Source organism: Triticum urartu, chromosome 7A, assembly GCF_056163025.1.
Source record: "Triticum urartu cultivar PI428250 chromosome 7A, HENAU_Tu73, whole genome shotgun sequence".
Taxonomy (NCBI): domain Eukaryota; kingdom Viridiplantae; phylum Streptophyta; class Magnoliopsida; order Poales; family Poaceae; genus Triticum; species Triticum urartu.
Genome location: NC_141879.1, coordinates 7,872,164 through 7,944,252, shown reverse-complemented (window position 1 = coordinate 7,944,252; position 72,089 = coordinate 7,872,164). Strand labels below are relative to the sequence as shown.

The 72,089-nt window shown below is 45.0% G+C and overlaps 3 protein-coding genes and 1 pseudogene across 3 annotated transcripts; 1 reads left to right on the top strand and 3 right to left on the bottom strand.

Moving 5' to 3' along the window:
- Nucleotides 1-16,488: 16,488 nt before the first annotated feature.
- Nucleotides 16,489-18,513, bottom strand: LOC147956814 (uncharacterized; annotated as a pseudogene).
- A 4,583-nt stretch (nt 18,514-23,096) lies between these two features.
- On the bottom strand, nt 23,097-26,473 carry LOC125530688 (uncharacterized). The gene is made up of 2 exons (XM_048695083.2): nt 26,376-26,473; nt 23,097-25,484 (listed from the first exon to the last, which is right to left on the bottom strand). Exons 1-2 carry the CDS (start codon nt 26,429-26,431, stop codon nt 23,405-23,407), a joined length of 2,136 nt encoding a protein of 711 aa, XP_048551040.2. The 5' UTR covers nt 26,432-26,473; the 3' UTR covers nt 23,097-23,404.
- Nucleotides 26,474-37,317: 10,844 nt separating this feature from the next.
- Nucleotides 37,318-40,574, top strand: LOC125554712 (uncharacterized). The gene is made up of 3 exons (XM_087534611.1): nt 37,318-38,334; nt 38,645-38,920; nt 40,117-40,574. The coding sequence occupies exons 1-3, from the start codon at nt 37,333-37,335 to the stop codon at nt 40,342-40,344; spliced, it is 1,506 nt and encodes a 501-aa protein (XP_087390737.1). The 5' UTR covers nt 37,318-37,332; the 3' UTR covers nt 40,345-40,574.
- Nucleotides 40,575-49,493: 8,919 nt separating this feature from the next.
- On the bottom strand, nt 49,494-52,124 carry LOC147956813 (uncharacterized). Its single transcript, XM_087534538.1, has 3 exons — nt 50,895-52,124; nt 50,610-50,795; nt 49,494-50,491 (listed from the first exon to the last, which is right to left on the bottom strand). The coding sequence occupies exons 1-3, from the start codon at nt 52,056-52,058 to the stop codon at nt 49,571-49,573; spliced, it is 2,271 nt and encodes a 756-aa protein (XP_087390664.1). The 5' UTR covers nt 52,059-52,124; the 3' UTR covers nt 49,494-49,570.
- Between the last annotated feature and the right edge of the window lie 19,965 nt (nt 52,125-72,089).

Below are 72,089 nucleotides of genomic sequence, written 5' to 3'. Positions count from 1 at the left end.
GGTGGAGCGGGGGAGGGTGCGGGGGGTGCTCGGCGGCGGTGGAGCGGGCCGGGGAGGGTGCGGGGGGTCGGCGGCGGCGGTGGAGCGGGGGAGGGTGCGGTGGGTCGTCGGCGGCGGTGGAGCTAGCGGGGGAGGGTGCGGGGGGGGGGGGGGGGGGTAGTGATCGAGATGGAGGGGGGTAGCGATCGAGATGGAGGGGGATAGCGATCGAGATGGAGGGGGATCGAGATCGAGTGTCCTCATGAATATTCAATATTTTTTTCATATTGAATATGAAAAAATATCATCAAATTTGAAAAAATATTCATGAATTCAAAAAGTGCCCATGAAATTTAAAAATATTCATGAGTTCAAAAAGTGCCCATGAAATACAATCGAGAAATGAAGACTACGATTTAAATACAATCGATCTTAGCTAGCTATCTGTTCACAATCTTCTTGCCCTTTTCTTCGCAAATGGAGTTCTTCTGTGGAACGAACGTCCTTTAGGTAGGGTGGTCCTGCTTCTTCTTGTGGTGTATGCTGCTACTTCATCGTCGTCGTCATGTTCCATCTTCGGGTCGCCGTACTTGTCGAAGTCTTGCTCATTGGTGACTCCATCCATTCCGATGATCTTCCTTTTGCCTCTCCTCACGAAAACACGACTGGGCTTTGACAGGTCGGTAATGAAGAAGCATTGGTCCACTTGGGAAGCCAGTACCCATGGCTCATTTTTCGCGATGACGTTTGCGCCCGCGGTCTTGGATTTGGCTTCGGGTATAACCATGGTGGTGAAATACCGGTCTTCTTTTAGGACGCTCTTGGCCCATCTGACACGGAACATCGGGAGCTTCTCTCCAGCGTAGCTTAGCTCCCAGATCTCCTCGATCCTTTCGTAGTATTTGTCCTTGTCGTTACCGGTGTAGGATTCCATCGTTACCCCGGAGTTATGATAACCATCGCTCTTCATGTCCTTGTCCTCGGTGTAGAATGTGTAGCCGTTGATATCGTACGCCTCATAGGTCATCAGGTTGTGCTCGGCGCCCTGTGACAAGGCAAATATGAGTTGTTCTTCCGCGGAAGAATCCTCATGTAAAGGGTACGACAGAAGCTTCTACTTGAACCAACGCGTGAAACATGAGTTGTGCTCTTTGATTATATCTCCGTCCGTCCTCTGTTGGCCTCGGTCATTGTACGTCTTCTCAATAAAGGTTTTGTGCTCTACCACCCAAGGATCGACCACGTCTATGTGTTGTAGCGCGACTAGGTTTGCTCTTTCAAAGTCGGCGAGTCGACCCTCGAAGTCGACATGCATTTCGCGGCGACCCTCACGGTGACCCCATCCAGGGAGCCTGCCGAGGTGCCTGTTGACGGGCAGACCAACGGGGTTCTCGATGCCTAGATAATTCGTGCAGTAGGAGATGCACTCTTCGGTCAGAAAGCCCCTGGCTATGCTTCCCTCTGGACGTTACATGTTGCGAACGTATCCTTTGATGACACCATTCATCCTTTCGAACGGCATCATGCTGTGCAGGAACGTCGGCCCGAGTTGGATGATATCCTCCACGATATGGACCAGCAGATGCACCATAACGTCGAAGAATGCGGGCGGGAAGTACATCTCAAGCTCACATAGTATCACCACGATCTCTTCCTGTAGCCTTCTGAGTTGCCTCACACCAACCGACTTCCGAGAGATGACGTCGAAAAAGTTGCATAGGCCAAATAGCGTTTCATGGACGTGCGCGTCCATGATCCCACGGATTGCAACTGGAAGTATCTGCGTCATCAGCACATGACAGTCGTGAGACTTCATCCCGCTGAACTTCTGCTTCACTGGGTCTAGGTATCTGCTTATCTTCCCCGCGTAACCGTAAGGAAGTTTTACTCCTACGAGGCAGGTGAAAAATTGCTCGATCTCCTCCTGACTTAGAGTGAAGCACACGGGAGGGTAGTCATTTTCGGTCTTCTTGGCCTTTTTGCCTTTGCGACGACTTTCTGTGTCCTGCTTCGCCTCATCATCATCATCATTAGCGTGAAGCTCCTCCCTGATGCCCATTGATTTCAAGTCTGCCCTTGCTTTCGGCCCATCTTTTGTCCTCTCTGGCATGTTGAGCAGGGTACCAAGCAGACTCCCGCACACATTCTTCGTGATATGCATGACATCAAGACTGTGAGGCACACGGTGGATCTTCCAGTACAGCAAGTCCCACAAAACAGACCTCGTTTTCCATACCTTCAACAGCGGCTCTGGCGCCTTTTGCTTCTTTCCCGGCAGTGGGCAATCTTTCCAATTTTTCAACAGCTCGTCTATTTCCTCGCCGCTCCTCGTACGCGGGCGTCTTCGGGGTTCGGTTTCACCATCGAACAGATCCTTGCGTTTTCTCCACGGGTCATCATCGCGAAGCCACCTTCGATGTCCCATGAACACGGTTTTTGAGACCCGAGATCTCTATCTACCTGGCGATACTATTGGGGAACATAGTAATTTCAAAAAATTTCCTACGCACACGCAAGATCATGGTGATGCATAGCAACGAGAGGGGAGAGTGTTGTCTACGTACCCTCGTAGACCGACGCGGAAGCGTTGACGCAACGTAGAGGAAGTAGTCGTACGTCTTCCCAATCCGACCGATCCAAGCACCGTTACTCCGGCACCTCCGAGTTCTTAGCACACGTACAGCTCGATGACGCTCCCCGGGCTCCGATCCAGCAAAGCTTCGGGGATGAGTTCCGTCAGCACAACGGCGTGGTGACGATGATGATGTTCTACCGACGCAGGGCTTCGCCTAAGCACTACAACGATATGATCGAGGTGGAATATGGTGGCAGGGGGCACCGCACACGGCTAAGGAACGATCACGTGGATCAACTTGTGTGTCCTAGGGTGCCCCCTTGCCTCCGTATATAAAGGATCCAAGGGGGGTGCAGCCGGCCTAGAGGAGGCACGCAGGAGGAGTCCTACTCCTACCGGGAGTAGGACTCCCCTCCCGTTCCTTGTCCAACTATGAGAGGTGGAGGGAGAGAAGGAAAGGGGGGGCGCCGCCCCTCCCTCCTTGTCCAATTCGGACTAGGGGGAGAGGGGGCGCGCGGCCTGCCCTGGAAGCCCCTTCCTCTTCTCCACATTAGGCCCATAAGGCCCATTAACCCCCCGGGGGGTTCCGGTAACCCCCCGGTGCTCCGGTTTTATCCGAAACTACCCCGGAACCCTTCCGGTGTCCGAATATAGTCGTCCAATATATCAATCTTTATGTCTCGACCATTTCGAGACTCATCGTCATGTCCGTGATCACATCCGGGACTCCGAACTAACTTCGGTACATCAAAATGCATAAACTCATAATAACTGTCATCGTAACGTTAAGCGTGCGGACCCTACGGTTCAAGAACAATGTAGACATGACTGAGACAAATCTCCGGTCAATAACCAATAGCAGGACCTGGATGCCCATATTGGCTCCTACATATTCTACGAAGATCTTTATCGGTCAGACCGCATAACAACATACGTTGTTCCCTTTGTCATCGGTATGTTACTTGCCCGAGATTCGATCGTCGGTATCCAATACTTAGTTCAATCTCGTTACCGGCAAGTCTCTTTACTCGTTCTGTAATGCATCATCCCGCAACTAACTCATTAGTTGCAATGCTTGCAAGGCTTATGTGATGTGCATTACCGAGAGGGCCCAGAGATACCTCTCCGACAATCGGAGTGACAAATCCTAATCTCGAAATATGCCAACCCAACATCTACCTTTGGAGACACCTGTAGAGTACCTTTATAATCACCCATTTACGTTGTGACGTTTGGTAGCACACGAAGTGTTCCTCCGGCAAACGGGAGTTGCATAATCTCATAGTCATAGGAACATGTATAAGTCATGAAGAAAGCAATAGCAACATACTAAACGATCGGGTGCTAAGCTAATGAAATGGGTCATGTCAATCAAATCATTCACCTAATGATGTGATCTCGTTAATCAAATAACAACTCTTTGTTTATGGTTAGGAAACTTAACCATCTTTGATTAACGAGCTAGTCAAGTAGAGGCATACTAGTGACACTCTATTTGTCTATGTATTCACACATGTATTATGTTTCCGGTTAATACAATTCTAGCATGAATAATAAACATTTATCATGATATAAGGAAATAAATAATAACTTTATTATTGCCTCTAGGGCATATTTCCTTCAGTCTCCCACTTGCACTAGAGTCAATAATCTAGATTACACTGTAATGATTCTAACACCCATGGAGCCTTGGTGCTGATCATGTTTTGCTCGTGGAAGAGGCTTAGTCAATGGGTCTGCTATATTCAGATCCGTATGTATCCTGCAAATCTCTATGTCTCCCACCTGGACTAGATCCCGGATGGAATTGAAGCGTCTCTTGATGTGCTTGGTTCTCTTGTGAAATCTGGATTCCTTTGCCAAGGCAATTGCACCAGTATTGTCACAAAAGATTTTCATTGGACCCGATGCACTAGGTATGACACCTAGATCGGATATGAACTCCTTCATCCAGACTCCTTCGTTTGCTGCTTCCGAAGCAGCTATGTACTCCGCTTCACATGTAGATCCCGCCACTACGCTTTGTTTAGAGCTGCACCAACTGACAGCTCCACCGTTTAATGTAAACACGTATCCGGTTTGCGATTTAGAATCATCCGGATCAGTGTAAAAGCTTGCATCAACGTAACCATTTACAATGAGCTCTTTGTCACCTCCATATACAAGAAACATATCCTTAGTGCTTTTCAGGTATTTCAGGATGTTCTTGACCGCTGTCCAGTGATCCACTCCTGGATTACTTTGGTACCTCCCTGCTAGACTTATAGCAAGGCACACATCAGGTCTGGTACACAGCATTGCATACATGATAGAGCCTATGGCTGAAGCATAGGGACATCTTTCATTTTCTATCTATCTTCTGCAGTGGTCGGGCATTGAGTCTGACTCAACTTCACACCTTGTAACACAGGCAAGAACCCTTTCTTTGCTTGATCCATTTTGAACTTCTTCAAAATCTTGTCAAGGTATGTGCTTTGTGAAAGTCCAATTAAGCGTCTTGATCTATCTCTATAGATCTTTATGCCTAATATGTAAGCAGCTTCACTGAGATCTTTCATTGAAAAACTTTTATTCAAGTATCCCTTTATGCTATCCAGAAATTCTATATCATTTCCAATCAGTAATATGTCATCCACATATAATATCAGAAATGTTACAGAGCTCCCACTCACTTTCTTGTAAATACAGGCTTCTCCGAAAGTCTGTATAAAACCAAATGCTTTGATCACACTATCAAAGCGCTTATTCCAACTCCGAGAGGCTTGCACCAGTCCATAAATGGATCGCTGGAGCTTGCACACTTTGTTAGCTCCCTTTGGATCTACAAAACCTTCCGGTTGCATCATATACAACTCTTCTTCCAGAAATCCATTCAGGAATGCAGTTTTGACATCCATCTGCCAAATTTCATAATCATAAAATGCGGCAATTGCTAACATGATTCTGACAGACTTAAGCATCGCTACGGGTGAGAAGGTCTCATCGTAGTCAACCCCTTGAACTTGTCGAAAACCTTTTGCAACAAGTCGAGCTTTGTAGACAGTAATATTACCGTCAGCGTCAGTCTTCTTCTTGAAGATCCATTTATTCTCAATTGCTTGCCGATCATCGGGCAAGTCAACCAAAGTCCATACTTTGTTCTCATACATGGATCCCATCTCAGATTTCATGGCTTCAAGCCATTTTGCGGAATCTGGGCTCACCATCGCTTCTTCATAGTTCGTAGGTTCATCATGATCTAGCAGCATGATTTCCAGAACAGGATTACCGTACCACTCTGGCGCGGATCTCACTCTGGTTGATCTACGAGGTTCAGTAGTATCTTGTTCTGAAGTTTCATGATCATTATCATTAGCTTCCTCAATTATTGGTGTAGGTGTCGCAGAAACAGTTTTCTGTGATGTACTACTTTCCAATAAGGGAGCAGGTACAGTTACCTCCTCAAGTTCTACTTTCCTCCCACTCACTTCTTTCGAGAGAAACTCCTTCTCTAGAAAGGATCCATTCTTAGCAACGAATGTCTTGCCTTCGGATCTGTGATAGAAGGTGTACCCAACAGTCTCTTTTGGGTATCCTATGAAGACACATTTCTCCGATTTGGGTTCAAGCTTATCAGGTTGAAGCTTTTTCACATAAGCATCGCAGCCCCAAACTTTAAGAAACGACAACTTTGGTTTCTTGCCAAACCATAGTTCATAAGGTGTCGTCTCAACGGATTTTGATGGTGCCCTATTTAACGTGAATGCGGCCGTCTCTAAAGCATAACCCCAAAATGATAGCGGTAAATCAGTAAGAGACATCATAGATCGCACCATATCTAGTAAAGTACGATTACGACGTTCGGACACACCATTACGCTGTGGTGTTCCGGGTGGCGTGAGTTGCGAAACTATTCCGCATTGTTTCAAATGTACACCAAACTCGTAACTCAAATATTCTCCTCCACGATCAGATCGTAGAAACTTTATTTTCTTGTTACGATGATTTTCATCTTCACTCTGAAATTCTTTGAACTTTTCAAATGTTTCAGACTTATGTTTCATTAAGTAGATATACCCATATCTGCTTAAGTCATCTGTGAAGGTGAGAAAATAACGATATCCGCCACGAGCCTCAATATTCATCGGACCACATACATCGGTATGTATGATTTCCAACAAATCTGTTGCTCTCTCCATAGTACCGGAGAACGGTGTTTTAGTCATCTTGCCCATGAGGCACGGTTCACAAGTACCAAGTGATTCATAATCAAGTGGTTCCAAAAGTCCATCAGTATAGAGTTTCTTCATGCGTTTTATACCAATATGACCTAAACGGCAGTGCCACAAATAAGTTGCACTATCATTATCAACTCTACATCTTTTGGTTTCAACATTATGAATATGTGTGTTACTACTATCGAGATTCATCAAAAATAGACCACTCTTTAAAGGTGCATGACCATAAAAGATATTACTCATATAAATAGAACAACCATTATTCTCTGAATTAAATGAATAACCGTCTCGCATTAAACAAGATCCAGATATAATGTTCATGCTCAACGCTGGCACCAAATAACAATTATTTAGGTCTAATATTAATCTCGAAGGTAGATGTAGAGGTAGCGTGCCGACCGCGATCACATCGACTTTGGAACCGTTTCCCACGCGCATCGTCACCTCGTCCTTTGCCAGTGTTTGCTTAATCAGTAGTCCCTGTTTTGAGTTGCAAATATTAGCAACAGAACCAGTATCAAATACCCAGGTGCTACTGCGAGCTCTAGTAAGGTACACATCAATAACATGTATATCACATATACCTTTGTTCACCTTGCCATCCTTCTTATCCGCCAAATACTTGGGGCAGTTCCGCTTCCAATGACCAGTCTGCTTGCAGTAGAAGCACTCAGTTTCAGGCTTAGGTCCAGACTTGGGTTTCTTCTCCTGAGCAGCAACTTGCTTGCTGTTCTTCTTGAAGTTCCCCTTATTCTTCCCTTTGCCCTTTTTCTTGAAACTAGTGGTCTTGTTGACCATCAACACTTGATGCTCCTTCTTGATTTCTACCTCCGCGGCTTTCAGCATTGCGAAGAGCTCGGGAATAGTCTTATTCATCCCTTGCATATTATAGTTCATCACGAAGCTCTTGTAGCATGGTGGCAGTGATTGGAGAATTTTGTCAATGACGCAATCATCTGGAAGATTAACTCCCATCTGAATCAAGTGATTATTATACCCAGACATTTTGAGTATATGCTCACTGATAGAACTGTTCTCCTCCATCTTGCAGCTATAGAACTTATTGGAGACTTCATATCTCTCAATCCGGGCATTTGCTTGAAATATTAACTTCAACTCCTGGAACATCTCATATGCTCCATGACGTTCAAAACATCGTTGAAGTCCCGATTCTAAGCCATAAAGCATGGCACACTGAACTATCGAGTAGTCATCAGCTTTGCTCTGCCAGACGTTCATAACATCTGGTGTTGCTCCAGCAGCAGGCCTGGCACCTAGCGGTGCTTCCAGGATGTAATTCTTCTGTGCAGCAATGAGGATAATCCTCAAGTTACGGACCCAGTCCGTTTGATTGCTACCATCATCTTTCAACTTTGCTTTCTCAAGGAACGCATTAAAATTCAACGGAACAACAGCACGGGCCATCTATCTACAATCAAACATACATAAGCAAGATACTATCAGGTACTAAGTTCATGATAAATTTAAGTTCAATTAATCAAATTACTTAAAGAACTCCCACTTAGATAGACATCCCTCTAATCCTCTAAGTGATAACGTGATCCAAATCAACTAAACCATAACCGATCATCGCGTGAAATGGATTAGTTTTCAATGGTGAACATCATTATGTTGATCATATCTACTATATGATTCACGCTCGACCTTTCGGTCTCCGTGTTCCGAGGCCATATCAGCATATGCTAGGCTCGTCAAGTTTAACCTGAGTATTCTGCGTGTGCAAAACTGGCTTGCACCCGTTGTAGATGGACATAGAGCTTATCACACCCGATCATCACGTGGTGTCTGGGCACGACGAACTTTGGCAACGGTGCATACTCAGGGAGAACACTTCTTGATAATTTAGTGAGAGATCATCTTATAATGCTACCGTCAATCAAAGCAAAATAAGATGCATAAAAGATAAACATCACATGCAATCAATATAAGTGATATGATATGGCCATCATCATCTTGTGCTTGTGATCTCCATCTCCGAAGCATCGTCATGATCACCATCGTCACCGGTGCGACACCTTGATCTCCATCGTAGCATCGTTGTCGTCTCGCCTATCTTATGCTTCCTTGACTATCGCTACCGCTTAGTGATAAAGTAAAGCATTACAGCGTGATTGCATTGCATACAATAAAGCAACAACCATATGGCTCCTACCAGTTGCCGATAACTCAGTTACAAAACATGATCATCTCATACAATAAAATTCAGCATCATGTCTTGACCATATCACATCACAACATGCCCTGCAAAAACAAGTTAGACGTCCTCTACTTTGTTGTTGCAAGTTTTACGTGGCTGCTACGGGCTTAAGCAAGAACCAATCTCACCTACGCATCAAAACCACAACGATAGTTTGTCAAGTTGATGTCGTTTTAACCTTCGCAAGGACCGGGCATAGCCACACTTGGTTCAACTAAAGTTGGAGAAACAGTCACCCGCAAGCCACCTTTGTGCAAAGCACGTCAGGAGAACCGGTCTCGCGTAAGCGTACGCGTAATGTCGGTCCGGGCCGCTTCATCCAACAATACCGCCGAACCAAAGTATGACATGCTGGTAGGTAGTATGACTTATATCGCCCACAACTCACTTGTGTTCTACTCGTGCAAATAACATCAAACCATAAAACCTAGGCTCGGATGCCACTGTTGGGGAACATAGTAATTTCAAAAAATTTCCTACGCACACGCAAGATCATGGTGATGCATAGCAACGAGAGGGGAGAGTGTTGTCTACGTACCCTCGTAGACCGACGCGGAAGCGTTGACACAACGTAGAGGAAGTAGTCGTACGTCTTCCCGATCCGACCGATCCAAGCACCATTACTCCGGCACATCCGAGTTCTTAGCACACGTACAGCTCGATGACGCTCCCCGGGCTCTGATCTAGCGAAGCTTCGGGGATGAGTTCCGTCAGCACAACGGCGTGGTGACGATGATGATGTTCTACCGACGCAGGGCTTCGCCTAAGCACTACAACGATATGATCGAGGTGGAATATGGTGGCAGGGGGCACCGCACACGGCTAAGGAACGATCACGTGGATCAACTTGTGTGTCCTAGGGTGCCCCCTTGCCTCCGTATATAAAGGATCCAAGGGGGGGTGCGGCCGGCCTAGAGGAGGCGCGCAGGAGGAGTCCTACTCCTACCGGGAGTAGGACTCCCCTCCCGTTCCTTGTCCAACTAGGAGAGGTGGAGGGAGAGAAGGAAAGGGGGGCGCCGCCCCTCCCTCCTTGTCCAATTCGGACTAGGGGGAGAGGGGGCGCGTGGCCTGCCCTGGCAGCCCCTTCCTCTTCTCCACATTAGGCCCATAAGGCCCATTAACCCCCCGGGGGGTTCCGGTAACCCCCCGGTGCTCCGGTTTTATCCGAAACTACCCCGGAACCCTTCCGGTGTCCGAATATAGTCGTCCAATATATCAATCTTTATGTCTCGACCATTTCGAGACTCCTCGTCATGTCCGTGATCACATCCGGGACTCCGAACTAACTTCGGTACATCAAAATGCATAAACTCATAATAACTGTCATCGTAACGTTAAGCGTGCGGACCATACGGTTCGAGAACAATGTAGACATGACTGAGACAAATCTCCGGTCAATAACCAATAGCAGGACCTAGATGCCCATATTGGCTCCTACATATTCTACGAAGATCTTTATCGGTCAGACCGCATAACAACATACGTTGTTCCCTTTGTCATCGGTATGTTACTTGCCCGAGATTCGATCGTCGGTATCCAATACCTAGTTCAATCTCGTTAACGGCAAGTCTCTTTACTCGTTCTGTAATGCATCATCCCGCAACTAACTCATTAGTTGCAATGCTTGCAAGGCTTATGTGATGTGCATTACCGAGAGGGCCCAGAGATACCTCTCCGACAATCGGAGTGACAAATCCTAATCTCGAAATACGCCAACCCAACATCTACCTTTGGAGACACCTGTAGAGTACCTTTATAATCACCCATTTACGTTGTGACTTTTGGTAGCACACAAAGTGTTCCTCCGGCAAACGGGAGTTGCATAATCTCATAGTCATAGGAACATGTATAAGTCATGAAGAAAGCAATAGCAACATACTAAACGATCGGGTGCTAAGCTAATGAAATGGGTCATGTCAATCAAATCATTCACCTAATGATGTGATCTCGTTAATCAAATAACAACTCTTTGTTTATGGTTAGGAAACTTAACCATCTTTGATTAACGAGCTAGTCAAGTAGAGGCATACTAGTGACACTCTGTTTGTCTATGTATTCGCATATGTATTATGTTTTCGGTTAATACAATTCTAGCATGAATAATAAACATTTATCATGATATAAGGAAATAAATAATAACTTTATTATTGCCTTTAGGGCATATTTCCTTCAGATACGTTGTGTCATCCATGCACCTGACGCATCCAAAAAATCCATGGACCACCTGCCCCGCGAGATATCTGTAACCGAGATAGTCGTGCACCGTCGTGAGCAGTGCGGCTCTCATAGGGAAATATTCTTTCTCTGCGGCGTCCCATGTATTGGCTGGCGTTTTCCACAGCGTGTCTAGCTCCTCTTTCAGCAGCTCCAGATACAGATTGATGCCGTTCCCTGGTTGTTTCGGCCCTTCAATTGGCATACTCATGTGAATGTACTTCCTCTTCATGCACAGCCAGGGGGAAGGTTGTACATCCACACAAACACAGGTCAGGTGCTATGTATGCTTCTCTGGCTGCCAAACGGATTGACTCCATCGGTGCTCACGCCCAGCACGATGTTCCTTGGATCGTTCCCAAATTCTGGGTCTTCGAAGTTCAACGCTTGCCATTGGCTCGCATCCTTAGGGTGACTCAGCATCTTGTCTTTTTTATTTATCTCTGGATCATTTCTGTCATCTTCTCGCTTCTTCTCCTCCCTATCCACGTGCCAACGCAGGAGCTTTGCTACCTTAGGGTCCGCGAAATACCGCTGCAGACGAGGAGTGATCGTAAAGTACCACACCACTTTTCGAGGAGCTTTCTTCCTCTTCTTGTATTGAGTGACGCCGCACACCGGACATATGGTAGACTCCGCGTGCTCGTCCCGATAAATGATGCAATTGTTCATGCACACATGGTATTTCACGTGCGGTAAATCCAGAGGACACACGACTTTCTTCGCCTCCTCAAAACTGGCCGGGCACTTGTTCCCCTTGGGAAGACGTTCGTGCCAGAATGACATGTTCTCGTCGAAGCATGCGTCGGTCATTTTATGTTTTACCTTCATCTCCAGGGCCATGAGCGTTACTTTTAGGCGGGTATCCTCGGGCCTGCATCCTTCATACAATGGAGTAACCGCGTCTATCTCCAGTTGATCCAGCTTGGCTTTCTCTCGGGCGGCAGCTCTTGCGTTATCGGTCTGCTTGAGAAGTAGCTCTTGAATATAAGGGTCCTGCACCCAGCCTCCATCGTCGTCTGCTCCGGAATCTTCATCTTCATGATCATGCCCTTCGTCTTGATCTTCCTCATCATCATGTCCGGCATCTTCTACATGATGACTGTGTACAGCATCACCGTCGTGATCATGTCCTGGAGATTCTTTGTCTTCTCGTCCGCCCTCGCCGCAGTGGTTGTCTTGCTGCCCTTCCTCATTTCTTGCCCGGCCCCCATGGACGACTTCATAGTCATCTTCATCACCTTGCCACCGATAGCCATCCATGAAACCACGCAAGAGCAGGTGGTCCCGCACCTTTCCGAAATCCGGGTCCGCAATAAGGCTCTTCAGCTTGCATCTTCGACACGGACATCTTATCTCCATCTCGTTCTTTTGAAGCATCTCGGCCTTCATGGAGCTCAAAAACCTATTCACGATGCCTTCGGTCATCGTGCAGACCATGGTCGCCTGCGGGGTAGAGCAAAATGATATTTTAGAACCAAGAAAAAATTTGGCATGACTTTCTCTAAAAATAGGACCAAAAAGAATGCATAGTGCCAAAATTCTCGCCGAAACGGAAATGAATCAACATTCCGGCAAAATATTGGCAACTATCGCATTTCAAATACCGGTACCTGCAAACACAAAATTATATGCAACACCACAAACATATGCAACACCACAAACATACATAGATCTAGCAAGGCCATAAAAAAGTGCATGTGCATGTTGTTGGAGCGAGCTAGGGAGAAAAAAAGTAGATCTACAACATAAAGATAGCTTTCCCCTTACTTGCCTATCAAAAAAAAGGTAATTTAACCACTTAATTTTGATGAATCTATGATGCAAATGAGGTGAGGAGGAGGAGGCAGCTGACACAAGCTTGGAGGAGGAGGTGGTGAGAATGAAGTGGGGAAAGTGAGTGTGTAGGTGTGGCTGTCCAAAATATCTAGCTGGTCCCAGGATACTAATGGCGCACCACCCACAAATGCGCCATTAGTAACCCTTGTTACTAATGGCGCACCAGAGGTGCGCCATTAGTAGTTTTGCAAAAAAAAAATAGAGTGGCGCACTATGTTGGAGGTGCGCCATTAGTATTTTTGGAAAAATAAAAAGAAAATTTGTTACTAATGGCGCACCGTGGGTCTGGTGCGCCATTAGTGTCTACCACACTAATGGCGCACCGACTCATGGTGCGCCATTACTATGTAGTAGTGGCGCACCACATGTCTGATGCGCCATTAGTGGTCATATCATCTATAGCCCTTTTCCTAGTAGTGAATGTGAAGAAAACAAACATGGTACAAATTAGCTGGTTCGTGAATGCACACAGAGATCTCGTCTACTAAGTGTGGCTGAATATATCTGTACCCCTATATAGTGTGCGGATAATTTTAAAAGATGGTCGTTGAATGAAGCCAATCCGACGGTGCAGAGATGGCGAATCTAAGCACTACTGGCCGTTGGATATCATGTACATTCCACCAGATTATGCCGCATGTACAATTTAGAAGACTCCATAGTTAAACTTAAGCATAATGCACAAACCTCAAAACACAAGTACTTCTCCTTTGTTCTATAATCTTTCGTATCATAATTGCCCAAACTTTTTTCTAGTTGCATTGTCATTATTTGTTTTTACTTTATGCTTTACAACGCATAATTCCATGAATTATAAAATAGATTAACTTTTTACAAAAACTAATTGATTTTGAATAAGATGAACTATAAGAATTATACGGACGTCTACATCATGCATATATGACTCAAAGCTTACATGCTATAGTGTAGTATTTATTCATAATTTGATTGCCAAATCTCATGCGTGCAATGCACGTGTACCTTATTAGTGCTTCATAGCAGTCCAACACCAAGTATGTACAAACGTACGGTGTCATTTTACTTGGAACAATTAAGCACAACAAATTCGTTCCCTGACATTTTTCACCTAAAAACGTGAAGGGTATGTGACAACGTGGTTTTGTCTCCATCCATTTCAGAACAAAACTGACGAAGAATAATAACACACAGGCTATGCATGATCGAGTTGATCTGATAACCGTACTGTAATTTAACAAAGCTTTAATTTCAGGGACAAGGGAAACCGAACCACATTTTTCATAAATTTTATGAAACGTACAAAAATCAAGTATTCAGCAGAAATATTTCTAAATGCAAATAGAGTTTAGGTCCTACCAAATGCATAAAAGCTTCTGGGGACATAGTATAAGCGAAAAAAGTACAGCATGCATTTTCAGACTACAATGTCTGATAGTGGGAACCATAACCTCCAGGTCCTTGAACGTGGACGAAGACTTGAAGGCCGCCACGGATCCAACGACCAACCGACGAGGGGATCAACCAAAATAAGGAGCACCTGCAAAGAATGGATCAGTCCAAAACAAAACAAATGTCAACATCGGCTCAACTGAAGCAGATGATGAAAACCGGGTCAAAACGAAGGTTTACCCACAGATCGATGAGTGCGGTAACAGATACGGACCAGCGATGGGAAGAACTACGGAACTGCAGGCAAAAGAGACCCGAAATCAATCATAAATGGCCAATCCAACAGGGAGAAAGCACAAGCGACGGTTGGAATCATCTTAACCAGCATCAAAAGAGACCCGAAATCAATCATAAATGATCGATGGCTGTACATGGATGTGCATATGATAAGTGCCTCCACTGCTTTGTCATCCTCTGTCAACATCAGAGGTCTCGGCTTCATGCTCACCTGCCATTGATGACCACATGAACCTTAATTGTTGGTGTTCTTATATTCCAACAAAGACATATATAATACATAAGACTTGCACATTTGTTCACATTTACACTTTAGAAACTTGATACATATATCGCTCTCTCCATCTTGATAGGTGTTCTTACAATGCTGAAATTCTATTATTAAGACCAGTGCAATAAGCCATTAACCGACAGTTTTATTTACTATTCGACCATAATGGCTATACTATCCAAGAGCTATCACACCAAAACTCATCGGCCTGCAGCTGCAACTAATTAGTCATGAGGGCCCAGTTGGTGTAGTTCGTTCTTGTCAGCATCATCGGGGGCATGCTACCGCTGCCGCTATGCATGAGCATAGTAGCCAGGAACGCAGGTCGACGCCGCGTCCCGTGTACCGGGTTCATCGACCCTAATCAGTGATTGCAATATTTTTGTTGATAGCTTACCAAGTTGACCACTTGGTGTTCATCGACCCCAATCGAGGGGTCGGGATCGAGTGCGGGTCGATAGGATTCTTTGTCTCCATTTTATTTACCAACGAACATGGAAACTTAATTAAGTGCAGAAAGGATTTAGGCCTAATTATGGCACGTGGTCGACTATGTGTTTAATATACTATATTTTTGACAAAGGTTCTTAGCATATTCACTTTAATTTTTTTGTTTTTCATTCATAGATTTATAATTTTTAGCATCTCATTTAGCTCGAAACTTGCTCGAGATCGACTCGAGATCGTTACAAGCTGAGCACAAGTCATGTTCTACAGCTCGATCATGAGCTTCACTCAGTTTGAGCTCACTCGAATTTTCATATGAGTTGAGCTGAGCCAACTCCAACTCGTTCGAGCTCGACTCGTTTGCAGCCCTAATCCCAATCGATCCCTAGTTTTGGCAACCAGCGATCCTCGACCCTCGTTCCCGTACCTCGACCCGCTCGAACCGGAAACTTGGCAACTATATGACGCGCTCGACGATGTGCACCCCCAACCCTCCTTCTGTGGAGAGGCGCGCCAGGGTTTTCTCCAGCGCTACCATCTCTGCCGATGCCTTCTGCTCCTCCAACTCCCTCGTTGTCTTCTAACACCACCAAGGTTCTGATGCCACTTGTTGCTGCCTCAACTCAGCTAGCAAGCTCGAGAGAACAGACGAGAGAGTGTACTAGCGATGAAAGACGATGAACAAACAAGTTTTGCTGTCGCAAAAAAAAAAACAAGTTTTGCTATGTGAACTCTTACAGCTTTTCTGTCTTTCTGTTATTTATTAAGCAGTCAAAACTGAACTGCGAATTACAAGCAAAGAAGTATCACGCCCGGTGAGCTTACAGGTCGTGCCATCCCACGACGCTCCACTATACACGCGCCCTACGCTGCCCTGCATTTTCGCTGACGTTCACGTCATCCCATGAACCGGTCATGCGAGCAAATTCAGCTAACAAACTAACCAGAAGTATTGGTCAAGACGTGTACAGGTGCACGCTACATGACCTCTTCAAAAAAAAAATCAGCTAACCGAAGAAACTGAAAAAAATTAATACTAAGGTGCAGCAGGATTATCCATCAGCTAATAATCTGGCGGTGGTAGAAAAGGGCCTAATGAACGCATGAGCATGAGGACATGCGACACAAATTACCCGCCAGTACTGAGATGTTGGGCATGGAAAGCCGCCCCACAGCGAGGCGCGATGTAGAAAAGCATCTCATGCCATACCTCCGCAATGAGGCTCCAACGGCTGTCTTCAGGCATGGCATTTAGCTCACCGGCCACTATATGTGCACGAGGCAACACTGGAGAATCAAGAGCATTTATATTGTTTTTCAGAAGTTGGATTTGATTTACCGGTTTGTTGCTGCTGTCGCCACCGATATTGTCCGTATCGTCTGGTTGTTTCGCTTCTCTGTTATTAGCACGAACCACCATCCTAATAGCTTCTCTTGTAGCTAGATTAACATTTCCTCCAAGAATTTTCTTGATTTCCCTATGAGTGTTGATATGTACAAGCTTGGAGCTGCATGTAAGCATCACACCGCATCTGAAGACAAGGTACATGATGTAGTTTGATAGCTCTCTACTCACCCTTATCATCTTAGTTTGATAAGAATTAGTGTTTCTTTCTTCTTCCAAGTAGCATATCTCTGTTGCAATGTGCCAAATCAGCACACTTGTTGGCAGGTCAACACTGTCAATGATCGTGCGCATAACGGTCCACCTCTGAAGCGCTTGCTGTCCACGGAAGCTAGCAAAATTCCAGCCTCCTTGCTCCCCTGATCCCAATTCTAACATTTTGTCAAGAACAAACTTCTCGAGATCTTCAGTGATGGGGATTCTTGAAAATGTCTTGCCAATCCACTGTGCAACTGCCATGCTGACTGTGGAGTCTTCTCTGGTGTTACATTCGAATATGTTATACTGTGCAAGCATTTTGGACCAGTGTTTTCTATGTCGGCCTGCGGGGTGAATATAGTTGGCTAGATGCAAGGCTACAGGCGTAAGTGGACAAGATGGTGGTGCTTCACTCGATGCAAAGTAGGAAAGAATGGCCATGAAGAGAGATGCCACCTCAAGGATTATGGCCCCTATGAGTAATATGTAGGAGATTGTGACATCAGTACGATTGTAGAGTTGGTCCTTTTCGGCGACCAGGAAGAGCTCCAATGTTATGAAGGCCGAAACAAGTGGGAAGAGCAAGAGAAATGATAAAATGTGAAGAAATACTATGCGTCTTGTTTTGCCCTCAGAATCTCCGGACCTTATTGCTTTGAAATTGTAAACCCAGGCAAAATGAAGCATGGCCTTGGTGTAGATGCGCTCATAACAACGAACAAGCAATGCACTGACATAGATGTAGGCTCCGGTGCGGTATGCAAGATGCTTTTGCACATTGAGGAAGGATGGTATAATAGCCGCACCTTCAATAGTAGCCCTATCATTGAGTGGAATATCCAACAGTATATGTGAGAAATTGACATTCGGCGGTAGCTTCCCATCATCGGAGTAAGCCACCATATCTTGTACTCTTTGCCTTAGTATATCGTCCAAAGGTACCTCCTGGTATACATGGTGTACATATCTATCCAAACTAAGCACGGTAGTATCCCTGAGGAACTGTGGTCTAGATGTGTAAAGGCAAAAGGTACGCCCAATGTACTTGAAGAACCCAGACAAGAACATGAGGACCGTGGCAGCTAGGAGTCGGCTGCCTTGCCAAGACGATATGGAGATGACATAGATGGCCACCGATACTTGGGTGACCAATCCTAGCAGGTGGCGCTGCCAGAGCTCGTTGTCCTGCATGGAGAAGGCAGTGATTGTGTCCTGCCCTCCTAGATGGAGGAGCAGGAAAGGTGCCCAAAAGATAAGATGGTGTGAGCCTCTTGCATGGACCGTGAGATGCCCGAGAACAAAAATGGCCACAACGTCAGCCGATAAGTAGGCCAGCCATATAAGGGAGTTGAGGATGCTGGACACGCTATGCCTCCGCATGCCTGCTGTGAAGAAGAGGAATACTTGTAGACCAAAGCTTGAAACTATGAGGCAATGGATCTCCCATTCGTTCCAGAGACCTTCAACAGCCTGCAAGCTGCCCATGGCCAAACCCAAAATAAAAGAATCGTCACTCACTAGATCATCAAATATTGCATTGTTTGCACTGCCTACTAACATGTATTTCGATGATTTCTTCTCTTTTATATCCAACATAATAATTTATAATAACAAAATTTGTAATCCTCATTTGTTTGAGATTTTTGCACCTAAAACTGCACACCATTTAAAATAGAACTGCAGCATTGACACAGCGTAATTTTATCAACATGTAACCACAATTTAGTCTATTTCTAGGTCATGTACGGAGGAAGATATGTATGATGGTGCTGGACGTTGATCAAAAGGATTTAAAAGGTGACTGAGATAAAACCATATTTGAAATATAGTTTTTTTTCTAGATTATGTTTGAAATATAGTACTTTCTCCTTCCTAAAAAAATAGATCATCTAAGTTTTATTCATGCAAAACTTAGAGGATCTATTTATGTGTGTATGGGAGAAAGAGAGCAACTCGATCTATAGAAACTGTCTGAGCGTACAGCTGAGGAAGAAAGTAGTGGAAAATAAGGGATGCATTGCATGGGCCTGCGCTTAATCTACGGGCATGGACGAACACAAATTACTAGTTTCCGTTTTCCTTTTGAGGTTGAAAATTACTAGTCTGGTGTGCATTGAGAGTTAGTCCATATACAATATACTTTCGCCCTCTGTAAAGTAATATAAGACCTAGTGATCTAAAATGTCTTATATTATTTTACAGAGGGAGTACAACAGAATATGCATGAAAATGAAAGCAAGGAGTTGCATGCATGTTAGTACGTTGTCACCTTTGTTTTTGGGTCGGATTGCCCCCTCCAACTTCGGCAGCAATATCTTGTATTGGCCTCATTATTTCGGAACAGGGGTCCTAGATCTTGTACTGCTTGCTGCACGAATGCGTATTAATTTATACACGCATGCATCTACGAATAGAGTAGATCCCAAGTCTTGGGGGGTGATGCTTGCTTCCATGAAGAGCAAGTGTGCATGTGAGCTTTAGCATAGACATTGGTTGTAAGAAAAAAATGGACTCCCAAGTTATTAAGACATGAGTAATACAAGATATATTTCCGTACAATTATAACAATCTAATTAGTATGTTTACGACACAAGCGATTGTACTCCGTATACACCACATACGCCCCCCCCCCTCTCCCTCGCGTCGCCCTCTCAGGTCACTCGAGGGCCGAAACCCTAGCCCGCCGCCACCGTCTCCTCCCCCTCGCCACCGCTTGAGGTAGCCGCCGGCTTCGCTAGGGGCGCTGCTGATGAAGGTGGCGGCGGGGCCTCTCCTGCTGCCCCGCATCGCTCGCAGGGGGGCTCGGGACCCGGGGCGGCGGCCCCGGCTGGATTGGCGCCACCGGATCCTCGGCGCATGGTGGCGCAGGTGCGGGCCGGTGCCCTCAGCCGTGTGGACGGTGAGTTATCCGGTGGATCCGAGCTAGGGCGTGGCGGTGGCGGCTTTGGCTTCGCGGCTTCAGATCTGGCCGCCTTCCACTCTCTGCTGCGGATTCGGCAAGTCCACCCCCCCCCCCCAGCTCTGGCCTGCTCAGTCCTGGACGCCGGTTCTCCGCCGGGTGGGAGTGGTGGCGGGAATATAGCCAGGAGAAATCCCTAGCCAGCCCTGCTGGCTGTGACGGCGGCGATGCCCGCGGGCGTCGCGCACCTCCTTGGAGGCGTCTGTCAGGTATACCTTCCTCGCGCCCTTCCCCCTTGTCCTCCCGGGTGAAAACCCCAACGCTGTTCTCCGCCGGGTGGGAGTGGTGACGGGAATATAGCCAGGAGAAATCCCTAGCCAGCCCTGCTGGCTGTGACGGCGGCGATGCCCGCGGGCGTCGCGCACCTCCTTGGAGGCGTCTGTCAGGTATACCTTCCTCGCGCCCTTCCCCCTTGTCCTCCCGGGTGAAAACCCCAACGCTGTTGGGCGGCGGCGACACCCTTGGCGCCGTATCCTTCTTGTAGGCGCTGCTTTGGGAGCAAGGAGGGAAGTTGGACTTCGCTGTGATGTGTGCGGTGGGTGTCGGCGGCAGCAGCATAAACTCCAGCGGCGGTGGTGTCCCCCCTGGTCCGGGCCATGTTTGAGTGCTCACCGTGTGGTTGTAGTGACCCTACTCCGGTGCTCATGGCTACTGGAGAGGAGAGGATTGGGATTCCCCCCGGCTGTGTCACTCCAGCGAGCCGGTTGTGCAGAAGCTCCTCAATTTGATATTGGCCCTGGCTGCTGCTCCTTAGTTCTTCATTCTGGCAGTTCTCCTCTTGCATGCCCGGGTCCTTGGTTTTCGGTGATGTTCTACTCTAGGTGAGATTTCGACGGCGGGATGGGTCTGCCTAGTCCCAATAATGTGGATGCCATCGGTGCCACTCATCCAGGTTCTAGGGTGAACGTCTCCATTCGTCGATGGTGCGGCGCCTTTCGAGCCAAGCGAGGAGGCAGGGGCCTTCTTCGACGATGGATCTGGATGGTGGTGTTTCCGTCAGGGTCCCAGGTGTTGTGGCAACGGTTGTCCTTTTGGTCATCTAATCTTCCTCTCCTTCGCCGGCATCTCCCTTCTCCTAGGCTTCGCGCGTACAAGGGGCCTTGTCATCTTCAAGCTAGGTGCTTCATGTCGATCTTTTTTTAGTTTGTTGTATGTCTGGCATGTGAGCTGCTCCCGGCACCATTGTATCTTGCCGTTTTTTTCTCTTGTTTCTATTTGGTTTAATTCGAGGTTGTAATCTAGAGTTTGTAATCCTGACCGGTTGATGGCTTTGTTAATTCAAAGCCGGACTCATCGCGAGCCTTCTTCAAAAAAAAATTAGTATGTTTACATATTTTTATTATTATTTAAGGAACATCATGAATAATCTATTTTAATGCAACACATGGTTTTGATTTTTTTTTCTTGAATAAGGACTCATATCTATTATAAAGGTTCGTAAAAAGTACAAGTCACCCTAAACAGAATAAAAATTACCTGACCGTCGTCGACTGTCTGGGTCGTCCCTGTGCATGAAGTCGACGGTGTGTATGAGTCTTATGGGCAAGCAGTTTGGCCTGAGTACCCTTTCTTGTGGGCGTGTTGTAACGGTTTTCGTCCGGATTTTCGTAAATTAATTGGACAACTCTCTTATACCTTTTTTTATTGAATCGGGCCCTGATGGACCACGTTTAAAAAAAGTACATTGGGGACCTTGCGACCCCTGCGCAGCCAAAATGAGCCGCTGATGCATCATTGCCGCCGCTACCCTATCGGAGCCAGCTTGACTTTGTCGATGGCAGTCGGAAACTCTCTGTGTACACGTAATTCCAAAGACCAGAGCAACAGAGTCGTAGTCGTCGTCATTGAACCTTTGAATCGAGAATCACCTAACACCAAATTTTGTTAGCGTGCACGCGTGATGAGAAACCCTAACCTCAACATCGCAAAGAGACGATAGTAATCTACACAAAGCTCCGTCGACTCCCGAACCCGATGGACATGGTTTTTATCCTTGTGGTGGCGCAGTGAATTGAATTAAGGATACAACCAATTTCCTAAATATCCAGCTACTGGTTGTTTCTGTCTCCCATATATACTATGAGTATATACGCCCAGTACCACAAAAAATGCCTGCTACGTCCGTTTTCTCGTTTTCACAAGGTTTCTCTCAAAACAATTGTTATCCAATCCGCAATTCATCTTCGTCCATGACTAGCTACATAATATGAACTTCCTCTTTAGAAAAGCGAACACTACATAATATGCATGAAACAATTCCTTATTTAACACTATCTTAAATTTTGTTTCCTTATTTAACACTGCAAAATTTTTTCTTCCCTATCTAACAACGAGTCTAAAATTTATGCCCTTTATAACCTTTCTTCTATTTTAAGATTAAATGACACCTGAAAAGACCCTTTTGCCCTTCATGTGATATGTATGTGTGCGGGACAGTAGCACACACACGCAATATCAGTACGGGGCAGTAGCAAACACACAGCGGCAACACATACACACGCATGCAACACGCACACACGCAGCGGCAGCACATACACACGCACACAGCACACACACGCGCGCATCACACAACAACACACACCCACGCATCAGCACACACACAGCAGCATGTACGCACACACAAACATGCAGTCATGCGATAGCACACACCGAGCAACACACGCAACAGCATACACACGCACGCACACACAAGCACGCAGGCACGCAGCAGCACATACACACACGCACACACACGCAACATCAGCAGCACACACACGCACGCACGCACACGCAACATCAGCAGCACACACGCGCGCACAAACATAAAACATGAGGGGCAAAGGGGTCTTTTCAGTTGTCATTGAGGCTCAAAATAGACAAAAGTGTCATAAAAGGCATAAAATTTAAACTCTTTGTTAGACAGGGAAGAAATCGTTTGTCGATGTTAAATAGGGCATAAAATTTAGACACGGTGTTAAATAAAGAATTCTCTCCTAAGCCTCAGCCCAGACATGGTATGATATAAGGTGAATTATAACATGCATGAAAAAGAATACTACAAAGTTCAAATATATGTTAACTATGCACACTGAAATACACAATCTGGGGGAGGGAAAACACTGATTTTTTTTTTCGAATGAAAAACGGTGAAGGACCGCTTCTAGTGCGCATGGATCCCATGACCACACAAACCATGGCACTTGGAGCTGGCATTAGCTAGCAAGACACAATACAAATCATTTGTACATGTGCACGTCTCACACATGTCGTGAGCTTGTGCACTAGCTTATTTGGAAAACGGAACGCACTTGCTATTTATAAAAATATTAAAGATACAATGCACAGTGTTTATTTAGTTGTCGCTCGTCGGTGAAGCCGGTGCAGACGATGCTGCCTTGGAGCTCGACATCTTGGTGATCATGCTGGCGGTAGTGGTAGCTAAGCATCTGGCGGTGGTAGAAAAGGGCCTAGTAAACGCATGAGTTGGAGGACATGCGTCACGAACTCCCCACCAGTACTGAGATGATGAGCATGGAAAGCACCCCCACAGCGAGGCGCGATGTAGAAAAGCATCTCCAGCCATACCTCTGCAATGAGGTCCCAGCGGCCATCTCTAGGCATGCTATTCAGCTCGTCCGCCACTGTACATGCACGAGGCACCACCGGAGAACGAATAGCCTTTATATTGTTTTTTAGAAGTTGCACCTGAGTTGCCGGTTCGCTGCTGCTGCCGCCCATATCATCTGTATCGGCTGATTGTTGCTTTCTTATGATATTAGCTCGAAGCACCGTCCTAATAGCTCCATCCCTAGTGGCCATAGCAGCATATCGTCCAATAGCTTCCCTGATTTCCTTATGGGCGAGCAAAGGTACGAGTTTGGAGCTTCCTGTAGGCATCACACCACACGTGAAGACAAGGTACATGATATAGTTTGATAGATCTCTGCTCACCCTTGTCTTCTTAGGTGGATCGCGAAGACCATTGTTGTTTTCTTCAGTCAAGTAGCATATCTCCGTTGCAATGTGCCAGATCAGCACACTTGTTGGCAGGTCGGTGCTATCGATGATCGTGCGCAAAGCGGTCCACCTATCAAGCGCTAGCTGTCCACGAAAGCTTGCAAAGTTCCAGCCTGCTTCCTCCCCTGTTCCAAACTCTAACAATTTGTCCAGAACAAACTCCTCAAGATCTTTACTTATGGGGATTCTTGAAAACTCCTTGAGATATTTATTGTTGGGAATTACTGAAAATGTCTGTCTAATCCACCATGATACAACTGACATGATGCCTGTGGAAGCTCCCCCCATGTGGTATTCGAACATGTTATACTGTCCAAGCATTTTGGACCAGTGTTTTCTATGTCGGCCTGCGGGGTGAACATAGTTGGCCACAGACAAGGCTATAGGTGCAAGTGGAAAAGATGTTGGTGCTTCACTCGATGCGAAGTAGGAAAGAAGGGACATCGAGAGAGATGCCACCTCAAGGATTATGGCCCCTAGGAGTAATATGTAGGAGATCGTGACATCGGTATGGCTGTAGAGTTGCGCCTTTTCGGCAACCATGAAGAGCTCTAATGTTATCGAGGCAGAGATAACCGGGAAGAGCAAGAGCAATGCCATAATGTGAAGAAATGCTATGCGTAGCTTTTTGTACTCATAATATTTGGACACTGTTATGCTGAAACAGTTAATCCACGCAAAATGAAGCGCAGCCTTGGTGTAGACACGTTCATAAGAACGAACAAGCATTATACCAACATAAATGTAGGCATTGGAGCGGTCTGCGCTATACTTGAGCATATTGAGCAAGTCTGGTATGATAGTCGCGCACTCAATAGTAGCCCTATCATTGAGTGGAGTATCCAACAATATATGTGATGAACTGGTAGGGGGCATTAGCTTCGAGTTGATGTCGCTGAGCATCATATCATGTACTCTCCGCCTTAGTATATCCTCAAATGATTCCTTTTGAACAGTGCCTGGTATATAGTATATATCGTTGACATATCTATCCAAATTAGCCACGGTAAAATCCTTGAGGAGCTTTGGACTAGATGTGTAAAGACAAAAGATACGCCCGATGTACTTAAAAAACCCAGACAAGAACATGAGCACTGTGGCGGCCAGGAGTCGGCTATCTTGCCAAGACGATATCGAGATGACATAGCCGGCCACCGATGCTTGGGTGACCAATCCTAGAAGGTGGCGCTGCCAGAGGTTGTTATCTTGCATGGAGAAGGCGGTGATAGTGTCCTGCCCTCCCATGTGGAGGAGCAGGAACGGCGCCCAGAAGATAAGAAGATGGTGTGAGCCACTTGCATGGACCGCGAGATGTCCAAGAACGAAAATGGCCATAGAGTCGGCTGATAAGTAGGCCAACCATATAAGCGAATTGAGTATGCGGGACACGCTATGCCTCCGCATGCCTGATGCAAAGAAGAGGAATACTTGTAGGGAAAAGCTCGCAAGTATGAGACAATGGATCTCCCATTCGTTCCAGAGAACTTGGATGGCCTGCAAACTGCCGATTGCAAAACCCAAAGGAAAACAAAATCGTCACTCACTAGATCGACGAATACTTTATTCTTTGCATGTGTATTAATATGTGCTATTTTTTTAAAAAAAATATCCAACATAACTTTATATTAAAAAAATAATCTAATTCTCATTTATTTGAGATTTTTGCAGACCTCAAACACACCCAAAACTACATATATTTATAATAAATCGTATCATTGACATAGTGTAAATTTAGCAACATGTAACTACTATTTAGTCTATCTCTAGGGTTTATACGGAGTAATATTTGTATCATGATGGTTGGATGTTGGTCAAAAAGATGTAAAAGGTGACTGGGATCCAACCATATTGCAGGCAGATATAGTAATTTCTCCTTCCTAAAAAAAGTGATCCTCTTTGTTTTGTCCCATAACTCAGAAAAATATCATCATCTACAATATCAAATCAATTTCCAGAAACTTATTATGAAGTTAGTTTATTTATTCAGTATATGAATTGTTAATATTTCTGTTAAGCTAACACAAATTACTAATTTCCTTTTTCCTTTTGAGGATCCAAATTACTAGTTTCGCGTGCTTACAGAGTTAGTCAACGTACTCTTCCCCGCAAAAAAAAAGTCCATGTACTCTACATACTTCCGCCATTTCATTCTTCTTCACACATTAGTTTTTTCAAGTCAATCTTTCTAAAGTTTGACTAGGTTTGTAGGAAAAATATCAACAATCACAATACTAAATCACGTCACGAAATATATTTTCATACTGATTTTTTGGTATCATAGATGTTGATATTTTTCAATATAAAACGGATGGAGTACTTTAGGAATGTCTGGCATAAGTTGTGACTTAAACGAAGATATAAGAAAACGAAAGCAGGGAGTTGCATCTCGCACCTTTGTTTTTGGATCGCATTGCCCCCTCCAACTTCCTCAAAACTTATTGGCCTCATTCAATCAGGTGGATATGGATAGACAAGAAAACCAAGTGAATGGTGCGAGATGTTATGTTGTTGCACGAATGCATATTAATTTATACATGTGTGTAGGAATGGAGTAAAACCCAAGTATCACGGGGAGGATGCTTGCTTCCACGAAGAGCAAAGTATGCACGTGAGCTTTTAGCATGCATATTGGTTGTATGAAAAAATAAATTCCCAAGTTACTAGGATACAAGTAATATAAGATAGATTTCCATACAATTATAACGATTTAACTTTGTAGCCGTTCCATGCTTCTTTTACTTGTAAGAAAACGCCGAAAATAATCCACTTTAATAAGATTCAAGCAGCGTCAAATCTATATATGATCCATAGTGGGCTAACCATCGAACTGGTGGTTATCTCTCTGTTCCATGTTTTCCATGTTTAATACTCTCTCTGTCCGGAAATACTTATCAAAAAAATGCATAAAAATAGATGTATCTAGAATTAAAATGCGTATAGATACATCCATTCCTCCGACAAGTATTTTCGGACGAAGGGAGTATGTTGCTCTTATATTTCTTTACGGAGGGAATAATATATATACCCTGTTCCATAAAAGAAATGCCAGCTGCGTCCTTTTCCATTTTCATAAAATTACTATCCAATCTGCAATCCATTTCCGTCCACGGCTGGTGAATATACGAAGTTCCTCTTTTTTTAAAGTGAACAAAATTCCTCTGCTGATGACGTGCAAAGAAGCAAGGACTATTCTAATCCCTTTGCTTGTCTTGTATGCAATTCCAGAATAAAGTTCCTCTTGGAAAAGAGAGTAAAATTCCTCTGTTCTGTAGTAAAGGAATGGTCCTGCTGCTACGTACCTTGCTCCACAGCGTCAGCGAAATTCCGGCATCCGGGAAAACCATACTCCGGTGACGCTTGGCATCCCGTGCTTTACCCGATCGACGGGGAAGAGGCGGAGCTTTCGATCTGGATGCATGAAAGCTCTCAGTTTTGCTTGTTTGCTCGACATTTCACATGTGCTTCTTGCTGCTAGACTAATCGAAAGTTGTTACTCCCTTTGTAAAGAAATATAAGATCATTTAGATCACTATTGCATATCCGCGTGGCTAAATTGAGCAAGATATGTCGTTACATTTGTATTTTCACGTAGTACTTATTTTTTGCGGGTAGTATTTGTTGGAAATATGTCCTAGAGACAATAATAAAATGATTATTATATTTCCTTGTTCATAATAATTGTCTATTATTCATGCTATAATTGTATTATCCGGAAATCGTAATACATGTGTGAATACATAGACCACAATGTGTCCCTAGTGAGCCTCTAGTTGACTAGCTCGTTGATCAACAGATAGTCATGGTTTCCTGGCTATGGACATGGGGATGTCATTGATAACAGGATCACATCATTAGGAGAATGATGTGATGGACAAGACCCAATCCTAAGCTTAGCTCAAAGATCGTGTAGTTCGTTTGCTGTAGCTTTTCTGAATGTCAAGTATCATTTCCTTAGAGCATGAGATTGTGTAACTCCCGGATACCGTAGGAGTGCTTTGGGTGTACCAAACGTCACAACGTAACTGGGTGACTATAAAGGTACATTACAGGTGTTTCCAAAAGTGTCTGTTGGGTTGGCACGAATCGAGACTGGGATTTGTCACTCCGTATGACGGAGAGGTATCTCTGGGTCCACTCGGTAATGCATCATCATAATGAGCTCAATGTGATCAAGTGGTTGATCACGGGATCATGCATTACGGTACGAGTAAAGTGACTTGCTGGTAACGAGACTGAACAAGGTATTGGGATACCGACGATCGAGTCTCGGGCAAGTAACATACCGATTGACAAAGGGAATTGTATACGGGGTTGCTTGAATCCTCGACATCGTGGTTCATCCGATGAGATCATCGAGGAGCATGTGGGAGCCAACATGGGTATCCAGATCCCGCTGTTGGTTATTGGCCGGAGAGCCGTCTCGGTCATGTCTACATGTCTCCCGAACCCGTAGGGTCTACACACTTAAGGTTCGGTGACACTGGGGTTGTAGAGATATGAATATGCAGTAATCCGAAAGTTGTTCGGAGTCCCGGATGAGATCCTGGACGTCACGAGGAGTTCCGGAATGGTCCGGAGGTGAAGAATTATATATAGGAAGTGTAGTTTCGGTCATCGGAAAAGATTCGAGGTCACCGGTATTGTACCAGGACCACCGGATGGGTCCCGGGGGTCCACCGGGTGGGGCCACCCATCCCGGAGGGCCCCATGGGCTGAAGTGGGGAGGGGAACCAGCCCATAGTGGGCTGGTGCCCCCCCCCCCTTGGGCCCCCTGCGCCTAGGGTTGGAAACCCTAGGGTGGGGGCGCCTCCACTTGCCTTGGGGGGCACTCCACCCCCCTTGGCCGCCGCCCCCTTGGGAGATCCCATCTCCAGGGCCGGCGCCCCCAGGGGGGCTATATAAAGGGGGGAGGGAGGGCAGCCGCACCTCAAGTCTTGGCGCCTCCCTCTCCCCTGCTACACCTCTCCTTCTCGCAGAAGCTCGGCGCAGCCCTGCTGCGATCATTGATGCATCCACCACCACGCCGTCGTGCTGCTGGATCTTCATCAACCTCTCTTTCCCCTTGCTGGATCAAGAAGGAGGAGACGTCATCTGCTCCGTACGTGTGTTGAACGCGGAGGTGTCATCCGTTCGGCACTTGGTCATCGGTGATTTGGATCATGACGAGTACGACTCCATCATCCCCGTTCTCTTGAACGCTTCCGCTCGCGATCTACAAGGGTATGTAGATGCACACTCCTCTCGTTGCTAGTTGACTCCATAAATTGATCTTGGTGAAACGTAGGATTTTTTTTTGCTACGATCCCCAACAGTATTTCCAATACTTATTAGGGGCCACCTATTTGTCAGTTGCCTAGAAAAAAATTGCTCTCAATGAAATGTCTAGGATGTCTTCCTCATCCAAACGGTGACCCACGCCAACGTACCGTCGTCAACCCGCCACCGCTCCTCCAATCCTGGCGGACACCTCCAGCACCCGCACAGGCACGCACCTCCAATCCTGGCGCGCAGCCACCCGCGCCTCCGCACGGACCAGAGCACCACCGCCTGGACGCCCCAGCCGCAGCTGCACCGCGACGCCTTGCAAAGCTTCGCGTTCTCGATCGGAGCCGCCGTCCACGCCAGCACACCCCCACGAAGAAGGGAAAGGGGCCCCGCCGCCACCGACGCCGGCCTGGCTTTGTCCGGCGGCGCGCTCCGGCGGCGGCGAGAGGGGGAGGGGGTTGGAGGTGTCCTCTGCCGGCGGTAGGATTGGCCCGCCCCGGTCGCCCGTGGGAGCAACGCGGGTGCGGGACAGGAGCGGGCTAATCCCAAACTTTTCAGTCTTGATGAGGACGGGGCGGCACACTTCTTAGATTGATTCCGTGCTATGGAGATATCTATACCTCTATATCTATATTTATATCTTTTTATTTACAGGTATCTATATCTATATTTATACCCAATTGATAAGTGCCACACGAGTGGTATGAAACCGTCCCGCCATGACTTTTTTACGACTAAAGTTACAATCTGAAAAGAAAAAAAATAAACTCACAAAAAATTTGTAACTTGCCATCTGAAAAGAAAGTTACCATGCTGAAGTATGCCATTCAATTTCGTAGGCGTGGGCTCTTAAGAAGATGGTCGAACAATTCAAGAACTGGAAGAAAAGATTGCACGAAAAGTTTGTCCAAAAAGAGAAGACTCCATCATTCACCGGTCAATATGAGAAGATAAAAGATCACTGGCCCGCATTTGTGGCGTACAAGACATCGGAGAAAGGTAAGCAAAGGTCGGAGATAAATAAGCAAAATGCTGCAAAAAAGAAGTATCACCATGTTACAGGGTCAGGTGGCTACAAGGTTGCCCGGCCTACGTGGGACAAAGCTGAGAACGACCTACTTGATAAAAGGATCCATCCAGCGACATTGAACTGGCCCGAACGGGCAAGGACTTGGTTCTTCAGGCATGGGGGAACTTTGGACCCAGAAACAGGGAAGTGTGTTTACACGAAAGCTCAACTTGCACACCCGTCAAAAAGATTCAGGATGCAACTAAGGACGTGCAGGAAGGGAGGTTCCATCCCGACAGAGAGAAGGACGAGTTGTCATGCACCCTCGGGAATCCCGAACACCCTGGACGAACACGAGGCACAACAGGCTCTGTTCCATGGAATGTTGGTTTTCCTGACATCAGTGCCACTTATACAAGCCGAGGGAGAAAGAGGAAGCAGACCGGCTGTAGAACATAGAAGAAAGATTAGCGTTGCAGGAGAAGAAAACAGAGGAATTTACCAGCCAGCGAGCTACCGGCCCATCATCTCAGCGGCACGAAAATCCTTCATTTGATACTGCCCACGGAGCTACCCCACCATCTCAGCGGAAAAGCAGCGTGACTTCCACGAAGCTCGTTCAGCCTGATATCACGGCTCCTCGCTACCCCCGTGGATGATATCATGGAGAGGGAACATTGTGAACTACATCCGAAATGCATGAACATAACCTCGAAGGTGGCGGTCGGCTATGCCATACCTCGTGGACCTGATGGAACTTTACATTGCACTCCAATTCCAGATGGCTATGCTGTTGTCAGGGTGGATGAAGTTTCAATGGATTTGAGCAGCTGGAGCTTGACTACCCTACAGGTGAAGGAGAGAATCATCTGGGAGATGCCGTAAGGACTACCATTCTATGGAGAAAGGAACACATCATGCTTCCACACTGGACGTCGCGTCAGCCTTCTCCACCGCCTCAGCCGTCTGAACCACCTTAGCAGACTCCGCTGCGTCAGCCATCTCCGCCACGTCAGCAGACTCTGCTACCTCAGCCCCGGCGAAAGAGAACGACCGTCACTCCGACGGCTAGTAGTACATCTGGGAAGAAATCCAGAGCAAATACAAGCATCAAGAAGGCTCCTCCCAAGTTAGCATACGAACTAAGTGATGACGAACTCGACAAGGTCGTGGTTGCCGATGTGAAACGTCAGTTTGCACCGAGACGTCCAGATCCAAAGGATAAAATAGATCTGGTAAAAGCAAACCACACTCTGGATAACCTTGTGCGAGCATCACCGCCTCCGTCGCTATCACACTATGACCGATGTATTGTAAGGACATTTGGTGAAGTGAAGCGGTCGGGAAGTAGCAATGGTGCAAGAAGTGGGAAAATAATTCGCCAGCTCAGCGAACAGAAAGACCAATCGTGCCCCCCGCTCAAGGTGTTTGCTGATATTGCTAATGATGCGGGGATAGCGGATCTTGGTTGCACTCTTGTTGAATACTTAGGCGAGGAGGCAGATTTCCCCATGACTGAGTTAGCCTTTAGATACGAGCACGGGAAGCCTCTCGCCAGACCTGTGTTGGAACACGCGGTACGCTACGCTAGCGCCAAATAAAATTTTCTACCGCGCACCCAATATCATGCTGCTGGAAATAGATCACGGGATCGGATTTACCACTAGACGCGCAGTCACCGCAGCGGAAGTAGAGTTGGTGATGCCTGTAGCCGATCTCCTGGCCCGTCTCCTCCTCGCGTTGCCGATCTCCCGCGAACAGCTAAGAACGGTGATCTCCCGCGAACGGCACCTCGCGGTTCCCACGAACGGTTCGTCCAAGCACCGCAGATGCGATGCCTCCAAGGTATCCACACGTACGGGGAGCAGCGTCGAGCGCCGGACTGCTAGGTCCGGTCGCGCGGCATGGGCGTGGGGAGTGGCGGTGGCTAACCAGGGTTCAATTCGATCAACCCTAAGTGGTGTGCCCACTCCCCTTTATATAGACCTCCGAGGTGGGCTCAACACTTGAGCCCACTAGGAGTCCACATCCATTTTCCATTCAGATCCAATCCGAATGGGCTGCAGCCCCTTAAGTGTGTGACCCTATAGGTTCACGTACACATGGACACGAGCAGAGTCGATAGTTGGTAGAGGCTCCTAGCAGAACGTGCCAACTCCCATGTGGGCATAAAGTCGTTTGACGAACCTCAACAATGTGGCATATGCAACATTCCTTTTGCTTCACGATATTTGTTGTCGAGCTCAAGGCGAGTACTTGTCACCCTTGTGTTAACTCGATCTCTCTTCTCGAAACCATGATACAGATTTTCGAACTGGGTTAACACTTAACCCAAGTCGCATGGCCATGCTTTCCGAATCTGATCACTCGAGAGGGCCCAGAGAATATCTCTCCAAATAGGAGGGGCAAATTCCATCTTGGTCAACCATGTGTCGCGGCATGTCTCACGACTCACCCGAAAGCTACCTTTATAACTACCCAGTTACGGAGTAGCGTTTGATAGACCCTAAGTGAGTCGATCCTCATCCCGAGAACATGCGAGGACCTCAGGTCTAGGATGTGGCATAGACATTGCACTTGAGACTAACAGATGACTATATCTCGCTGCGTCTCAAAGTGGGTTTGTCCGGCTCGGTGATCTCCATCCCCGAGCCCATACTATCGGTTTAGCATCTCCATGCACATGACTTGTGAAACATAGTCATCAACCGAGTCGTATACTAGTCAAGGATATGTGTCCGCATAACCTTATCAACTAGGGACCATTAAAACAATCATCATACAATACATAGTTCCACAAACAAGTCACATACTTATTGATACATATCATTGATGATGTTCAAGGACAATACAAAGGACTCATGAATACATATGGAAACATCACCATCACATGATTGCCTCTAGGGCATATCTCCAACAACCTAAGCAGCTCCTGCATCTACCAACACAAATGCGAAGATTGCATCAGTGGTACATGAAAGATTGCAAGGAATGGAGCGACAGTATCTACGTGGGAATTAAAGATGAGCACTACTTCAATGGAGTCGAGGCGTTGTACATTGAATTTGAAGAGTTATTTCAGTTATACAATCAAGACGCTCTTAACAAAACTATCACCAGTTGCTATTGTCTGTAAGTATTATTTCTGTAATTAAGTCTCTAGGTCAGCTCGTTCATTGCATGTATAATTATCCTCAGTATATTATGCAGATTGAAGATCCTCGAATGCAAAAGAGGACAAATCTATGACATTTGGTTCACTAACCCAAATACCGTAAATGAATATATGGTACAACACAACGCCGAGGATACGGCAAAAACTTGCTAAATGCGTTAATTCGACAACAAAACAGAAGGGAAATACTATTTCCTTACAACTTCAAGTGAGTGTTACTGTCTTGTGCACATTCTCTTTCGCTTACTCGAGGTTAAGTGTAATTGATGAGTTATGTGTGCGCAGGTTCCACTTTTATTCTGCTAGTCATTCTGCTTGACGCAGGAGTAGTAATTGTCTTGGACTCGAGACGTAAAGAGCCTAACAAGTGGGTGGACATGAGTCAAATGCTCCAGAAGTAAGTTCAATCATTTCGCATTATATCAGCAACTTTCGTTCATTTTCTGATATCAAGTAATCATTTTCTTTGCCGGGCATGGTTTGGGAAAAGTTTACCAAGGAGGCTAGGGATGAATGGAAAAAGGAGCTGCGATTTCAACACCCCAAATAAGTAGTACTAGCTAGTTCCACGCATTTCTCATTGATTCTAGTTTTAATACTATTATCATGCTTGATTATCATTTTGATTGAACTCTATTCTCGTAAAGTGCTTGTGGCAGGCACCCGAGAATAATTTATGTGGATACTACATTTGCGAGTTCATTCGCCACACGACCAATAAGCAGGGCAGATCTTCACAACAACTTGAAGTATGTAAACAATATTCACAATTTTGTTTTATTACCATCAATTTATTTATATATATATATATATATATATATATAACCCCCTTCTTTAAATTAGATTTGGCGGAAGCGGGACGAACTCCTACCAAATGATCGCATACGAGCAATTCAAGAGGAATTGGCTGGATTCTTTCTTGAGCATGTCATACCTACATACGGAGAATACCATCATGATTTGCAATGTGATTTTGGTAATTAGATATTAGGGATCTTAAGAGATGTTATGTTGTATATGTGCATGAACGTGCACTATATGTAGTAGCGTTGAATAGATATGCGAAAACTTGTTGTTCGACCAAGCATGGAGAAAGAAAGGTCACTTCTCTCTATATATTCATGACGATGTTGTGTAATGGTTCCTTCATTGCTATATGTAGTAGCTATCGTCGAGTTGAATGAAAAACATAAAATAAAAACGAAAACCCTAAATTTAAAAGAATTGAATGATAAACACAAAAGGAAAAGGGGAAAAACACAATGTGAAACCTTTAAACCCTCCAAACCCCTCCTTTTAAAAGAAACCCAACACCTGGCAGCTGCTGACGCGTCGCTGCTTTTTAGTCCCGGTCGGTGTGGTCCTCCTGCCTGGCGCCCCATAGCGGCCACATGGAGCTCTTTTAGTCCCGGTTGCGAACCGGGACTAAAAGTGAGGGCATTTAGTCCCGATTGCTTAGTCCCGGTTGTAGAACCGGGACTGATGCCCTGTTTTCTACTAGTGAAGGTGGCGATAGTTATAGAAACGAGGGGCCCAAATCATGGGGACCGGGCAGAGGAATTAACTACATCCGCTAAAATATGAATAAAAGAGGAGGTGGCTGAAATATGCTTTAAGTTTCATGCTATGCAGGTTCAATAGTGCTCACAGTTAATTAAAAGGGCCAAAATTGAATCCAGTGCCTGGAAGGAGGTATGCAGGAGATCTCCTAGTCAGCGCATAAGGTGGTGCGAGCTCATCAAACACTCAATCCTCTCGCGTGCGCTCTGGGAGAGCCCATTGCAGGGTGGGGTGCCCCTGTTTTTTCCTTTAATTTTTCATTTTCTTTTGTGTTTTTCTTCTTATTTTTAAAAATGTTTGGGGTTTCAAAAAATGTTATTGGATTATAAAAATTCCACGAATTAAGAAGAAGCATCCCATATTTAAAAAAATTTGGAATAATAATAAGTTCCCAAATTTTAAATACATTCTTGAATTTTAAAAAGTTGCCAGATTTCAAAAAATGTTCGCAATTTGAAACACACAAGATTTACAAAATATTCCTAAATTTCGAAAAAGCTGTTAAATTCAAAATATGTACAAGAAAAAAACATTTCCTAATTTCAGTAAAAGCACGAATTTCATAAATATCCCCAGATTTCAAAAAACTGTCATGAATTTTGGAAATTTCTTGAATATAAAAATATATTATGAATTTATAAAATATTTCTATTTTTTAAAAAAAATCTAAAACCTTAGGAAAAAAATCACATATTTTAGTTTTTTCTACATTACAAAAATCCAAAAAAATTAAGGAAACTTATAAATAAATAAAATTGAAAAACTATAAGTAAGAAGAAAAGGCCGATTCCAGGAAGGTTCTATAACCTCCTCAAAACTGGCGATGAGGAACTAGGAATCAGCCGGCCAATATAGCAGACACTGTCGCCAGGGGATACACATTTGGTTTGTATTTTTCGCCCTACGCGGGGATACCATATCAGCGTGTATGCAGGCTATGAAACACTTCGCTAATAACTTAAAAAAAAAACACTTCGCTAATGATATGTGTTTGATGATACACATTCGAATGGATGGCACATTGCGAATCAACCTGTGGTTGAGATGGTTAGGTGGACAGTGATATCCTCAACCCACCAGGGTTCAAATCCTGGTGCTCGCATTATTTCTGGATTTATTTCAGGATTTCCGGTGGTGCGCTTTCAATGGGATGAGACGTTGCCGTCGATGACGAGGTGCCTACGGCTCAGTCTTTCGGAAGTGCTTGTGTCTCTCCTGATGCTAAAAAGAAATAATGGATGACACATTTTTCCTTGGAAAATGATTGTTCGCTTTTTCGCGCGCGTACGAAAGGAGTAGTGGCTCCACGCAAACCCACTCCGGTACCTTATCTTCTCTCATTCATGTTTTTTTTCTCGTCCGCTCGTTCTTCTTTCGTCTTCCTTCTTCGCTACTTTCTCAACCGCGCGTATGGGGATCGTTGACCCAGCCGGGCTTCTTGCTGATCTCGTCTGCTCGTGGTGGCGTCAACCGTCTCCCTTGCAGGGCACGTCACCCCCATCTCTTTCCTCTCCGCGAGCTTGGAGCTTCCACCGTCAGCTCTTCGTCGTCGTTTCATGGCGCAGCCCCATGCCCCTCGCAGCCGGTCGGGATGCTGTGAGCCGTCAAGCGACATAAGGGTGTGCACTCTAGAAGTGCTGCGCTCGAGGTTCGAGAAGCTGCAGCCGTGGTTTTTTTTTGCTGGAAAGGCTTATTAAGAAAAGCTCGAAATTTTGGAAAAAATGCTTGGGAAATACAAAATGTTCATGATTTTTTTAAAAAGTTCATGCATTAAAAAACTGTTAATGAAATTGAACAAAATATCGGCAATTTAAAAAATGTTCATGAATGAAAAAATATCCTAAAATTAAAAAAACTTTTAATGACTAAAAATATAGTTTATTCATTCGTAAGATGTTTCGTTGATTTAATAAATGATCATGTATTTCAAATAATGTTTGTTAAATCGAAAAATGTTCCACCAATTTTCAAAACAATGTTCGTCCATTCTAGAAATGTTTGCTGATTCAAAGAATTTTTTTTTAAAAAAAGTTGATGGATTCAAGAAATGCTCATGATTTTAGAAAATGTTTGAAAATTTGTAAAAGTGTTGATGAATAATATGTTGATGATTTCACAAAATTGAGAGTGATAGTGTATCTGGGTGATGCAGAGGAATCTGATAATGTCACTGGAGATTATGATTTTATTTTTGTTGTCTCTCCTGTTGTTGAAACGCATAGACCCTTTTGCTAGTAGAAAAAAAAAGGGGAGGAGTAGTTGTTGGCGAGCACGAGGGGAGGGGAGCAAACGTCCAAATGCAGCTGCGGAGATGCGGCGGGCGTCGTGCGTCCCATGTGAATGCTGTCTCAACTCTCAACCTGTGTGTGTTCAATCAAACACAGCCGGAAAAAGGACCAGATTGACGGAGCAAAGTTGCCGGCAGCTGTGAATCAGTGTGCGATCCATCGCTTTCTTCCCCACACCCCAAACCCCCAACCCCGACCCCAGATCAGATCCCTCCCCTCCTCCCCCTGCCCAGCTGACACTCATCCGGATAGCGACACTCCCTCCCACCGCCACCGTCGCCGTCCGCCGGCCGCCATGGGCTCCTCCCACCGCCACCTGATGCGCCTGCTCGACGACCCCTTCTTCCCCTTCCCCCCACCACCGCCCACCTCCTCCCTCTCCTCCTCCTGCCCCTTCCTCCCTCCCCCACCCCCATCCCCCTTCGCCTTCCCCCACCACCCCGACCTCCTCGACCTCTACCTCCCCGCCGACCCCTTCTTCGCCCCACCACCCCTGCCCTCCCCGCACGCCTTCCTCCTGCACGACCTCACCGACCGCGTCGCCGCCCTCGAGCTAACCCTCGCGGCCCGCGCGGCCGCCCCGCAGCCCGCGCGCCGTAAGTACACCTACGCGGCGGCCTCCCCGGGGGGCCGCAAGGTGAAGTGGACGGCGGAGGAGAAGCCGCGCGGCGGGGGCCGGGCGCTCAAGTGGGAGGCGGAGCTCGCCTCCCCCAACGACGACGGATTCGACCGCAAGTGGAAGTGGGAGGCCAAGTCCAAGCCCGGCTCCGGCAAGGCCAAGACCAAGTGGGGCACCGAGATCAAGGGCAAGGGCTCGCTCGAGCCATGGTCGCACGCATACACCTGGGAGGAGGACTTCACCGCCTCCGACGACGACGAGGACGAGGGCGAGTACGGGCAGATTGAGGAGCGCAAGCCGGAGAAGAAGAAGAAGGAGGACAAGCCCAAGAAGATCAAGGAGGATGACAAGAAGAAGAAGAAGCCGGCGAGGACGTGCGTCCAGATCGAGGAGATCCCCGAGGACAACACCGCCGGCTGCGACGCCATCCGCAAGGTACTGGCCACGATTGGTTACCACGGGGAAAGAAAAGATGAGATTTTTGTGGAGTTCTGTGGCCCGATCTGAACGAAATGTGGGATTTCCAGTAGACTTAAGATAGATCCATGGTTACCTCTCGCTGGATTTGAGAGAAAGATTGGAATTTTAGAGGATGCTAGTGTTCACAGTCTAGATCTGTGCTAGTACTGGCTATATGTAGACTCTGCTCTGCTCTGAAATCTGAATGATATCAGCTTGAGAATCCTGCCTCCTAGCAATGCACTGACCGCCTGACATTTGTTTCCCTTCTGTACTGATGATGCAGGCCTTTGCCATGGGGAACGGCAAGGGGAAGGCCAAGGAGCTGTCGCCGCAGGACGCCGCGCTGCTCATCCAGATGAACTACAGGGCGCACCTCGCCCACCGCTCCCAGGTGCTCCGCTGCCTGCGCGACCTCGCCGTCGCCAAGGCCAAGCTCAAGGAGCTCAGGTCCCTCTTCTACAACCTCTCCTACAGGCGCCGCCTCTCGCATGACCACGAGGAGCGCCAGAGGTTCTCCGAGAAGATCATTGTCCTGCTCCTCACTGTCGATGCGCTCGAGGTGAGCTCCGTAATGACCTATTCACGGTTGTCGCTTGCTGATTGCCATTGCTGTGTTGTGGATTTGCAATTCAGTTACTGCATATACTGGTTAACACTATTACTAGTTAGACAAAAAAGTAAATCAAAGCACACAAGGATGATTACCATGCTATTTAGCTGAGCATCTGTCCGTCATATGCTCTTTGAGATGATCTCCATCATCATTTGTTCGTCATTGCCATGGTTGTGCTGTGAATTTGAAATTCAGTTACAGTCTTGTTGGCTTGTTTATCAGGGTTCTGTACCTAAGCCTGATTCTCTAGCAGTGATTTAGCATCTGAAGCTATTTGTTAGCGATGCATTATTATTGAGAAAAAATAAAAATAAATCAAAGCACACAAGAAAGATTAACATGCTACAGTACTGAGCATCTGTTCTTGTATCATTGTTCATGTGTGTATGCTCCCTTGAGTGCCTGAAGAGTCATTACTCATTAGATGTCAGATAAATGCTAGAATCGCTGTAGAGCACACTCCCGTAGACGAATTGATCTGACTTGTGATGTTTGATCTCACTTCTCAGTAGTTTCCTAGGTGGTTCGTTCAGTCTATGTGTGATGTATTCTTACATTTGACACTGTTGCATGCCTCCCAGTAGGACTTAGAGAGGTTTATGATTACATGAATCTTTAGCTGATCAGTGCCTGGATGCGAACTTGTGCACTTGTTATTTTTTCTGTCGAAAGATTTCCCTGGTAATGGTATATCAAGTGCAGGGGCAATCATTTTTTGAAAATCTTTGGGCTTCTAAGCTTCTGTTCCATCTTATGATTGCTGAACTAATAATACATCAAACACATTGAACATTTCCAAGCCGATGTTGTTTATTGAATATAGTGAAGGAGAATGCAGTCTTAAATATTAAAGTTAAGTGTTCCCTTTCAGATATGGAATAATTTTCTGTCATCCTGCCTTTGCTCCTGTAGAGATTGTGAACTGAAATGATGCTCACTTTGTATCTCTCACGTACATGACTATTCACCAGCCATTGTCTTCAACTCTTCATAGCCCTCATTGTTTTCCAAACTGACTTGAAATAACCAGCAAAGTTAGTGCTGCTTGGCATAATTGTCCTTTATGGTTGCTTGCTATCCTCGTGTTACCTTTTAGTAACCTTATTACTTGGCCATTAATCTTGCTCTCTCTCTCCACCCAGGGACCTGACTTCATGGTGAGGACGGCAAAGAAATCTATGCTGGAGGAACTCGAGAGCATGCTGGAGATCGTGGACCCGCAGCCTCCAGGGAAGCAGAGGTCGTTCAGCCGCCGCAAGTTTGATCTTCCGGAGGGCGGAGCGATCCCGAATGAGAAAACTGCGGGTGTGAACAACGCGGTCAGGGTCATTAACACTGGCAAAGGGCAAGCAGTAGGCACTAGCGCCTAGTTTAGTGGCCGGTACCATTGTCGATTGATGGAGCTTGTAGCGCCGCTTTGTCTGTTAGATAGTCCGGTTCATCTTAGATTTCCAGTGTCTTTGAGATTTGAGAAAGATTGAACTTGTTGTGTACCATCATTCGGGATGTCGTAGCGTGTATGATCCATATCGTTTGTTTGGACTTGTTGTAATGTATGCTGTTGTTGAACTACCAGTAGAAGAGTTTGGTGCTTTAATTATCAGCTTCTCTTCTGGCTGTCGCCCGCATGTTTTGAGCTCCATGGAAGTTCAGTCCTGGTTTTTTTAGGGGTGAAAACACATTTTTTTTGAGGGGTTGAAAACACATTATTTTAACTTGTATACGGATATCCCGAGCGGCCTCCTGCGCGACAAAGTGCCAAAGGCCCACTTGCCAAAGACCCTCATGTTTTGATTTTTCTTATGTTGCATAGGGAAACACATTATTTCTAACTTGTAAGTATTTTCTCCACATTTCTTCTCCTCGCTTGTAACTCGTTTGTTGTATTGGTTCGATCGTTCGCTTCTCACTTGCTGTCTGCAGTCTGGTTATCTTCTATTTTTTCTTTCATTTTTTTATCTTTTTGGTTTTCTTGGGTTTTCTTTGTTTCTTACTATTGTTTACCTGTTTCCTTTTTCTTTTTGCACTGGTTTTCTCCATTTTTCTTGCTTTATTTTTGGTTTCCTTTTGTTCATTCCTCGGTTTCTTTTTTGCACATTTTTTCTCGGGTTTTCTTGTTTGCTTCTTCTCTTCGGTTTTTGGTTTCTTTCTTTAGTTTTCTTTGTTAGTTTCAACGGTTTTCTTCGTTTTTCTTTGTCTCTTTCTCGGTTTTCACTCTTCTACATTTGTTTTCTTTGTTTTTTTTACTTTTTATAGGGTTTCTTCGTTTTTCTATGTATCTTGGTCGATTCTCATCAGTTTTCTTTTTGTAAAACACATGCCAACTTTTCTTAATACACATTCTATATTTTCCATATACATTAGAAACATATTTTATATACATGTTTAACATTTTTGAAAAGCCAATTCCTTATTTATATTTTTTCCTATGCACATTGTACATTTTTTGTATATATATGTAATACATTTTATATACAGATTTTATATTTAAAAATAGAAGATTAACATTTTTTCAATACATAGTCAAAAATTCAATACACGGAGAGTATTTTTTAGTGACAAAAATAATTTTCACACACAATGAATATTTGTTTGCTTGCCAGGAACATTTTTATACACATTTAACATTTTATAAATACATGATACTCAATTTTTTCGTACACATTGATTGTTTTGTACATATTTGTCATATACATGAAAACAATATTTATATACACATTTAGTCTTTTTCAAATGCTTGATTAACATTTTTCAAGTGATTAATTAACATGTTTGTAAATACATGATTAACTGTTTCCATACACATTGTATATTTTTTGCATTCATTTTACATATACATGAGAATTTTTTTCCATTCACATTTTTTTTACAAATGGTTGGTTAGCATGTTTCCAAATGTTTTTGGTACTATATATATTTAAAATATTTTGAATTTTAAAAAAATAAAAATAAAGCAAGTAATAATAATAATAATAATAATAAGCAGGAACATAATAGAGAGAAAAAACGAGGCAGTGGCCTGTGGCCACCCTCACTAGGCCGGGCCCTTTAAGGAGCCTATTGCCGTGAGCGCAACTTAAGTGTCACTATAAGCGAGACATGGCGCACCCTACGTGAAGGGGCTAGCCAACTTTAGCCACGAGCTCTTTGTTTATATTTTCCTCTTCATTGTTTTCTTCGGTTTTTTCACTGAAAAAAAAACTATTGTTCTCTAGAAAATAATTTTTTATAACTAGTAAAAATACAAAATTTTATTTCAAAAAAGTTTTTGGTATATGTTTTATAAAAGTACTGTGTATATTTAAAAACTTCACCATTTATTCAGAAAATGTTTGGTGTGAATTAAAAAATGTTTATTATATATGAAACAAATGTTTAATTGAAATAAATAAATATTCATCATGTATATAAAATGTTCAGTGTGTGTTTAAAAAAATGTTCACTGAATACTAAATAAGTTATTCTATTTGAAAAAAATCACCATATGCTAAAACATGTTTAGTGTGCATTTGAAAATTTTCGCCGTATAGTGCAAACCTACCAAATTAGAAAAATGTGCAAAAATTGAAAACCGGAAATAACCGTCAACCCAAGATCTGCAAAAGTAAAAAAAATGGAAAAAAAAATAAATAAAGTAAAAAACCCGTAACAGAAGCAGCTAGTTAAGCGGGCCGGTCCATCTAGCGGTTTCTTCAGCGAAGCATCCTCGTATAATGTACACGGGCGTCATATAGTATTGGCCGTTTAATAGGTAGTGGGGTTGATCGAACGCCGCTTTGGATCCCTACTAACTTATTTTCTTGTAGAATTATTGGATTATTGCATAACAAGGAGAGAGAGGAATGTATGAATAATGTTTGGATAAATTATCCACATGTTAATTAATCCTAACATTATATTTATGGTTACTTTAGATTTGTGGTTACTTATGAATAACACATAATAACTTACATTTCTTTGCCTCAATATATTTCTGAATTCACTATCATTCAATTGTAAAAATGGTAGGCCCGACAACCCACGCCACCATCGACTAATAAACAAGCAAAACCAAAACAATTGATCCAGTCATTGAATTAATCTACCCAACGTTGATCAAACACCCCATTAGTCTTATCAGGGGAGGATCTAACTAACTTAGGGGCTGTTTGGTTCATGCCCATGTGCACCCTGCCAAATCATAGGTGTCGTGGGCGTGCCAGAAACTTGGCGAGCGTTTCAGCCACCCTCGCCCAGCCAACGAATAGGCGTAAAACTACAGGGAAAAAGTGGAGGTGTGCTGGCGTGCCAATTTTTTGGATCTCATCCAAACAGCACGCAAAGCCTCGGTCAATGCCCATGTTTTGGCAGGGCTGGCGACGGCGCCGAACCAAACAGCCCCTTAAAGTCTGCTCCAATCAAAGTAGGGCTAAACCAACAGTTCATCACATTTATGTAGTTCCGTGATAAAATCTACTACCTCCGTTTCAGTTTATAAGTCCTACGCGTATACCTAGGTTGTCAATTTTATCACCTTAGTATAAACTATATAACACAAAAATTATACGGTTTGAAAATAGAGCATCTGAAGTTTATATTGGTATATTTTTTGTAATATATGACTTGTATTAAGTTGATCAAATTAACGACCTAGGGGCACGCGCACGCCCAGTAAACTGAGAGAGGTAGTAGTTTATGTAGGAGACATAAATAGGAACGAACCTCCACATGTGCTTGTCAGCTTTGCCATCTCTTAGATTTATTGGATTATTGCATCTCATACGTAGGAGACATAAATAGGAACGAACCTCCACATGTGCTTGTCAGCTTTGCCATCTCTTAGATTTATTGGATTATTGCATCTTAACAAGCAGACTGCATATCAAGAAATAAAACATAAATCAAACTTTATGGCTGCTTTCTAACCCTGTGTTACCTTTCAGTAACCTTAGTTGTCAAAACTAATGTTGCTTGGCACAATTTTCCTTTATGGGCTGCTTTCTAACCCTGTGTTACCTTTAGTAACCTTAGCTCTTGGCCATTAGTCTTATTCTCTCTGCACCCAGGAACCCGACTTCATGGTGAGGACGGCAAAAAAATATATGCTGGAGGAACTGGAGAGCATGCTGGAGATCGTTGACCCGCCGCCACCGGGGAAGCAGAGGTCGTTCAGCCGCCGCAAGTTTGATCTTCCGGAGGGCGGAGCGATCCCGAATGAGAAAACTGCGGGTGTGAACAACGCGGTCAGGGTCATTAACACTGGCAAAGGGCAAGCAGTAGGCACTAGCGCCTAGTTTAGTGGCCGGTACCATTGTCGATTGATGGAGCTTGTAGCGCCGCTTTGTCTGTTAGATAGTCCGGTTCATCTTAGGTTTCCAGTGTCTTTGAGATTTGAGAAAGATTGAACTTGTTGTGTACCATCATTCGGGATGTCGTAGCGTGTATGATCCATATCGTTTGTTTGGACTTGTTGTAATGTATGCTGTTGTTGAACTACCAGTAGAAGAGTTTGGTGCTTTAATTATCAGCTTCTCTTCTGGCTGTCGCCCGCATGTTTTGAGCTCCATGGAAGTTCAGTCCTGGTTTTTTTAGGGGTGAAAACACATTTTTTTTGAGGGGTTGAAAACACATTATTTTAACTTGTATACGGATATCCCGAGCGGCCTCCTGCGCGACAAAGTGCCAAAGGCCCACTTGCCAAAGACCCTCATGTTTTGATTTTTCTTATGTTGCATAGGGAAACACATTATTTCTAACTTGTAAGTATTTTCTCCACATTTCTTCTCCTCGCTTGTAACTCGTTTGTTGTATTGGTTCGATCGTTCGCTTCTCACTTGCTGTCTGCAGTCTGGTTATCTTCTATTTTTTCTTTCATTTTTTTATCTTTTTGGTTTTCTTGGGTTTTCTTTGTTTCTTACTATTGTTTACCTGTTTCCTTTTTCTTTTTGCACTGGTTTTCTCCATTTTTCTTGCTTTATTTTTGGTTTCCTTTTGTTCATTCCTCGGTTTCTTTTTTGCACATTTTTTCTCGGGTTTTCTTGTTTGCTTCTTCTCTTCGGTTTTTGGTTTCTTTCTTTAGTTTTCTTTGTTAGTTTCAACGGTTTTCTTCGTTTTTCTTTGTCTCTTTCTCGGTTTTCACTCTTCTACATTTGTTTTCTTTGTTTTTTTTACTTTTTATAGGGTTTCTTCGTTTTTCTATGTATCTTGGTCGATTCTCATCAGTTTTCTTTTTGTAAAACACATGCCAACTTTTCTTAATACACATTCTATATTTTCCATATACATTAGAAACATATTTTATATACATGTTTAACATTTTTGAAAAGCCAATTCCTTATTTATATTTTTTCCTATGCACATTGTACATTTTTTGTATATATATGTAATACATTTTATATACAGATTTTATATTTAAAAATAGAAGATTAACATTTTTTCAATACATAGTCAAAAATTCAATACACGGAGAGTATTTTTTAGTGACAAAAATAATTTTCACACACAATGAATATTTGTTTGCTTGCCAGGAACATTTTTATACACATTTAACATTTTATAAATACATGATACTCAATTTTTTCGTACACATTGATTGTTTTGTACATATTTGTCATATACATGAAAACAATATTTATATACACATTTAATCTTTTTCAAATGCTTGATTAACATTTTTCAAGTGATTAATTAACATGTTTGTAAATACATGATTAACTGTTTCCATACACATTGTATATTTTTTGCATTCATTTTACATATACATGAGAATTTTTTTCCATTCACATTTTTTTTACAAATGGTTGGTTAGCATGTTTCCAAATGTTTTTGGTACTATATATATTTAAAATATTTTGAATTTTAAAAAAACAAAAATAAAGCAAGTAATAATAATAATAATAATAAGCAGGAACATAATAGAGAGAAAAAACGAGGCAGTGGCCTGTGGCCACCCTCACTAGGCCGGGCCCTTTAAGGAGCCTATTGCCGTGAGCGCAACTTAAGTGTCACTATAAGCGAGACATGGCGCACCCTACGTGAAGGGGCTAGCCAACTTTAGCCACGAGCTCTTTGTTTATATTTTCCTCTTCATTGTTTTCTTCGGTTTTTTCACTGAAAAAAAAACTATTGTTCTCTAGAAAATAATTTTTTATAACTAGTAAAAATACAAAATTTTATTTCAAAAAAGTTTTTGGTATATGTTTTATAAAAGTACTGTGTATATTTAAAAACTTCACCATTTATTCAGAAAATGTTTGGTGTGAATTAAAAAATGTTTATTATATATGAAACAAATGTTTAATTGAAATAAATAAATATTCATCATGTATATAAAATGTTCAGTGTGTGTTTAAAAAAATGTTCACTGAATACTAAATAAGTTATTCTATTTGAAAAAAATCACCATATGCTAAAACATGTTTAGTGTGCATTTGAAAATTTTCGCCGTATAGTGCAAACCTACAAAATTAGAAAAATGTGCAAAAATTGAAAACCGGAAATAACCGTCAACCCAAGATCTGCAAAAGTAAAAAAAATGGAAAACAAAAAATAAATAAAGTAAAAAACCCGTAACAGAAGCAGCTAGTTAAGCGGGCCGGTCCATCTAGCGGTTTCTTCGCGAAGCATCCTCGTATAATGTACACGGGCGTCATATAGTATTGGCCGTTTAATAGGTAGTGGGGTTGATCGAACGCCGCTTTGGATCCCTACTAACTTATTTTCTTGTAGAATTATTGGATTATTGCATAACAAGGAGAGAGAGGAATGTATGAATAATGTTTGGATAAATTATCCACATGTTAATTAATCCTAACATTATATTTATGGTTACTTTAGATTTGTGGTTACTTATGAATAACACATAATAACTTACATTTCTTTGCCTCAATATATTTCTGAATTCACTATCATTCAATTGTAAAAATGGTAGGCCCGACAACCCACGCCACCATCGACTAATAAACAAGCAAAACCAAAACAATTGATCCAGTCATTGAATTAATCTACCCAACGTTGATCAAACACCCCATTAGTCTTATCAGGGGAGGATCTAACTAACTTAGGGGCTGTTTGGTTCATGCCCATGTGCACCCTGCCAAATCATAGGTGTCGTGGGCGTGCCAGAAACTTGGCGAGCGTTTCAGCCACCCTCGCCCAGCCAACGAATAGGCGTAAAACTACAGGGAAAAAGTGGAGGTGTGCTGGCGTGCCAATTTTTTGGATCTCATCCAAACAGCACGCAAAGCCTCGGTCAATGCCCATGTTTTGGCAGGGCTGGCGACGGCGCCGAACCAAACAGCCCCTTAAAGTCTGCTCCAATCAAAGTAGGGCTAAACCAACAGTTCATCACATTTATGTAGTTCCGTGATAAAATCTACTACCTCCGTTTCAGTTTATAAGTCCTACGCGTATACTTAGGTTGTCAATTTTATCACCTTAGTATAAACTATATAACACAAAAATTATACGGTTTGAAAATAGAGCATCTGAAGTTTATATTGGTATATTTTTTGTAATATATGACTTGTATTAAGTTGATCAAATTAACGACCTAGGGGCACGCGCACGCCCAGTAAACTGAGAGAGGTAGTAGTTTATGTAGGAGACATAAATAGGAACGAACCTCCACATGTGCTTGTCAGCTTTGCCATCTCTTAGATTTATTGGATTATTGCATCTCATACGTAGGAGACATAAATAGGAACGAACCTCCACATGTGCTTGTCAGCTTTGCCATCTCTTAGATTTATTGGATTATTGCATCTTAACAAGCAGACTGCATATCAAGAAATAAAACATAAATCAAACTTTATGGCTGCTTTCTAACCCTGTGTTACCTTTCAGTAACCTTAGTTGTCAAAACTAATGTTGCTTGGCACAATTTTCCTTTATGGGCTGCTTTCTAACCCTGTGTTACCTTTAGTAATCTTAGCTCTTGGCCATTAGTCTTATTCTCTCTGCACCCAGGAACCCGACTTCATGGTGAGGACGGCAAAAAAATATATGCTGGAGGAACTGGAGAGCATGCTGGAGATCGTTGACCCGCCGCCACCGGGGAAGCAGAGGTCGCAACTTTTTTTCTAAACGGAGGTAAAAGATTTGCCTCATCGATTAATTTGCAAGTTTGATCCCCCGAAGGACGGAGCGATCCAGAATGAGAAAGCTGCAGGTGTGAACAATGTCAGAGTCATCAACGGCAAGGGCAACCAGTAGAGACCATGCACCTAGTTTAGTGTCCGGTACCATGGCCGATCGACGGATCGATGGACCTTCTAGTGTCGCTTTGTCTCTGAGCAGTCCGGTTCATCTTAGATTTCCAGTACCTTTGAGATTTGGGAAGGATTGAACTTGTTGTGCACCGTTATTCGGGATGTCATAGCATGTATAATTCGTATCTTTTGCTTTGGACTTGTTGTAATGTATGATGTTGTTGAACTAGTTGTTCCATGAAAGTTCAGTCCAGTGATGGGTGTGCCTAGCTAGCTCTCTCTCTCTCTCTCTCTCACACACACACACACACACACACACTCGCTGTCGACAGAGATAGAAGAAGGAGCACACTAGACACAAGATTTTCCGACGACGAACGCCTCGCCGCACAAACGGGCGCCTCACCGCATGAACGACATTTTTTTTGTTCGAGCTCAAACTCGGTTTGGCACCACACCAGCACCCACGAGCAGTATCAGATAATCACTTAGGACTAGCTACACACGCACATGATTCGAGCTCAAACTCGGTTTGGCACCACACCAGCACCCACGAGCAGTATCAGATAATCACTTAGGACTAGCTACACACGCACATGATTCGAGCTCAAACTCGGTTTGGCACCACACCAGCACCCACGAGCAGTATCAGATAATCACTTAGGACTAGCTACACACGCACATGATTCGAGCTCAAACTCGGTTTGGCACCACACCAGCACCCACGAGCAGTATCAGATAATCACTTAGGACTAGCTACACACGCACATGATTCGAGCTCAAACTCGGTTTGGCACCGCACCAGCACCCACGAGCAGTATCAGATAATCACTTAGGACTAGCTACACACGCACATGATTCGAGCTCAAACTCGGTTTGGCACCACACCAGCACCCACGAGCAGTATCAGATAATCACTTAGGACTAGCTACACACGCACATGATTCGAGCTCAAACTCGGTTTGGCACCACACCAGCACCCACGAGCAGTATCAGATAATCACTTAGGACTAGCTACACAAGCACATGATTCGAGCTCAAACTCGGTTTGGCACCACACCAGCACCCACGAGCAGTATCAGATAATCACTTAGGACTAGCTACACACGCACATGATTCGGCACTTGCACGACCTCTACGCAACGGCCATACGACTCGGCCAAAACGGCACACACGTAGCTACCTTATCCATGCAACCATGGGCATGCACCATTACTCTAACTAACGTGCTAATCAACTGACTCAAAACAAATTCAAGTCATGATTGTCCTAACAACTTTGCCATCTTTTAGTTTTTTTGGATTATTGCATCTCAACAAGGAGACTTCATATGAAGAAAAGATATGAAACACACTTTATTCAACTGCGCAATTAAGCGGAATTATAAAATGGAAAAAGTCGAGGAAAGCTAGCAGCATCTCTTTGGGATGGTGAGGTGGCCGGCCATGTGCCAGCCCTCTCCTCCGTCAGGGTACATGTAAGGGCACGCCGGCCTGAATGGGGTGCTGCCCTTGACGGCGAGCATGTTCCACTGCTCGTTGGGGTCGTCGGTGGCGAACTTGGTCCATGTCGGAGTGGAGTACTCGTAGCGGCTGTGCGTGATGCGGTGGAACTCCTGGATGTCCTTGTTCTTGGTGATGTCATCAGTGTCGCGGAGGTCGACTGAAAGGATGTCGCCGTAGGGCCTAACGGAGTGCAGGAAGACGGGCATCGAGATGGGCTCGTTGGAGACGGCGGCGAGGTCGGAGGCGAAGACAATGCTCCTCATGTCGGGGCTGAAAATGGGGTGGTTCACGTGTCCTGCGAGGGTAGCCGAGCTTTGCACCACGCGCACCACCACCGTGGGGTTGCTGACCTTCACCAGGTACACGGCAAAGTAGCCCGCGTCAAGGAAGGCCATCTCCGGCGCGCTGGCTGGCATCTCGCGGGTAGAGGAGAAGACGACCCAGTCCCCCTTGGGCGACCAGCTGCAGTGGGTGTCGGTCCACGGCCCGTTGGTGAGCCGCGTCACTGTGCCCTGGCCGAACTCCCCCTCCTCCGCATCCTCCATGATGTAGAGGTTCTTGTGGAACTTCTCCTTGCCGCCGTCCCTCGTGGACCGGAACACGAACTTGTCCCCCTGCGCGTTGCTCGACGGGAAGGCGTTGTTGAAGTTCCCGGCGGTGAGGCGCTGCACCTTCCGGCCGGCGGACGGCCCGGACACGTTGGAGATGGCGTAGATCTCCAGTGGCTTGGCGGCAGAGAAGGACGGCCCCACGCAGACGTACAATGTGTCCTTGTCCGGGTTCTGGTTCCACGCCGTGGAGAAGACGGCGTTGGAGCCCCGCTTCTGCAAGTTTTTGGTTGAGCAGTGAGAATGGTTGTTGATTCTTTCTACTTCTCGAGGGACAATGATGAATGGATAGTATAGAAAAAAAATATAAAAGCGTTTAGATCACTACTAGTACCTCGTAGACAACACGCAGGCCTTGGGTGTCGGCGAGCCACACGGCCTTGAACTCGTTGTCGACGAAGGCGAGCTTGGCGCCATCCTTGGAAATGGTTGGGAACACACCCGACACCCTGAACAGCCCCACATCTGTGTGAGGGGAGTGTATCTTGTCGAAGCTCTTGGTAGGCGCAGAAAGATTATTCTACATCCATGTCATGCGATGTCCATCGGTAAGTAATCTTGATGAGTCATCCATGTCGTGCAACTGAGCTGAGAATTAGCACGAGAAGCAAAGACATACCCCAATGACGAGATCGTCGGTTCTGACCCGATGGTAGCCGATGCGGCTGCCGCCGTCGGCCACGAAAGGGTTGTAGTGGTCGCCCTTGGGCCTGATTTTCTGGCTGATCTGCACGGCCGGCCGGTCCGGCGACGCGACGTCGAAGATCTCGATGTGGCGGTACTGCGCCTCCTCTCGCGGCGTGGTCATGGCGGCCTGCCTAGACTTCTGGCGGATGGCGGCCACGGCCACCCTGGTCTCGCTGATGGCCGCGGGAGTCATGGCGTCGATGGCCTCGGGCGTCACCCGCACGGTCTCCTTGGTGGCGATGTCGTAGCGGAACACGGCCCAGTTCGTCGGGGACTCCCCAGTCCCGCGGTGGAAGAAGATGACGTTGTCGCTGCCCCACGTCGGCCAGCCGCCGTCCCGGATGAGGATCCTGCGGCGCAGGCCGCCCTGCGCCGTCTTGTCCACGTTCATGACGGCGATGTCGGTGTTGAGGCGCTCGATCTCGCCGGTCCACTTGTTTCCGCGGAAGTTGGCCACCGCCACCATCTTGCCCGACGGCGACACGGCGGGGCTCACGTCGTACTGGCCTGGCGGGGTGAGGCGCTCCGTCTTGCCGTCGGCGAGGTTGGTCCGGTACACCACGGTCCACGGCGTGCGGCGCCTCGTCACCGGCTCCTTGGTGGAGACGTACACGAGCGAGTGGCCGACGGTGCGAGCGCCCACCTTGAAGCCGCCGGCGATGCAGCCGCTGTCCTCCATCCGCGAGCCGCCGAAGGTGTCGGCGCCGTAGACGTCGCCCAGGCTCAGCACCTTTACCGCACCACCTTCGCCTTTGGGACGCACAAGGGCCACGTGCAGCGTCTCGAGCCCCTTGTCCCTCTCGGAGACGAAGACGAGGCCGGCGACGCGGCCCTTCTCGGCGTCGTCCGGCGTGGCGCCGCACTCGGCGGCGAGCGCGGGGTTTTTCTTGCCCAGGAACGTGAGCAGCTCCTTGAGCGCCGGCGCCGGGATGGCCCGGCCGTTCTGGTTGTAGGAGACGCCGTCGGTGAGGTGCAGCTCGTCCTTCCGCGAGGAGGGCGGCGGGTCGGCCGGGCAGGAGTAGATGTCCAGTGGCACCGGCGGGCGGTAGGTCCCGAAGAAGGCGATGCTGCCACGGCCGCTGTCGTCGCTCCCCATGGCCGGCCGGCGCGCGGTCGATCCAGCAAGAATGAAACGAGTTTGTGTTGGTTTGCTCACACCGGAAGATGTTTGATTTATAATGACACGCAAGCAGGACTTCAATAGCTTAAATTATAAAAAAACTTATAGCCGCTGATAATAATTTCTAACCGGTTATTTTATACTAATCAATGACTAATGTACGGTGTGGATTTTCGAAACCTGAGTCTAGGCGCACCTGATTAAGCAAAAAGAATTGAAAAAATTAGTAAAAGAAAGTGAAACTTGTTTGGAACAAGCATTATCTAGTGTATTACTCATCCAAAAAGTTTCGGGACAAAATGACTTCTACGACAGTGTTGGCAAAAAAGTGCCGCACCGCACATTAGAGCCAGTTCTTTTCCAGCTTCTACGAGCATATTGTCAAAATAAGCCACAAGCCGAAAGGAACTCGTTTTGAAGTATAGGGCTTAACTTATTTCTGCAGCTCTCTCCTTCACGATGAAAAAACAGTTTTCCAGCTTCACGATGAGATATAATTTGGTCTCATTCATTTTTTATAGCCATTAGATGTGATGCTATAAGATGCGTGTGTGCTGACGTGGGTTGTATCTACTTTTGTTTTCAAAATGAATGAGACCAAATTATATCTCATCTAGATGAGTTCTAGGTACTTCCATGAAAAAAGCTAGGGGAGGGGTGCGTCCCGCAGAAGCTCACTTAAAGTCGAAGGGGTATACCCCATTGCCCCTGGTTCTCGCACTTAATTATAGCGATTTGCCACCGAGGCTAACCCAACCGAGCGAGACCCCTCGCGTTTTTCCTCGCCATGAGATTTAGGATTCCTCTCCCCATTTAAGCCATCGCCGTCGTTCCCCATCAGCCGCCACCGGCGCTAGCTCCTCTACTCCACCCGCCGCTAACTGCCAGCTCCTCTGCTCGATCCACCTCCGCCGCTAGCCCTCCCCTACAGCACACCGCCAAGCACGAGGCCACTACACACCCGGACTTGAGGCCGAGCAGGCAGCAGCTCGTCCAATCCGGTCGCTGCCTCCCGTCAACAGTTTGTTCGGCCACAGCCTCCCGGTCCGCAGTTTGTCCGGCCGCTAACTCCCGGTCCGCAGTTCGTCCGGCCGCTCCCTCCTGTACCTCCGCCGCCCAGATCAACTATTAGCTATTTTTTTCTTGACATATCTCCAGGAAGTGCAATGCTTATGTGCACCTAGTTTTTGCTCATGTTCAAGTTTTTTACTTGCTGTAAAAAAGGATGAATGTTGCTAGTGAAAGCATTCAATTTGTATTCAAGCATTGGCATTTTGATTGTTGTTCGGTTTGGTCCTGCTAGCATATTTGCAAGTGGAAGAGAATATGAATGAAGTTGTCCAAGTTGCTGTTGTGATATACAAGAACTTCAGTTAAAGGTCATACAATTACATTTTAGGGGCATTGTAGACTTTTCACCACAGAATTTGGAACATAAGCTCGGACAAAAGAACTGTATGGCTTAATTTCATGGGCTTATTTCCACTGCAACTTATCAAGTGCTTATTTACACCACAGGTTATGTATAAGCCACAGCTCAAAAGAACTGGTCCTTAGTCATTGTGTAGTGTATTACTCATATGTAAAGTTTCGGGAACAAATGGCTTCTGTGTATTGTTGGCAAAACAAACAATTGCAAGTATAAACTATGTGAACACTAAACATAATATAGTGCCAGTTCTGTTTTTATTCATTCAGAATACCGCGAAAGTCATTTTGTCGCGAAACTTTACATGTTAGTAAAACACTAGACAATGCTTATTCCGAACAAGTTTCTATCTTTTTATCATTTATCATTTTTTATTTCAATTTGGGTGCATCTAGTCTCAGGTTCCGCTGTATATTTTCAATGACTAATGCCACATTATTAATCCGCTGATGAGTAAACTAATAAATCCCTTGAGTGCGTACATATATAGCAAATGGTTGGTGTTGATTATGGTTTGCATTTGGTCATAATTGAAGCCACAAAGTTTAAGACTTTTTTATTTTATTTGCAACCATTTTTACTGTTCATTGTGGATCAATGCACCCGGTTTTCGAAAAACCACACTATTGCAAACAGTAATATCTCTTGTGCTATCTTAAAACTATAATAATAAGTAGATGTGGTAATGACTGTTGATAACCCACAAGTATAGGGGATCGCAACAGTTTTCGAGGGTAGAGTATTCAACCCAAATTTATTGATTCGACACAAGGGGAGCCAAAGAATATTCTCAAATATTCTAGAAAAAAATCATATTTAAATTTCAGGGCATTTGGAGAACTTTTATTTTCGAGGTATTTTTATATTGCATGGATAATCAGATAACAGACAGAAAAATATTTATTTTTATTTATTTAATATAAATAACAGAAAGTAAAAGTGGGGTACAGAAGGTTGTGCCTGTTGGGGAACGTAGTAATTTCAAAAATTTACCTACGCACACGTGAGATCATGATGATGCATAGCAACGAGAGGGGGGAGTGTGATCTACGTACCCTCGTAGACCAACAGCGGAAGCGTTATGACAACGCGGTTGTTGTAGTCGTACGTCTTCACAGCCCGACCGATCAAGCACCGAAACTACGGCACCTCCGAGTTTTAGCACACGTTCAACTCGATGACGATCCCCGGACTTCGATCCAGCAAAGTGTCGGGGAAGAGTTCCGTCAGCACGACGGCGTGGTGACGATCTTGATGTTCTACCGTCGCAGGGCTTTGCCTAAGCACCGCTACAACATTATCGAGGAGTATGGTGGAAGGGGGCACCGCACACGGCTAAGAAAACGATCACGAGGATCAACTTGTGTGTCTATGGGTGCCCCCTGCCCACGTATATAAAGGAGCAAGGGGAGGACGCCGGCCGGCCCTAGGGCGCGCCAAGGAGGAGGAGTCCTCCTCCTAGTAGGAGTAGGACTCCCCTCTTTCCTACTCCTACTAGGAGGGGGAAAGGAAGGGGGGAGGGAGAAGGAAAGGGCCCCCCCTCTCCTAGTCCAATTCGGACCAGAGGGGGAGGGGGCGCGCGGCCCACCCTGGCCGCCCCTCTCTCTCCACTAGGGCCCATAAGGCCCATTACTTCTCTCGGGGGGGGGGGGGGGTTCCGGTAACCCTCCGGCACTCCGGTTTTCTCCGAAATCACCCGGAACACTTCCGGTGTCCGAATATAGCCGTCCAATATATCAATCTTTATGTCTCGACCATTTCGAGACTCCTCGTCATGTCCGTGATCACATCCGGGACTCCGAACTAACTTCGGTACATCAAAACTCATAAACTCATAATATAACTGTCATCGAAACCTTAAGCGTGCGGACCCTACGGGTTCGAGAACAATCTAGACATGATCGAGACACGTCTCCAGTCAATAACCAATAGCGGAACCTGGATGCTCATATTGGCTCCCACATATTCTACGAAGATCTTTATCGGTCAGACCGCATAACAACATACGTTGTTCCCTTTGTCATCGGTATGTTACTTGCCCGAGATTCGATCATCGGTATCTCAATACCTAGTTCAATCTCGTTACCGGCAAGTCTCTTTACTCGTTTCGTAATACATCATCTCGCAACTAACTCATTAGTTGCAATGCTTGCAAGGCTTATGTGATGTGCATTACCGAGAGGGCCCAGAGATACCTCTCCGACAATTAGAGTGACAAATCCTAATCTCGAAATACGCCAACCCAACATTTACCTTTGGAGACACCTGTAGAGCTCCTTTATAATCACCCAGTTACGTTGTGACGTTTGGTAGCACACAAAGTGTTCCTCCGGCAAACGGGAGTTGCATAATCTCATAGTCATAGGAACATGTATAAGTCATGAAGAAAGCAATAGCAACATACTAAACGATCGGATGCTAAGCTAATGGAATGGGTCATGTCAATCACATCATTCTCCTAATAATGTGATCCCATTAATCAAATGACAACACATGTCTATGGTTAGGAAACGTAACCATCTTTGATTAACGAGCTAGTCAAGTAGAGGCATACTAGTGACGTTTAGTTTGTCTATGTATTCACACAAGTATTATGTTTCTGGATAATACAATTCTAGCATGAATAATAAACATTTATCATGATATAAGGAAATAAAATAATAACATTATTATTGCCTCTAGGGCATATTTCCTTCAGTCTCCCACTTGCACTAGAGTCAATAATCTAGATTACACAGTAATGATTCTAACACCCATGGAGCTTTGGTGTTGATCATGTTTTGCTCGTGGAAGAGTCTTAGTCAACGGGTCTGCAACATTCAGATCCGTATGTATCTTGCAAATCTCTATGTCTCCCACCTGGACTAGATCCCGGATGGAATTGAAGCGTCTCTTGATGTGCTTGGTTCTCTTGTGAAATCTGGATTCCTTTGCCAAGGCAATTGCACCAGTATTGCCACAAAAGATTTTCATTGGACCCGATGCACTAGGTATGACACCTAGATCGGATATGAACTCCTTCATCCAGACTCCTTCGTTTGCTGCTTCCGAAGCAGCTATGTACTCCGCTTCACATGTAGATTCCGCCACAATGCTTTGTTTAGAACTGCACCAACTGACAGCTCCACCGTTTAATGTAAACACGTATCCGGTTTGCGATTTAGAATCGTCCGGATTAGTGTCAAAGCTTGCATCAACGTAACCATTTACGATGAGCTCTTTATCACCTCCATATATGAGAAACATATCCTTAGTCCTTTTCAGGTATTTCAGGATGTTCTTGACCACTGTCCAGTGATCCACTCCTGGATTACTTTGGTACCTCCCTGCTAGACTTATAGCAAGACACACATCAGGTCTGGTACACAGCATTGCATACATGATAGAGCCTATGGCTGAAGTATAGGGAACATCTTTCATTTTCTCTCTATCTTCTGCATTGGTCGGGCATTGAGTCTTACTCAATTTCACACCTTGTAACACAGGCAAGAATCCTTTCTTTGCTTGATCCATTTTGAACTTCTTCAAAACTTTGTCAAGGTATGTGCTTTGTGAAAGTCCTATTAAGCGTCTTGATCTATCTCCATAGATCTTAATGCCCAATATGTAAGCAGCTTCACCGAGGTCTTTAATTGAAAAACTCTTATTCAAGTATCCCTTTATGCTATCCAGAAATTCTATATCATTTTCGATTAGTAATATGTCATCTACATATAATATCAGAAATGCTACAGAGCTCCCACTCACTTTCTTGTAAATACAGGCTTCTCCAAAAGTCTGTACAAAACCAAATGCTTTGATCACACTATCAAAGCGTTTATTCCAACTCCGAGAGGCTTGCACCAGTCCATAAATGGATCGCTGGAGCTTGCACACCTTGTTAGCTCCCTTTGGATCGACAAAACCTTCCGGCTGCATCATATTCAACTCTTTTTCCAGAAATCCATTCAGGAATGCAATTTTGACATCCATCTGCCAAATTTCATAATCATAAAATGCGGCAATTGCCAACATGATTCGGACAGACTTAAGCATCGCTACGGGTGAGAAGGTCTCATCGTAGTCAATCCCTTGAACTTGTCGAAAACCTTTTGCGACAAGTCGAGCTTTGTAGACAGTAACATTACCGTCAGCGTCAGTCTTCTTCTTGAAGATCCATTTATTCTCAATTGCTTGCCGATCTTTGGGAAAGTCAACCAAAGTCCACACTTTGTTCTCATACATGGATCCCATCTCAGATTTCATGGCTTCAAGACATTTTGCGGAATCTGGGCTCACCATCGCTTCTCCATAGTTCGTAGGTTCATCATGATCTAGTAGCATGACTTCCAGAATAGGATTACCGTACCACTCTTGTGCGGATCTTACTCTGGTTGATCTACGAGGTTCAGTAGTATCTTGTTCTGAAGTTTCATGATCATCATCATTAGCTTCCTCACTAATTGGTGTAGGTGTCACAGAAACCGGTTTCTGTGATGTACTACTTTCCAATAAGGGAGCAGGTACAATTAGCTCATCAAGTTCTACTTTCCTCCCACTCATTTCTTTCGAGAGAAACTCCTTCTCTAGAAGGTTTCCGAATTTAGCAACAAAAGTCTTGCCTTCGGATCTGTGATAGAAGGTGTATCCAATAGTTTCCTTTGGATATCCTATGAAGACACATTTCTCCGATTTGGGTTCGAGCTTATCAGGTTGAAGCTTTTTCACATAAGCATCGCAGCCCCAAACTTTCAGAAACGACAACTTTGGTTTCTTGCCAAACCACAATTCATAAGGTGTCGTCTCAACGGATTTTGATGGTGCCCTATTTAACGTGAATGCGGCCGTCTCTAGAGCATAACCCCAAAACGATAGCGGTAAATCAGTAAGATACATCATAGATCGCACCATATCAAGTAAAGTACGATTACAACGTTCGGACACACCATTACGCTGTGGTGTTCCGGGTGGCGTGAGTTGCGAAACTATTCCGCATTGTTTCAAATGTACACCAAACTCGTAACTCAAATATTCTCCTCCACGATCAGATCGTAGGAATTTTATTTTCTTGTTACGATGATTTTCAACTTCACTCTAAAATTCTTTGAACTTTTCAAATGTTTCAGACTTATGTTTCATTAAGTAGATATACCCATATCTGCTTAAGTCATCTGTGAAGGTGAGAAAATAACGATATCCGCCACGAGCCTCAACATTCATTGGACCACATACATCTGTATGTATGATTTCCAACAAATCTGTTGCTCTCTCCATAGTACCGGAGAACGGTGTTTTTGTCATCTTACCTATAAGGCACGGTTCGCAAGTACCAAGTGATTCATAATCAAGTGGTTCCAAAAGTCCATCAGTATGGAGTTTCTTCATGCGCTTTATACCGATATGACCTAAACGGCAGTGCCACAAATAAGTTGCACTATCATTATCAAATCTGCATCTTTTGGCTTCAACATTATGAATATGTGTGTCACTACTATCAAGATTTAATAAGAATAGACCATTCTTCATGGGTGCATGACCATAAAAGATTTTACTCATATAAATAGAACAACCATTATTCTCTGATTTAAATGAATAACCGTCTCGCATCAAACAAGATCCAGATATAATGTTCATGCTCAACGTTGGCACCAAATAACAATTATTTAGGTCTAATACTAATCCCAAAGGTAGATGTAGAGGTAGCGTGCCGACCGCGATCACATCGACTTTGGAACCATTTCCCACGCGCATCGTCACCTCGTCCTTAGCCAATCTTCGCTTAATCCGTAGTCCCTGTTTCGAGTTGCAAATGTTAGCTACAGAACCAGTATCAAATACCCAGGTGCTACTGTGAGCATTAGTAAGGTACACATCAATAAAATGTATATCGCATATACCTTTGTTCACCTTGCCATCCTTCTTATCCGCCAAATACTTGGGACAGTTCCGCTTCCAGTGACCAGTCTGCTTGCAGTAGAAGCACTCAGTTTCAGGCTTAGGTCCAGATTTGGGTTTCTTCTCTTGAGCAGCAACTTGCTTGCTGTTCTTTTTTAAGTTCCCCTTCTTCTTCCCTTTGCCCTTTTTCTTGAAACCAGTGGTCTTGTTGACCATCAACACTTGATGCTCCTTCTTGATTTCTACCTCCGCAGCTTTTAGCATTGCGAAGAGCTCGGGAATAGTCTTATTCATCCCTTGCATATTATAGTTCATCATGAAGCTCTTGTAGCTAGGTGACAGTGATTGGAGAATTCTGTCAATGACACAATCATCTGGAAGATTAATTCCCAATTGAATCAAGTGATTATTATACCCAGACATTTTGAGTATATGCTCACTGACAGAACTATTCTCCTCCATCTTGCAGCTATAGAACTTATTGGAGACTTCAGATCTCTCAATCTGGGCATTTGCTTGAAATATTAACTTCAACTCCCGGAACATCTCATATGCTCCATGACGTTCAAAACGTCGTTGAAGTCCCGATTCTAAGCCGTAAAGCATGGCACACTGAACTATCGAGTAGTCATCAGCTTTGCTCTGCCAGACGTTCATAACATCTGGTGTTGCTCCAGCAGCAGGCCTGGCACCCAGCGGTGCTTCCAGGACATAATTCTTCTGTGCAGCAATGAGGATAATCCTCAAATTACGGACCCAGTCCGTGTAATTGCTACCATCATCTTTCAACTTTGCTTTCTCAAGGAACGCATTAAAATTCAATGGAACAACAACACGCGCCATCTATCTACAATCAAACATAAACAAGCAAGATACTATCAGGTACTAAGTTCATGATAAATTTAAGTTCAATTAATCATATTACTAAACAACTCCCACTTAGATAGACATCCCTCTAATCCTCTAAGTGATCACGTGATCCAAATCAACTAAACCATGTCCGATCATCACGTGAGATGGAGTAGTTTCATTGGTGAACATCACTATGTTGATCATATCTACTATATGATTCACGCTCGACCTTTCGGTCTCCGTGTTCCGAGGCCATATCTGTATATGCTTGGCTCATCAAGTATAACCTGAGTATTCCGCGTGTGCAACTGTTTTGCACCCGTTGTATTTGAACATAGAGCCTATCACACCCGATCATCACGTGGTGTCTCAGCACGAAGAACTTTCGCAACGGTGCATACTTAGGGAGAACACTTCTTGATAATTAGTGAGAGATCATCTTAAAATGCTACCGTCAATCAAAGCAAGATAAGATGCATAAAAGATAAACATCACATGCAATCAATATAAGTGATATGATATGGCCATCATCATCTTGTGCTTGTGATCTCCATCTTCGAAGCACCGTCATGATCACCATCGTCACCGGCGCGACACCTTGATCACCATCGTAGCATCGTTGTCGTCTCGCCAATCTTATGCTTCCACGACTATCGCTACCGCTTAGTGATAAAATAAAGCATGACAACACAATTGCATTGCATACAATAAAGCGACGACCATATGGCTCCTGCCAGTTGCCGGTAACTCGGTTACAAAACATGATCATCTCATACAAAAATTTAACATCATGTCTTGACCATATCACATCACAACATGCCTTGCAAAAACAAGTTAGACGTCCTCTACTTTGTTGTTGCAAGTTTTACGTGGCTGCTACGGGCTTAAGCAAGAACCAATCTTACCTATGCATCAAAACCACAACGATAGTTTGTCAAGTTGGTGCTGTTTTAACCTTCGCAAGGACCGGGCGTAGCCACACTTGGTTCAACTAAAGTTGGAGAAACTGACACCCGCCAGCCACCTGTGTGCAAAGCACGTCGGTAGAACCAGTCTCGCGTAAGCGTACGCGTAATGTCGGTCCGGGCCGCTTCATCCAACAATACCGCCGAACCAAAGTATGACATGCTGGTAAGCAGTATGACTTATATCGCCCATAACTCACTTGTGTTCTACTCATGCATATAACATCAACACATAAAACCTAGGCTCGGATGCCACTATTGGGGAACGTAGTAATTTCAAAAATTTACCTACGCACACGCAAGATCATGATGATGCATAGCAACGAGAGGGGAGAGTGTGATCTATGTACCCTCGTAGACGGACATCGGAAGCGTTATGACAACGCGGTTGATGTAGTCGTACGTATTCACGGCCCGACCGATCAAGCACCGAAACTACGGCACCTCCGAGTTTTAGCACACGTTCAGCTCGATGACGATCCCCGGACTCCGCTCCAGCAAAGTGTCGGGGAAGAGTTCAGTAAGCACGACGGCGTGGTGACGATCTTGATGTTCTACCGCCTCAGGGCTTCGCCTAAGCACCGCTACAATATTATCGAGGAGTATGGTGGAAGGGGGCACCGCACACGGCTAAGAAAACGATCACGAGGATCAACTTGTGTGTCTAGGGGTGCCCCCTGCCCCCGTATATAAAGGAGCAAGGGGAGGAGGCCGGCCGGCCCTAGGGCGCGCCAAGGAGGAGGAATCCTCCTCCTAGTAGGAGTAGGACTCCCCTCTTTCCTACTCCTACTAGGAGGGGGAAAGGAAGGGGGAGAGGGAGAAGGAAAGGGGGGCGCCGCCCCCCTCTCCTAGTCCAATTCGGACCAGAGGGGGAGGGGGCACGCGGCCCACCCTGGCCGCCCCTCTCTCTCCACTAGGGCCCATAAGGCCCATTACTTCTCTCGGGGGGGGGGGGGGGGTTTCCGGTTACCCTCCGGCACTTCGGTTTTCTCCGAAATCACCCGAAACACTTCCGGTGTCCGAATATAGCCGTCCAATATATCAATCTTTATGTCTCGACCATTTCGAGACTCCTCGTCATGTCCGTGATCACATCCGGGACTCCGAACTAACTTCGGTACATCAAAACTCATAAACTCATAATATAACTGTCATCGAAACCTTAAGCGTGCGGACCCTACGGGTTCGAGAACAATCTAGACATGAACGAGACACGTCTCCGGTCAATAACCAATAGCGGAACTTGGATGCTCATATTGGCTCCCACATATTCTACGGAGATCTTTATCGGTCAGACCGCATAACAACATACGTTGTTCCCTTTGTCATCGGTATGTTACTTGCCCGAGATTCGATCGTCGGTATCTCAATAGCTAGTTCAATCTCGTTGCCGGCAAGTCTCTTTACTCGTTTCGTAATACATCATCTCGCAACTAACTCATTAGTTGCAATGCTTGCAAGGCTTATGTGATGTGCATTACCGAGAGGGCCCAGAGATACCTCTCCGACAATCGGAGTGACAAATCCTAATCTCGAAATACGCCAACCCAACATTTACCTTTGGAGACACCTGTAGAGCTCCTTTATAATCACCCAGTTACATTGTGACATTTGGTAGCACACAAAGTGTTCCTCCGGCAAACGGGATTTGCATAATCTCATAGCCATAGGAACATGTATAAGTCATGAAGAAAGCAATAGCAACATACTAAACGATCGGGTGCTAAGCTAATGGAATGGGTCATGTAAATCACATCATTCTCCAAATAATGTGATCCCGTTAATCAAATGACAACACATGTCTATGGTTAGGAAACGTAACTATCTTTGATTAACGAGATAGTCAAGTAGAGGCATACTAGTGAAGTTTAGTTTGTCTATGTATTCACACAAGTATCTGTTGGAAATATTCCCAAGAGGCAATAATAAATTGGTTATTATTATATTTCCTTGTTCATGATAATCGTTTATTATCCATGCTATAATTGTATTGATAGGAAACTCAGATACGTGTGTGGTTACATAGACAACACCATGTCCCTAGTAAGCCTCTAGTTGACTAGCTCGTTGATCAATGGATGGTTACGGTTTCCTAACCATGGACATTGGATGTCGTTGATAACGGGATCACATCATTAGGAGAATGATGTGATGGACAAGACCCAATCCTAAGCCTAGCACAAAGATCGTGTAGTTCGTATGCTAAAGCTTTTCTAATGTCAAGTATCATTTCCTTAGACCATGAGATTGTGCAACTCCCGGATACCGTAGGAATGCTTTGGGTGTATCAAACGTCACAACGTAACTGGGTGACTATAAAGGTGCACTCCAGGTATCTCCGAAAGTGTCTGTTGGGTTGGCACGAATCGAGACTGGGATGTGTCACTCCGTGTAAGCGGAGAGGTATCTCTGGACCCACTCGGTAGGACATCATCATATGCGCAATGTGACCAAGGAGTTGATCACGGGATGATGTGTTACGGAACGAGTAAAGAGACTTGCCGGTAACGAGATTGAACTAGGTATTAGATATCGACGATCGAATCTCGGGCAAGTAACATACCGATAGACAAAGGGAATTGTATACGGGATTGATTAAGTCCTTGACATCGTGGTTCATCCGATGAGATCATCGTGGAACATGTGGGAGCCAACATGGGTATCCAGATCCCGCTGTTGGTTATTGACCGGAGAACGTCTCGGTCATGTCTGCATGTCTCCCGAACCCGTAGGGTCTACACACTTAAGGTTCGGTGACGCTAGGGTTATAGAGATATTAGTATGCGGTAACACGAAAGTTGTTCGGAGTCCCAGATGAGATCCCGGACGTCACGAGGAGTTTCTGAATGGTCCGGAGGTAAAGAATTATATATAGGAAGTGCTATTTCGGCCATCGGGACAAGTTTCGGGGTCACCGGTATTGTACCGGGACCACCGGAAGGGTCCCGGGGGTCCACCGGGTGGGGCCACCTGCCCCGGGGGGCCACATGGGCTATAGGGGGTGTGCCTTGGCCTATATGGGCCAAGGGCACCAGCCCCAAGAGGCCCATGCGCCAAGAGAAGAGAAAAAGGGGAGAGTCCTAAAAGGGGAAGGCACCTCCGAGGTGCCTTGGGGAGGATGGACTCCTCCCCCCCCTTGGCCGCACCCTTCCTTGGAGGAAGGGGCAAGGGCTGCGCCTCCCCCTCTCCCTTGGCCCTATATATAGTGGGGAAAAGGAGGAGCAAACCATACCTAAGGCCTGGCGCCTCCCTCTCCCTCCCGTGACACATCTTCCTCCTCCCGCAGCGCTTAGCGAAGCCCTGTTGGAATCCCGCTACTTCCACCACGCCGTCGTGCTGCTGGATCTCCATCAACCTCTCCCTCCTCCTTGCTGGATCAAGGCATGGGAGACGTCTCCGTTCCATACGTGTGTTGAACGCGGAGGTGCCGTCCGTTCGGCGCTAGGATCATCGGTGATTTGAATCACGACGAGTACGACTCCATCAACCCCGTTCTCTTGAACGCTTCCGCGCGCGATCTACAAGGGTATGTAGATCCACTCCTCCCTCGTTTCTAGATGACTCCATAGATTGATCTTGGTGACACGTAGGAAAATTTTGAATTTATGCTACGTTCCCCAACAGTGGCATCATGAGCTAGGTCTATGCGTAGTTACTATGCACGAGTAAAACACAAAGTAGTTGTGGGCGTTGATTTTGTTCAATATGCTTGCCGTTACTAGTCTTATCTTGATTCGGCGGCATCGTGGGATGAAGCGGCCCGGACCGACCTTACACGTACTCTTACGTGAGACAGGTTCCACCGACTGACATGCACTAGTTGCATAAGGTGGCTAGCGGGTGTCTGTCTCTCCTACTTTAGTCGGATCGGATTCGATGAAAAGGGTCCTTATGAAGGGTAAATAGCAATTGGCATATCACGTTGTGGTTTTGCGTAGGTAAGATGCGTTCTTGCTAGAAACCCATAGCAGCCACGTAAAACATGCAAACAACAATTAGAGGACGTCTAACTTGTTTTTGCAGGGTATGCTATGTGATGTGATATGGCCAAAAGGATGTGATGAATGATATATGTAATGTATGAGATTGATCATGTTCTTGTAATGGATGATCATGGAGCCCCAAGATGGAGATCAAAGGAGCTACATGATATTGGCCATATCATGTCACTATTTGATTGCATGTGATGTTTATCATGTTTATACATCTTATTTGCTTAGAACGACGGTAGTAAATAAGATGATCCCTCATTAAAATTTCAAGAAGTGTTCTCCCCTAACTGTGCACCGTTGCTACAGTTCGTCGTTTCGAAGCACCACGTGTTAATCGGGTGTGATAGATCCTTACGTTCACATACAACGGGTGTAAGGCAGTTTTACACAGCAAAAACACTTGGGGTTAACTTGACGAGCCTAGCATGTACAGACATGGCCTCGGAACACAGAAGACCGAAAGGTCGAGCATGAGTCGTATAGAAGATACGATCAACATGATGATGTTCACCGACGTTGACTAGTCCGTCTCACGCACAGATCGGACACGGCCTAGTTGACTCGGATCATGTAATCACTTAGATGACTAGAGGGATGTCTATCTGAGTGGGAGTTCATAAGATGAACTTAATTATCCTGAACATAGTCAAAAGGTTTTTGCAAATTATGTCGTAGCTCGCGCTTTAGTTCTACTGTTTAGTTATGTTCCTAGAGAAAAATTAGTTGAAAGTTGATAGTAGCAATTATGCGGACTAGGTCCGTAAACTGAGGATTGTCCTCATTGCTTCATAGAAGGCTGATGTCCTTAATGCACCGCTCAGTGTGCTGAACCTCGAACGTTGTCTGTGGATGTTGCGAACATCTGACATACACATTTTGATAACTACGTGATAGTTCAGTTAAACGGTTTAGAGTTGAGGCACCGAAGACGGTTTTGAAACGTCACGAAACATATGAGATGTTTCGAGGGCTGAAATTGGGATTTCAGGCTCGTGCCCACGTCAAGAGGTATAAGACCTCCGACGATTCTCTTAGCCTGCAAACTAAGGAGAAAAGCTCAATTGTTGTGCTTGTGCTCAGATTGTCTGAGTACAACAATCGCTTGAATCAAGTGGGAGTTGATCTTCCAGATGAGATAGTGATGTTTCTCTGAAGTCATTACCACCAAGCTGCTAGAGCTTCGTGATGAACTATAATATATCAGGGACATATATGATGATCCTTGAGATATTCGCGATGTTTGACACCACAAAAGTAGAAATCAAGAAGGAGCATCAATCGTTGATGGTTGGTGAAACCACTAGTTTCAAGAAGGGCAAGGGAACAAAGGGATGCTTCATGAAACGGCAAATCAGCTGTTGCTCTAGTGAAGAAATCCAAGGTTGAACCCAAACCCGAGACTAAGTGCTTCTGTAATAAGGGGAACAGCCACTGGAGCAGAATTACCCTAGATACTTGGTAGATGAGAAGGCTGGCAAGGTCGATAGAAGTATATTGGATATACATTGTGTTAAGGTGTACTTTACTAGTACTCCTAGTAGCACCAGGGTATTAGATACCGGTTCGGTTGCTAAGTGTTAGTAACTCGAAATAAAAGCTACGGAATAAACGGAGACTAGCTAAAGGTGAGCTGACGATATGTGTTGGAAGTGTTTCCAATGTTGATATGATCAAGCATCGCACGCTCCCTCTACCATCGAGATTGGTGTTTGCGTTGAGCATAGACATGATTGGATTATGTCTATCGCAATACGGTTATTCATTTAAGGAGAATAACGGTTACTCTGTTTATTTGAATAATACCTTCAATGGTCTTACACCTAAAATGAATGGTTTATTGAATCTCGATCATAGTGACACACATGTTCATGCCAAAAGATAGCAATGATAGTACCACCTACTTGTGGCACTGCCACGTAAGTCATATCGGTATAAAACGCATGAAGAAGCTCCATGTTGATGGATCTTTGGGCTCACTCGTTTTTGAAAAGTTTGGGACATGCGAACCATGTCTATTGGTATATATGCATGAAGAAACTCCATGCAAATGGACCGTTTTGTACTCACTTGATTTTGAATCACTTGAGACATGCAAATCATACCACATGGGCAAGATGACTGAAAGCCTCGTTTTCAGCAAAATGGAACAAGAAAGCAACTTGTTGGAAGTAATACATTTTGATGTGTGCAGTCCAATGAGTGCTGAGGCATGTAGTGGATATCGTTATGTTCTTACTTCACAGATGATTTAAGTAGATGTTGAGTATATTTACTTGATGAATCACGAGTCTGAATTATTGAAAGGTTCAAGTAATTTCAGGGTGAAGTTGAAAGATCGTCGTGACAAGAGGATAAAATATCTATGATATGATCATAGAGATGAATATCTGAATTACGAGTTTGGCACAGAATTAAGACATTGTGGAAATTGTTTCACAACCGATACAGCCTGGAACACCATAGTGTGATGGTGTGTCCGAACATCATAACTGCACCCTATTTGATATGATGCATACCATGATGTCTCTTATCGAATTACCACGATAGTTTATGGGTTAGGCATTAGAGACAACCACATTCACTTTAAAAAGGGGCACCACGTAATTCCGATGAGGTGACACCGTATGAACTATGGTTTAGAGAAACCTAAGCTGTCATTTCTTAAAAGTTTGGGGCTGCGACGCTTATGTGAAAAAGTTTCAGGCTGATAAGCTCGAACCCAAAGCGGATAAATGCATCTTCATAGGACACCCAAAACAGTTGGGTATACCTCCTGTCTCAGATCCGAAAGCAATAAGGGATTGTTTCTAGAATCGGGTCCTTTCTCGAGGAAAAGTTTCTCTCGAAAGAATTGAGTGGGAGGATGGTGGAGACTTGATGAGGTTATTGAACCGTCTCTTCAACTAGTGTGTGGCAGGGCACAGGAAGTTGTTCCTGTGGCACCTACACCAATTGAAGTGGAAGCTTATGATGGTGATCATGAAACTTCAGATCAAGTCACTATCAAACCTCGTAGGATGACAAGGATGCGTACTACTTCAGAGTGGTACGTAACCCTGTCTTGGAAGTCATGTTGCTAGACAACAATGAACCTACGAGCTATGGAGAAGCGATGGTGGGCCCGGATTCTGATAAATGGCTCGAGGCCATATAATCCGAGAGAGGATCCATGTATAAAAAACAAAGTATAGACTTTGGAAGAACTACTTGATGGTCGTAAGGCTGTTGAGTATAGATGGATTTTAAAAGGAAGACGGACAATGATGGTAAGTATCACCATTAAGAAAGCTCGACTTGTCGTTAAGATGTTTTTCCGACAAGTTCAAGGAGTTGACTACGATGAGACTTTCTCACTCGTAGCGATGCTAAGAGTCTGTTGGAATTATATTAGCGATTACTGCATTATTTATGAAATCTTGTAGATAGGATGTCAAAACATAGTTTCCTCGACTATTTTCTAAGGAAAGGTTGTATGTGATACAACCGGATGGTTTTGTCAATCCTGAAAGATGCTAATAAGTATGCAAAGCTCCAGCAATCCTTCTAAGGACTGGAGCAAGCATCTCGGAGTTGGAATGTATGCTTTGATGAGATGATCAAAGATTTTGGGTGTATACAAAGTTTATGAGAAACTTGTATTTCCAAAGAAGTGAGTGGGAGCACTATAGAATTTCTGATGAATATATGTTGTCGACATATCATAGATCAGAAATGACGTAGAATTTCTGGAAAGCATATAGGGTTATTTGGAAAGTGTTTTTCAATGGAAAGCCTGGGTTAAGCTACTTGAACATTGAGCATCAAGATCTATAAGGATAGATCAAAACTCTTAATGGTACTTTCAAATGAGCACATACCTTGACATGATCTTGAAGGTGTTCAAGATGGATCAGTCAAAGAAGGAGTTCTTGCCTGAGTTATAAGGTATGAAGTTAAGACTTAAAGCTCGACCACGGCAGAATAGAGAGAAAAGACGAAGGTCGTCCCCTATGCTCAAGACGTAGGCTCTACAGTATGCTATGCTGTGTACCGCACCTGAAGTGTGCCTTGCCATGAGTCAGTCAAGGGGTACAAGAGTGATCCATGAATGGATCACAGGACAGCGGTCAAAGTTATCCTTAGTAACTAGTGGACTAAGGAATTTTCTCGATGATGGAGGTGGTAAAAAGAGTTCGTCGTAAAGGGTTACGTCGATGCAAGCTTAAACACCTATCCGGATAGCTCTGAGTAGAGATACCGGATGCATATAATGGAGCAACAATTTAGAATAGCTCCAAGTAGAACAGTTATTTGGAATAGCTCCAAATAGAGCGTGGTAGCTACATCTAGGAGATGACGTAGAGATTTGTAAAGCACACACGGATCTGAAAGGTTCAGACCCGTTGACTAAAACCTCTCTCACAAGCAACATGATCAAACCTAAAACTCATTGAGTGTTAATCACATAGTGATGTGAACTAGACTACTGACTCTAGTAAACTCTTGGGTGTTAGTCACATGGCGATGTGACCTGTGAGTGTTAATCACATGGCGATGTGAACTAGATTATTGACTCTAGTGCAAGTGGGAGACTGTTGGAAATATGCCCTAGAGGCAATAATAAATTGGTTATTATTATATTTCCTTGTTCATGATAATCGTTTATTATCCATGCTATAATTGTATTGATAGGAAACTCAGATACATGTGTGGATACATAGACAACACCATGTCCCTAGTAAGCCTCTAGTTGACTAGCTCGTTGATCAATGGATGGTTACGGTTTCCTAACCATGGACATTGGATGTCGTTGATAACGGGATCACATCATTAGGAGAATGATGTGATGGACAAGACCCAATCCTAAGCCTAGCACAAAGATCGTGTAGTTCGTATGCTAAAGCTTTTCTAATGTCAAGTATCATTTCCTTAGACCATGAGATTGTGCAACTCCCAGATACCGTAGGAATGCTTTGGGTGTATCAAACGTCACAACGTAACTGGGTGACTATAAAGGTGCACTCCAGGTATCTCCGAAAGTGTCTGTTGGGTTGGCACGAATCGAGACTGGGATGTGTCACTCCGTGTAAGCGGAGAGGTATCTCTGGGCCCACTCGGTAGGACATCATCATATGCGCAATGTGACCAAGGAGTTGATCACGGGATGATGTGTTACGGAACGAGTAAAGAGACTTGCCGGTAACGAGATTGAACTAGGTATTAGATATCGACGATCGAATCTCGGGCAAGTAACATACCGATAGACAAAGGGAATTGTATACGGGATTGATTAAGTCCTTGACATCGTGGTTCATCCGATGAGATCATCGTGGAACATGTGGGAGCCAACATGGGTATCCAGATCCCGCTGTTGGTTATTGACCGGAGAACGTCTCGGTCATGTCTGCATGTCTCCCGAACCCGTAGGGTCTACACACTTAAGGTTCGGTGACGCTAGGGTTATAGAGATATTAGTATGCGGTAACACGAAAGTTGTTCGGAGTCCCGGATGAGATCCCGGACGTCACGAGGAGTTTCTGAATGGTCCGGAGGTAAAGAATTATATATAGGAAGTGCTATTTCGGCCATCGGGACAAGTTTCGGGGTCACCGGTATTGTACCGGGACCACCGGAAGGGTCCCGGGGGTCCACCGGGTGGGGCCACCTGCCCCGGGGGGCCACATGGGCTATAGGGGGTGTGCCTTGGCCTATATGGGCCAAGGGCACCAGCCCCAAGAGGCCCATGCGCCAAGAGAAGAGAAAAAGGGGAGAGTCCTAAAAGGGGAAGGCACCTCCGAGGTGCCTTGGGGAGGATGGACTCCTCCCCCCCCCTTGGCCGCACCCTTCCTTGGAGGAAGGGGCAAGGGCTGCGCCTCCCCCTCTCCCTTGGCCCTATATATAGTGGGGAAAAGGAGGAGCAAACCATACCTAAGGCCTGGCGCCTCCCTCTCCCTCCCGTGACACATCTTCCTCCTCCCGCAGCGCTTAGCGAAGCCCTGTTGGAATCCCGCTACTTCCACCACGCCGTCGTGCTGCTGGATCTCCATCAACCTCTCCCTCCTCCTTGCTGGATCAAGGCATGGGAGACGTCTCCGTTCCATACGTGTGTTGAACGCGGAGGTGCCGTCCGTTCGGCGCTAGGATCATCGGTGATTTGAATCACGACGAGTACGACTCCATCAACCCCGTTCTCTTGAACGCTTCCGCGCGCGATCTACAAGGGTATGTAGATCCACTCCTCCCTCGTTGCTAGATGACTCCATAGATTGATCTTGGTGACACGTAGGAAAATTTTGAATTTATGCTACGTTCCCCAACAGTGGCATCATGAGCTAGGTCTATGCGTAGTTACTACGCACGAGTAAAACACAAAGTAGTTGTGGGCGTTGATTTTGTTCAATATGCTTGCCGTTACTAGTCTTATCTTGATTCGGCGGCATCGTGGGATGAAGCGGCCCGGACCGACCTTACACGTACTCTTACGTGAGACAGGTTCCACCGACTGACATGCACTAGTTGCATAAGGTGGCTAGCGGGTGTCTGTCTCTCCTACTTTAGTCGGATCGGATTCGATGAAAAGGGTCCTTATGAAGGGTAAATAGCAATTGGCATATCACGTTGTGGTTTTGCGTAGGTAAGATGCGTTCTTGCTAGAAACCCATAGCAGCCACGTAAAACATGCAAACAACAATTAGAGGACGTCTAACTTGTTTTTGCAGGGTATGCTATGTGATGTGATATGGCCAAAAGGATGTGATGAATGATATATGTAATGTATGAGATTGATCATGTTCTTGTAATGGATGATCATGGAGCCCCAAGATGGAGATCAAAGGAGCTACATGATATTGGCCATATCATGTCACTATTTGATTGCATGTGATGTTTATCATGTTTATACATCTTATTTGCTTAG

Coding starts and splice junctions, on each gene's coding strand:
- LOC147956813 (XM_087534538.1), bottom strand. CDS start 52,058: ATGGGGAGCGACGACAGCGGCCGTGGCAGCATCGCCTTCTTCGGGACC. Junction 50,796..50,894: donor CCGACGATCTCGTCATTGGG/GTATGTCTTTGC, acceptor ACATGGATGTAG/AATAATCTTTCTGCGCCTAC. Junction 50,492..50,609: donor GCCTGCGTGTTGTCTACGAG/GTACTAGTAGTG, acceptor AAAAACTTGCAG/AAGCGGGGCTCCAACGCCGT.
- LOC125554712 (XM_087534611.1), top strand. CDS start 37,333: ATGCTGTCTCAACTCTCAACCTGTGTGTGTTCAATCAAACACAGCCGG. Junction 38,335..38,644: donor GCTGCGACGCCATCCGCAAG/GTACTGGCCACG, acceptor CTGATGATGCAG/GCCTTTGCCATGGGGAACGG. Junction 38,921..40,116: donor TCACTGTCGATGCGCTCGAG/GTGAGCTCCGTA, acceptor CTCTCCACCCAG/GGACCTGACTTCATGGTGAG.
- LOC125530688 (XM_048695083.2), bottom strand. CDS start 26,431: ATGAGGCCAATAAGTTTTGAGGAAGTTGGAGGGGGCAATGCGATCCAA. Junction 25,485..26,375: donor AATGCGATCCAAAAACAAAG/GTGCGAGATGCA, acceptor TGCAATCGGCAG/TTTGCAGGCCATCCAAGTTC.